The sequence below is a fragment of the Rhamphochromis longiceps genome, linkage group LG22 (assembly GCF_057381845.1).
Source record: "Rhamphochromis longiceps isolate RC_006_pf linkage group LG22, R_longiceps_female_GT1.1, whole genome shotgun sequence".
NCBI lineage: Eukaryota > Metazoa > Chordata > Actinopteri > Cichliformes > Cichlidae > Rhamphochromis > Rhamphochromis longiceps.
In genome coordinates, this window is record NC_140577.1 from 32118959 (window position 1) to 32180800 (window position 61842).

Consider the following 61842-nt stretch of genomic DNA (forward strand, 5'->3'; position numbering starts at 1 on the left):
AACCCCAAGGAACCCCTGTTGTCACATGCAATACCAGAACGACCGTGGCAGGTCATAGCCACCGATCTGTTCACTTGGAACTCGGAAGACTACATCATCATGGTAGATTACTACAGTAGATTCTTCGAGTTGGAAAGACTGCGCAGCTGCACTGCAGAAGCAGTGATCCACAAACTAAAGTCAGCCATGGCTAGGCATGGTATTCCAGAGTCGGTGATTAGTGATAACGGTCCGTGCTATGCTTCAAGTAAGTTTCAACAGTTTGCAAAGTCATGGAGTTTCACCCACACCACTACTAGTCCCCATTACCCACAGAGCAACGGCCTAGCAGAGAAAACAGTCCAGACAGCAAAGAAACTTCTGGACAAAGCCAAAGCGGAACATAAGGATCCCTACTTGAGCCTATTAGAATACCGGAACACCCCTGTGGACAACTTAAAGTCGCCTGCACAACTACTCATGAGCCGGAGACTTCGCTCCATCCTCCCTGCAACACCAAAACAGCTGGCACCCCAAGTAGTTTGCCAGCAAACAGTGCGTGAGAGGAGAGAGGTCTGCCAGCAGCACCAGCAGACTTATTTCAACAAAGCCGCCCGACCTCTGCCTCAACTATGTCCGGGCACACCGGTCCGGTTCCGGCAACAAGATGGTTCCTGGAAACCAGCTGTGGTCACCAGTTGTGCCGACACGTCCAGAAGCTACAACATAACTACAGATACAGGACAAGTTTATCGCCGTAACCGCCGACACCTCTGCGAAAGCAGGAACAGCGTAGGAGGTGAGGAGTTCATTCAACCAACAGGCATCAACGATAACAGCCCTGTGGTATCTCAGCCCCCGCCTGTGGAGCCCCCTGATAAAGACATTACAACACCTGGATACACGACTCGTTATGGGCGTGTTACTAAACCAAGACAGGTCTTGGACCTGTAATATTGTAAAGGGTGCAGGCGGATCGCTGCCCTAAAAAACAAAAACAAAAGCTGTTTACATGTTTGTTGTTCCAATGATGTCACCAAATACATCTGTTTATTATGGTTGTGATGTAGCCAGTATTGAGTCGAATGCTATGTTATCAATGGATGTGCTCAGGATGTTATTCCTGTAATTTCAGTTGCCTTAGGAATTTTACAAGCCTGAGTTATGTTGTGTTTTTTTTTTTTTTAAGAAGGGAGATGTAACATGTTGACTCATGTGTGTATCAGCCACTAGATGGCACTGTGTTGCTGCAATGTGTGTAACTCACTGGCGAGCAAGAAGCTCCAGAGGAAATGGAGAAGTAGAGGAATAAAGTGGAATCGGAGCAGAGAATGGTGTGTGCGTGCAGTTAATAAGAAGCTCGGTATATAAACAAAAACAAAACACCAGGCATCCATGAAAACAGAATTTATTACATTTAGCGGAGTTAGAAGTTAGCAGGAAGCTAGCGGAAGTTAGCTCGCTAGTTTCGCTAGTTACCTAAGCATGATATTGCATGTTCTGACTGAGAGATTTCTGAAAAAATTCAAACGTACAGCTCTGCTATCACTTCCAACATAAATGAAGACAGGAAACTAAACAGCAGTGACGTTTGTAGGGTTACTGAAGTTGGGCTAGCTAGTATATAATGATGTGCTACGTGATCGCTAGCGACACAGCTATGTTAGCATAACATAAACAGTGAAGCTGGAGGACGAACACTAACACTTTTCCACTTATAAAAGTTAACGTTAAGGTTCCTGATAGTTAGAGACAAATGCAATCGCATGGCAGGATGCTGTAAACGGACCAAACTTCAGTCAGCAGAACAACTGAGATAATCCATCCACAATACAAGGTTAGTCATTAATATACTGCAACAACATGGGAATAGAGCAGCTGCCAGAGAATTCAACATTAATGAATCAATGGTACAGAAGTGGAGGAAGCAAGAAGAATGAGTTTAATAAAGTTTGATTTATCTGACTGCTTTGTTTCGCTTAATGTGCCTTATAATCCTGTGCACCTTATGGTCCGAAAAATACGTACTGCACACTGCAGTTTAATGTTGCAAAGCACCTCTTTTTAACTTCAGTGGATATTATACATGGTTATGCTCAGGATATGTCAGCCCATTTCTACTGGAAATGCCTTTTGGTTAAACTCTCAGCAAAGAATTTGCATTTGCACTGTTACATTTTTATAAAGCTTTAATGTACATAAAAACCAGCTTCTTGTTTAAGTGAAAATGGAAGGTTGTCTTTTTGCGCTAGTAATGTTGTGGAGTTGTATTTTGTCTCGCATCAATTATATCGTCAGTTATATCGTTATCGCAAATTTTCAAATATATATCGTGATAAATATTTTTGGCCCTGTCGCCCTGCTCTACTTGATGCTACATTCTGATTTAAAGTGTTTCATTTTTTTCTTTTTTTTAAGCAGTGTATTTGGCAGTGTGACTCTGTTCTGGGACTGCACGCCCCTCCAAGATGCATAGGAGCAACAAGAACCTCAGTGCAGAACAGAGCAGGGATTAAATCACAAGAAACCTTGGGACAGGTGCTTCTTTGTTTTATATAACAGTCTATGCAAACCATGTGACAGTGGGCCTTGGTTACTTAGATTAGTAATTTTGTTCGCTTTTGTTCTGAGTGTGAGTATGGACATTTGCAAAATGCGCAATAAAAACTATGAACATTTGTTTTTCTCTTTCTTAGGTTTAATATTTACTTCAATCATAATCTAGCAAAAGAGCTAGCCCATATCAAGTCCCCTTCTTTGATTGGAAGTGAAGTGAATACACTCAGACCCTGGCATTATTCTCCTAAGGGGAGACACAGAAGCAGAAAATGACTTATTAAGTAAGCAGCACCATGAGGTTGGGTAAAACGAAGCAAACAAGTAAGTGTCCAAAACTGCAATTATCCCAGTGGCCACTTGAGACTGACTCCAGAAGCAACTCCCATCTTCAGATGAAAATTCACACCATGAAAATAAGAAGTTTGCATCCGATGTACCAGGTACCAGCTATTGTTTTGCATGTGCATAGCTCACTCAATTATTTTAATTTTATTAAGGGTTAAATTTAGTGACTCGGCTTTTTTGACCGAGGTGTGCAGGCAGCTGTTGTTCTCTGTTTCTTTTGAATATGGCCTGCTGCCAGGAATAGCTTGTAAGAACTTTGTTTTCCCAGTTTTTGTGAATTAAACTGTATATTGCTGGTCTGCTACATAATACTGTTTAGTAGATATGAGTGTCACTCGTCACCCCATGCAGTTTATTAACTCCACCCTGTCTTCCAAATATCATCACCTTTAGCTCTAAAAAACTAGCAACTAAAATGCAATATTAACAGTTCAGAATGTGCATCTATGCTAGAGATATACTGCAGTTGTATTAATTTGACCCTCAGAGAGAAACTGAAGACATTCGTTTGCATTTTCATTTAAATACAATATGACCGACAGGTGACATAGCGTTGGAGGTGAATCAATTCAAGACGTTTGTCGTATCAGAAGGCGGTAATAATCTGGTTAACTCTAAGGTGCAATATCAATTTCACTTTTCACACTTTACAGTGTTTGCTTTGAATTAATTAGTTGCTGAATATTTCCAGTTTTAGTCGGCTTTAATTTCACTTTTAGTTAAAAGCATCAGCTCCAATGTTCATTAAACTAATCTGTCAGCAAATTGTCTTTTTCCTATAAATACATTTCAAATTAAAGACTGCAGCTTAAGGGTGCCATAAGGGCCTTTTCTGATGGGGTTTTACTTTAAGCCCAGCAGGTACTGGAAGATAACTTGAACAAAAATGACTCTCCTATACAGATGGCCACATATCCATTTATATAATTAGACACATGGAAGGCTTAGCCTCTAATTGCAATTTTATATGCACACCTCCTTCTGTATTTGAACAGTATATGCTGCATTACATTCATCATAACATGAACTTACTTCATAAAGTGATTTACCTTTCTGATAATAGTTGTAATATACGTCGGCCCACAACTACGCACACACACACTCACAGCTTTCCGCACTCAATACTTCACCCTGTCAGCCACGACTTGTGTGGTTGGTCTATCAATCAGTGTAAGCTGACAACTATGGCTAATGCTTCCCTTTTATTTAACCATGCTTCATAATTTACCATTAGATTACTGGGTTTAGATCACATACAGCATGTTGTGCTGTTTGTAGTGCTCTGTGACGCATATTTTAAGGCGCCAAATACTCATCATTTTATGACATTCTGAGGCATTTATTAACTACACATACCTTCAGTGCTTTGCATATTTGACATAAACAGTGTCAACATAACACGCTGAACCATGAAAATGCGCTATGCGCAATCTGATTATATTGCTGTTTTTAAGAGCGTAACGCTCAATGTTACCTAAAAGACAAATTTAATACACATGCAGATTCGCCCAATATCATTCATTATATATATAATATAACCATTTGCCACAACATCTGTGAAAAGGCATGTTAACAACTTTGACAGTCACACTCCATAATTGGCAGGCCAGGGCTTGCTTAGTTATTCAGTGATAATGAGAATATCTCTTTCCCCCTCTACATCGCTCACTCTCGCTCTCAGACACACAAAGACACACATACAGTCATGTTTTCAATGGTTTAGAGGACAAAACAGTGGCTTACATTAGTTTCTTTATTATGCTTGTACCTATTGTCTTTCAAACATATACAGTTAAAGTGGATTTTGATAGTAAATGGTGTGTTCTTAAGTTGCAGTGTGTTTGACCTTTCAGGGCCACCGTAGAAGGCACTAAAACAGCTTCTTTCGCACAGAGAGTGAATTGAGGGGCTGCACAAAAGCCCAGGTTATTTTGAACTATGAATCATGCAAAGCTACTCTCTATAATTATTTACATTATTGAGACCTGCTTTTTGTCCCCGAGGCAAGTTGCTACCCCAAAATGTCACGGTGCTAACAGATTTACTGTGTGTCCACAATACACGAGTAAGACACATTCATATAAAACCATGACTTGCAGATGTTAAACAACAGCGGTGACAGTTCTGCCCAATGCGCCGGCTGGATCGTTGCCAGTGCCAGGGTGAGACTTTACCAAACGCCAGTCGAATTGTGTTCATCTTCTGCAGCAGAGTGCCTGACTTGAGGGGAAAGCACATCGCAAGTTTAACTCCAGAGCTGTGAACTTTAAGCGACCTTTCAGCAGGCTCGGATCTAACATCTTAACTGAGGCGATCTGGAGATGACAGCCCTGCACATCCATCATGAGAACTGCTCAGGCCTGACACACACAAAGGCAGAAACAGGACAGAGTCGGACCCAATAGAACAGAAAATAAGTTAAAATCCGAGTCCCACCGTTTCCCATATGACTTTGCTTTGACTTTGACAATCATACAAAAACCAAAAGATACGCTTGGAAATATGTCGTCCCTTTGCGGCGCCCTCTGTGAAACTTCACTTTGCATTTTAATACTTCTCTCCATTCTAGCAGGTCTATTTCTTTGTCAAATCCCCTCTGTTCTGGCTGCCGTCTCCCTCTACATAGAAAGGTTAAACACACCTAAGCAGAGGCAGTGTGACTGATGCTGGGGCTGTTTCTAAATGTTAATGACACCCTCCGGGCAGAGCGCCGTACACGGCAGTATCCTACTGTAGAGTTATAGTGTGGCGGTTATGCTATAGTGGCTCCATCTGTGCATGCACACATCAAAATGTGTGTGCGAGTGCAGACACAGACGCACACACGCTGGGGACGGACCCACTGTACCGCTGGCACGAAGCCAGGAGTCCTTCCACTGAGTGGTCAGGGAGAGAAATCAATCAAACATGGCTTGTCAGGCCCCTGAATCCATTATGGTAGAGAGAGTGGTGAGGCTTGAGTAAACAGGGATGACAAGAAGAGACAATTAGCAAGAATTCAGGCCGCTGTTAGAGGCAAGCTTGGGGATTTGGTAGTCTTGCATGGCCGTTTGGCCCACCTAGGCTCAGTGCTGACAACAGGCAAGGCTTCACAGCTTTGTTGCTGGTAATTCACTAGCCCTCAGTGTTTTATGCCCTCTCTCTTTACAGCCTAAGCAAGCCAAATCCATTTAAATAAACACCAGTGCTGCAGAATGATGGCTGAGGTGTTTAAAAGCACCGATGCAAGACTCACACATACAGCTGGGGTCATTACGCCGTTTCAGGTCAACCTAGAGCCCAAAGTATGCAGACACTGGATATATAAACTGAGAGCCTCTTTGAATTTATACATTGTGTAGGCGTAGGTTGTACATAACAGCACCATGTCTACTGTTTAACAGTCGCCAGTCTCACACCAGTTGTTGACTCAAAATGATTAACCTCCAAAATCAGCCTTGCCAGAAGATTCAGAAGAAACCGCTATAGAAACAGCGAGCGGATGGCTCACTGTGTCAGAAAGTGTGCGGCCATTACTCATACATAAACTCATTACATTGGTCTAATAGCTCTGTCTCATGACTCTGCCTGCCTATACCAGGAGGACATTAGTGCAGCCTGTGTATGGAACAGAACACTGGAGTTCATTCTTTCCTCTCAATGGTATGGATCAGGCAGATAATTAACTGCAGAGACGTGAAGTCATTGTTCAGTTGGAGATATGGACCTGGTCTAATAAGAGCTTGCTCTTTGCCAGGGAGAGAAAGGGGTGAGATAAAAGGGAGACCTGCACTGTCTCTATGCACAGCGGTGCAATCATATCCAGGGGCCCCTATTCTTTTGGAATCATTATTTAATTTAAGGTCAGCCTGGTTCTACTGAAGGTTTCTTCCTGTCAAAAGGGAGTTTTTCCTTCCTATCGTCGCCAAGTGTTTACGCACTTGTATTGTAGATTTCTCTTATTGTAGAGTGTCTACCTTACAATACAAAGCAACTTGAGGTGACTGTTGTTGTGATTTGGCGCATTATAAATGAAACTGAAATTGAATTAAAAATGCTTTTTCTTCATGGTTTCTTCAGTTGGACTGTTTGACAATCATTGTGTCAGCTGTGTATGTGCAAAAACCAGTGTGAAATTAACAAAGTTTGTGTACTAAAAGAGAAAAGCTATCAGTTAAATGTAAGATATGTATACATCTTTGAGCATGATTTTCATAATCGTCACAAAAGTGTGACGGGTGGGGAGAGTTTTCATTTAAACAAACAAGCAATTTTATGACAGAGAAGCAGACTCAGTAATAGCCTTAATGATTTTAATACCACACAGGTATTACGCTTATTCACGGTCCTGCATTCGTGTCCATCTTCAGAGAGAGGGATTATGGGAATTTAACCACCATAGGGCCTAGGGGTGCAGTCCTCTAAAAAGTCAGCAGCCTGCCCCTGACACACTGTGCTAAGCAAAGTCTTTGTGATTCCAACAGAAAAAAAAGTTAATCTAGTTAAGTTGTGGCATCAGAAGCTTGTTGTTAAGATGTGTCTGTCAGGGCTCGTGAGGAAGGGATGACCCACATGCAGGACTCGTGGTGCAGAACGAGGTTTATTGAATATGTAGACAACAGATGATAGGATGGATGGCTGGCTGGCTGGACTTAGCGGACTGGTAGACTGGCTGGCTAACTGACTGGACGGAACACACGACAGAAACAACATCATCAATGACCCGACACTGAATGGGTAGAACAGAGGGCTTAAATACACAGACTGGTGATAATGATGATAATGAGGGACCGGTGAGTACACAGCTGAACATAATGAACTAATGATAATGGGAAGAGGATTGAACATAATACACACAGACCAAGGCTAACACAATAAAACAGGAAGTGGAACAGGCAGTAGATAAACAGTGAGTGTGAACTGAAAACACTGGGTCACCGACCCAGGAACCCTGACAGGACCCCCCCCTTCAAAGGCCGGCACCCGACGGCCAAACGAAAAAGAACCAGAACAGGGCGGGCGGAGGGGGCCCAGGACGGAGGGACGGAGGCCACACAGAGACAGTTCGGGTGGGCGGCCACGTGGCCCGAGGCGAGACTGTTCCGGTGGACCGACCGTGCGGAAGGCAACGGCGGTGACGTGGACACAGTTCGGGAGGCCGGCAGTGCGGAAGGCAACGGCGGCCAGTCAGGCGAAGGCGGTCCGGAGGCCGGCCGTGCGGAAGGCAACGGCGGTGACGTGGACACAGTTCGGGAGGCCGGCAGTGCGGAAGGCAACGGCGGCCACCCAGGCGAAGGCGGTCCGGAGGCCGGCCGTGCGGAAGGCAACGGCGGCCACTCAGGCGAAGGCGGTCCGGGGGCTGGCCGTGCGGAAGGCAACGGCGGCCACTCAGGCGAAGGCGGTCCGGGGGCCGGCCGCGCGGAAGGCAGCGGCGGCGGCGAGGGAGACGGAGCAGTTCAGGGGGCCGGCCGCGCGGAAGGCAGCGGCGGCTCTCCAGTTTTAGGCGTGCTGGCCATGGCCCGGTGGGCACAGGACCAGACGAGGCAGGATCAGGCGAAGCACAGGCCGGAGCTGCAGCAGGCGAAATAAAAGCCAAAGTCGAAGCCGGGCCAGACGAGGACGAAGGCTCTGAGGCCGGGCCAGACGAGGACGAAGGCTCCGAGGCCGGGCCAGGCGAGGCAGAGGCAGGGTCTGAGGCCGGGCCAGGCGAGGCAGAGGCAGGGTCTGAGGCCGGACCAGGCGAGGCAGAAGCAGAGCTAGGTGACAGCGAGGCATGAGGCTGGTGCGGTTCCCCTGAACCCCCAGTTGACGAAGAAGGTTGCCGGACGGGCTCCTCGGGCCCTCCAGCCGACGAGGCATGAGGCTGGTGCGGTTCTCCTGAACCCCCAGCTGACGAGGAAGGTTGCCGGACGGGCTCCTCGGGCCCTCCAGCCGACGAGGCATGAGGCTGGTGCGGTTCTCCTGAACCCCCAGCTGACGAGGAAGGTTGCCGGACGGGCTCCTCGGGCCCTCCAGCTGACGAGGCATGAGGCTGGTGCGGTTCTCCTGAACCCCCAGCTGACGAGGAAGGTTGCCGGACGGGCTCCTCGGGCCCTCCAGCTGACGAGGCATGAGGCTGGTGCGGTTCTCCTGAACCCCCAGCTGACGAGGAAGGTTGCCGGATGGGCTCCTCGGGCCCTCCAGCGAAAACGGTCTCAGAACCAGTGGGCACTGGAGCCCCTGGCACACACAGGACAGGGCCAGTGGGTGCGGAAACCCCTGGCTGAGGAGCGGCCGGGCCAGCGGGTGCGGAAACCCCTGGCTGAGGAGCGGCCGGGCCAGCGGGTGCGGAAACCCCTGGCTGGGCAGCAGGGTAGCTCACAGCAGGCTCTGGGTACTGAACAGGTTGGTGGACGGGCGACTGGGCTACTGGTGACTGGACAGGAGGCGACTGGGCTACTGGTGACTGGACAGGAGACTGAGCTACGGGTGACTGGACAGGAGACTGAGCTACGGGTGACTGGACAGGAGCGGACTGGAGAGCAGGTGAGTGAACTGACGGGGCTGGAAGCTGAACAGCAGGTGAGGCTGACGACGGAGCTGAGGTTGGTGTGGCTAATGGGCTACAGGGCTACAGACTGAGCTAATGAGGGAGATAAAGCTACAGCCTGAGCTAGTAAGGCCGGTGCCTGAGCAGGGGACACTTCAGCCAGCCTAACCAGGGATAAAGCTAGTGCGTGAAAGGCTGGGTCAGGAGGTGGATGAAGTGGTGGACTGATTAGCTCTTCCGTGCCTCCAGAGCGTGAGGGCACTGGCTGGAGAGCCTCAGCTGAGTCAGGCTGGATCCTGGCCGTCCTCAGCCTAGGTGCTGGGACAGGCACGGGAGGTGGCTGGACACCAGTCACCCCCACTCGAGAAACCGAAGCGGGTGTGGCGGTAGACTGGGTCGCAGCTGCCCTCCTCCTGGGAGCTGGCACTGGTGTGGGGGTAGACTGACTGACGGGAGTGGAGATAATGACTGGGTGTGTGATGTTAGCAGGTTTATTGGGGATTGTTCTGGTTTTCCTGCCACCACTATTTACAGTCTTTGGGAGAGCAGAGTAGAACAAATCTTCCCAGTCCACAGAATCTTCCAGGAGGGAAACATCCCACGAATCAGAGATGGGGTTATTGTGCGTTTTGAGTGAATAATCAGATGGTGAGTGCGAAAAACAGTCACTGGAGCTCACCATCGGGAGTGGCTGAAAGTGGTCCGTTTTATGGCGGCGTGTGCGCCGATTTCTCCGGGAGGAGGAAGCGGGCGGGGTACACGTCCGAGCCTCTGGCACGGGAGCCTCTGTTGAGCCGAGGTGGAAGACGGAGCCGCTGTGCCGTGGCGAGGTTGAAGGTCCGGTGAATGAGGCAGGTGATGTGTGAGCGTGGAGCGGAGTGGCGAGAGAGGGAGCGGCCGAAGCGCGGCGTGAAACGTCCACTCTCCGCGGCAGATGCTCCGGTGCAGGTGAGGCAGCAGGTGGGGGAACGCGGCGTCTCCGAGGCCCGCCCAGAGCCAAGCGAGTGCCCTCGAAGACGTGCTCTCGCTCCGCGAAGAGCCGCTGTCTCTCCTTGAGTTTTTCAGCCCACAAGGAGAGCGCTACCTCCTGCCGCTCGTAGAGGTCCGAGTCCGCTGGGTCAAAAGCGTGTCTTCTTGGCACGGGTCGGGTCATTCTGTCAGGGCTCGTGTGCGGAGGCGAGGAAGGGATGACCCACATGCAGGACTCGTGGTGCAGAACGAGGTTTATTGAATATGTAGACAACAGATGATAGGATGGATGGCTGGCTGGCTGGACTTAGCGGACTGGTAGACTGGCTGGCTAACTGACTGACTGACTGGACGGAACACACGACAGAAACAACATCATCAATGACCCGACACTGAATGGGTAGAACAGAGGGCTTAAATACACAGACTGGTGATAATGATGATAATGAGGGACCGGTGAGTACACAGCTGAACATAATGAACTAATGATAATGGGAAGAGGATTGAACATAATACACACAGACCAAGGCTAACACAATAAAACAGGAAGTGGAACAGGCAGTAGATAAACAGTGAGTGTGAACTGAAAACACTGGGTCACCGACCCAGGAACCCTGACAGTGTCAGCCAGCTGTTATCACGACTGTGCCAAAGTTGATGTAGCATGGAAACAAAACAACAGCAGCCACAGCCCAAATCCACGCCACGTTACCTCTGTGACGTCTGCATTCACTGAAGCCGATGTCCTACTCCAGTTATTAGATTGCACAACAAGGATACGAGGCTGTTGAAATCTCAGAGTGTGCAGGACCCTTAAAACAGCGAGTGAAACACAGCAAGTAAAACCCAAAAGATGTAATCATGTTGGGCCTTAAATTAACATTTTAGTTAGTTGTTTATTGGGGTGCTTTTTTTAGGCCTGTGCAAGTTCTTGCCATAAAGTCAAATTTACATCTCCTGCTCAGAATTTGTCTGGATCTCACAAACAAGGCTGGTCTGTGCTCAGTTCAACCCATAAATCCTGACTTTTTAAATCTTTGAATGGACCTCTGTGCTGGACTCGGGAGCCCCATGTCTGAGGGGCTGTGTACGGAGGCCCCCAAACTGAGGAACACAGCAGGAAAACAACTGTGAAGTTTATCACGTCATTCCAAGGACTGTGGGGGATCCTTCAGACTGCTGGTCACAGAGGAGCGGCATCTAACTTTATTTACTATTTAAGGGTATGCACGATGGCACAGGAACTCCATGCTTCAGAGTGCATGGCTACTACACTGGACATTGACTAAGCTAATGCGTTGTATCAATCTATATATGCATACTGTGTGTGCGTGTGGATGCTAGATTATTAATAAAAGGACGCACAACCTAAAAGCCTAACATAAGCGTAAGTGTGTACACTTTGTTCTGCAGACCAAACAGAAGACAGAGCCAGTTGAATGATTATTGAGAATAGCACAGCTCTCTGTGGGAACTGTGGGTAAAGTGGGTGACAGCATCAGAACAAATCATGATGAAATGGTTGCATCACCCTTTCTGATAGCCATCTCTATAGTTGGTATCATCTCTTCTCACATATATGATTCATATAGGAGCGTGGAGGGTTTCTTCAAAGCGCTCACATGTTTATGAGTCCATAACATCTGACGCAGTCATGTTTACGCTCCCAAGCCACATTTGACATTTTCTGGATATGATGAATCATTAATGATGACCTCAATAGGCTTTCACATCTTTGGCCCACAGATCAATAAAGTGGTTAGGGGAGTAGGTCAGAGGCTCTCCAGGGGTGTCTGTCAGTATGTGTGTGTGTCTATGTACGCGTGTGTGTGTGTGTCTTTGAGCATGCCTTCAAGCAGTCGCACCCACCGAGCGGCGGTAAAATGCCGGTGCTAATTGGTGGCCGAGCGAGGGCCCTGTCTCCGATGCAGCACTCCGGGGCTGGCAGAATTGCGGATGGTTTTCCAAGTTTTTTCCAAGCAATCCCTGCCTGTCAGGCTGTGGGAGTTCCATCCATTATTGATCACATCCAAGGATGAAAGGCAGAAACGCTCAGTGGGGACTGAGCATCTTTGGCCCCACGCAGGAAAAAAAAAAAAAACAGGGGAAAGAAACACAGCCTGGACTGCCAACTCTGTGTGAAAGGAGACGGGGAAACATCTTTTTTAAGTCGTATTGAACTGTGACTGAAAACCAGACAGTTTGAAAAGTAAATACAGTATTACATCAATAAAATGTGTCGCACGGTTTGAGTCCTCACTCACCCCTAACTCTCAGCAGCACAGTCCTCTCTGAGATTTCTTTTTCATTCCCAGATGATGACATTGTGCTATGCACCGCTTTGCCAGCCTTGGACGCGGGTCAGCTCAGTGCTGTTCAATGATTCAGCTGTGTGGAACTGACCTCCACCTCACCTTGGCAATATCGTCTAACCAAATGGACGTTTGGCAGCCAGAACACACACTGGATATACAAGCATGCATGCACGCCAGTGACAACACACACACATGCAAGCACACACGATGTCTAGAAATAGACACACACAGACACACTCTCTGGGAAAGGGTTACAATGCTGATTGAAACAAAGGGGCAGATGGTTTACAATGATGCAGTGCCAGTGCTGGCAAGGTGGCTAAAATATGCATTTCAGTTTGTATGTGCGTGCTAAAATATGTCCACATACATCTCTCTGAGGTAGTTTTTACTGGGTTGGTGTCCACCCCCCACCCTATTCCACCTCGCCCCCCACACCAACATCAGTCTAAGCATCTGCCAACAGAATGCAGATCTGTGTGCATTTGTCTTGGCCTGCCAGCGTGTCTTCAGTCTTGCGGGAGAGCAAAATGTTTTGCCAGAAGTTGCTGCGAGATACTTTGAAATTTTACAGCGCGCTATAAACTCTACCGCAGTTGGTACTGAATCATCATTTAAGTAGATGGCTGCTATTTTTCAGATGTGAAGGAGTTCTGGGGAAAAAGCACAAAGGCACATAAAAATGCATAAAAGTGAGATACTCCCTTGTGTTTCCCTCTAATTACATCCCAATGAGTTTTTCACGGAGTGTTTGGGATACAAATATTCATGTTATAACCGATGTGATTTAAGTCTTCTGTGATTTGTCAGTGTCTGTGTTGGCTTTAATACTACAGGCTTAATACTGCAGCATTACTATATAAAACAGTCCTTCAGAGGCTGCTTCTGTAAAGAAATTACAGCAGGAGAAGCTTTTTTGCCCGTCTACAGAGCAGCCATGGAAATTCAGAGGGTTTTAATAGAGAAACAAGTTAATGATTGCACACAGCATAAGTTACACAACACCCTGCAGCAAATGCATTGCATGTCTTGCTCTTAAATAAAGTGACTGTGTGTGTGTGTGTGTGTGTGTGTGTGTGTGTGTGTGTGTGTGTGTGTGTGTGTGTGTGTGTGTGTGTGTGTGTGTGTGTGTGTGTGTGTGTGTGTGTTTACAGTTCCAGCAGTAGGAAATAATGGTTTAGGGTTAGCAGTAATATAATACAGCTGTGAACTGTGTGTGATTAAACAGCAAACAGTGAGGCTGATAGCACTGATAAAAATGACACTAACTGGGGAACTGTGTGTGTGTGTGTGTGTGTGTGTGTGTGTGTGTGTGTGTGTGTGTGTGTGTGTGTGTGTGTGTGTGTTATACTCTCCTAGTTAAGTGTCCCTATGTAGTGGCACACTTATTACTATTTGACAGATTTATTATTCTAGTTCTTGGTTAAACTTTCATGAATAGATGGTTTCAAAGTAAACTGCAGTAAAAAGTAACTGCAAGTTCAGAAAACAGAAAAAATCCTCAAATCAAATCAATATTATTATGTGAGCAATTCTTGTGTTTCAAACAGAACAAATTCACTTGGTTGGTTTTCTGTTTCAAGCATCTGCAGGAGTCCTGCTGTTGATGCGTCTCTAACAGCGTCCTCCATCTCCTCATGCGATCCTAGTCTGACTCCATGTCAGTCCAGTTTTCCACCAACATATTACCACATCTGATTACTGATCCAGCTCTGATACAACACTTACTGCATCTGCAAACATCAAGTGTTACATTAACAGGCTCTGAGGGAAAAACTAAGAATATTTTTTTAATGTGCAAGCATAGCAGTTTTATTTTCCATAGTTCCCTTCAGTCTGCTTATCCCACCTGTGCCTGTCTCTCCTTTGTCTGTGTGAATAAGTGTGTCAGTGGAGTTAACCACTATTTTTCAGGAGTGGGCGAGATCCAATCACAGGAGTACCTAAACCCTGCTCTCATCTTCCTGTCTTGCTAGATTGTAGTAGTGTTTCTCGGGCCAGTTACAATTCTGTTCCATGATCTCTGTTAACTTGTGTAACCACAGTTTTACTCACCTACTTGTCTCCTCCTCTTCCTCCTGTTGGATGCTGTTTGGTGGGCGTGCTGGACTATCTCTCCATCTCCACTTTCCACACCCTCTCTGGAAAATGAACCTCCTTTGAACCACCTAAAAAAAGAGTACAAAACTGGTGCATGGGGATAAAAATACCCTTCAGACAAAATAACAAGTATTCACCTGAGACACCTGAGATTTAGCTTATCATGGACTGCTAAGAGAAATTTTGACAAGACTTGCTTTAGTGACTTACTTGTGTTGAGTATTCAGCTGCTAAAGTGATTTCTGAAGCTTTATCTTTCTGGTGTGAGTCAACCTGCTTTTAGTTGGATCGACTGTGGTTGCAAATATTCTTGAGCTCTGATCTAGTGCATATTGTGTCAATGAACCAAACCAAACATCCAAAAATATGAACGTGCTGTTTTTTTTCCATTAGTAAAATAACTGACACTGAGTGAGATAAATAAAAGTGCACCTGCTCACACATATCGCACGTGGAGAGGTGCTGAAAAGAGACGGGCGAAGTGAAATGATATCAGACTGACAACAGCGTGTTACGTTGCAACAAGCGCCAACAAGTGTTACAGCAAAAATAACAGAAGTGAGCGAGCAGGAGAGAAGGTCAGGAAAACCATCGTTGTTGGAACTTCTAAGTCATTTCAGGTATTTTATTTTGTCCATGTGGGCAGCTACAAATTTCAGTCGAGCTTGAAGATGCTGTTTTTAGAGCAGGGGCTTCTTTCTTGGGCGTCACCCTTTCAATCCGTGGTCGTATAAAACTCCCTTTGGACAGTGACGCTGGTGTTCGGGTTTCCAGTTATGACAGGTTTGAGCCTTGGTGGTTGCTGGGTAGTTCCTGAACATCCTAACCAATTTCCTGCCATCTGAGTGTGACAGTTTGGGTCTTCTTCCAAAGTGGTGACACATCTGGATAACCTGATTTCTGGCAGTTGTTCAGAAATGGCACCAACAGACATTCCCAACTTGTGTAAATCTACAATTTTGCATCTTAGACTTACCTGTTGTTCTGAGTATTGATCAGTCCAATGAGAGTCAAACAAATGCTTTTTATACTTGCAAAGAGAAAATCCCAATTGGAGTCAATCATGATCACTAACGGGAAATTAATAGGCCTTTTCTTTGCCAAGTTAAAAGACGTTTTAACCTTAACCTTGTATATTTGAGCCTATATGTATACTTGTGACCACGTGTGGATTGTGTAGATAAAAACTGTGTGGAGAAAAGCAAATTCAAACTTGTGCACCCTATCCTTTTTTTTTCTAAGTTCAAAGAAATCATTAAAAGTCCCAAACTATCATGGCATTTATACCCATCGATGTAAACTGACGACAACTGTATATCCGTGACCTCTTCCAGAACTCACTGGAGGATTGTTCTTCAAAAATAGTACTGCATAATTAATAAACCTTTAAAAATCTAAAATACTATAAACATGCGCATAATTGTTCTCTTGCAAATACAGTTTCCCATGTATCACAACTTATTCAGATATAAAGCAGTTTGTATGTTAGAGTGCCACCTTATTTACAAACAGAAACACTGCGTCATATGCTGCATCAGGAAGCAAATCAATTTGTACATGCAATGGCAGAATCCACCACTTTTACTGAATGTAATCAAATAGAGTTAATGGTTACTGAAATAAGTAGTATGAACAGCAGCGTTTAAAGCTGATGGCAATCTTAAGGGTTGCACTTGCAGATTTCATTGGCTCAGAGCAAAGCCTACTTCACTCGTCTCCTCTCCCGACTCCTTTCCTCCTTTACACCAATGAGTCCATCCACTCCATGTCATTGCCACATTCAATGGCCATCCAGACTAATCCATCCCAGGTTGTTAGCCCTGTCTGCAGGGCTAATCATCATCTCCTCTGGCTCAAGTTAGCCAAAAAGCGAGCATCACCAGAATGAGACAGTTAAATATTCATGCCCCAGCGCAGTGTAATATCCTCCTCAATGATGTTTGAACCTTTTGACCCGAGGTAATCAGCAGTAATCACACGGTCACACCGAACAGCGAGACATTTGATGTGTAGATGGTTGAGTCTGATGAGCTTTTGACACTGCTGAGTGCCTGCATCAGGCAGAAGCTCAAACTTGTGATCGGCACAAGCGCAAGGCGCACAAGTGACACGCGGCGGCGTTCCCGGTGACAGACACTTCATTTCACCCCCAGGCATACCGGTATGACATCACTCGATTAATAATGGAGCAATTAATTATGACCTATTAGACTGATGAATTAGATTAGATAGAAAGGAGGAATGTAGCTGTGTGATAATATTACACTGGGATACATTAATGACTTCTTGGAGAGCGGGGTGTGCTGGGAGGGGCTGAAGGGAAGAATTTATATATGCCAGTTTGGAATGACACACAGTCAACGATCTAATTATATCGGTGATAAATGGTGTTATTGATATGATGATGATTCCTTACCCAACATGCTAATACTCCACTCTGGAAACACGCGGATCTATACTGCGAGACTTTAATGTCTCGTAGTATGACAGCAGACACTGTCTTCAATGAAAGCTCCATATTGATGACACACTTAGCGTCACAGAAGCCACCGGTGAATTCAGGGTACCTTTGAAGCAGCTGTATGGAGGCTATTTAATGATTGAAAATGTTATGTGGCTTTTAAATATGAATGCAATTCTTCCATCAAACCAGCAACACAGAAATAGAGAAATAACAATAAAGACTGAACTTTGCTGTCACACTGATAGAGATTAAAGCAAGTGATTCTACTCTCGTGTATTTGACCTTTTAACTGTTACTTCTTAAACCTTTCCATAAATAATACAGATATAATATAAGGGTGATTTGTTAGTGTGTGTGCGCAGTGGGGGGGGGGGGGGGGGGGGGGGGGGGGGGGGGGGGGGAGGGGGGTGATACAAACACAATTTTGACTAATTAGGAAAGTGTTAAAACATTCACTTCTCATTTTTTTTCCTCTACATTAACTCAATGAAATTACTACTGCACTCAAAGTCCTAAGTGGAGCATCTGCATAGGATGAGCACATTATATGGTTTTAAATATGTAAGCTGTTATTGCACAGTGTGTGATGAAAGAAAAAAAACAAAGGAACTTGCACTGATGAACTCATTTGAAGCCCTGAGCTGCATTCCACTGACATCTAGTGTCAGATTCAGGAAGTGAGATATCGTCCCGTGCCTGTGTCTGACCCCGTGCAGGTGTGTGTTTGTGTGTGTCCTGTTGTCCACTTCCCAATACATCAGTGTAGTCCTATTGATCTGTTTGATATGACCTTGAACGATCAGACAAGTGGAAGAGTGGTGTTGGAATGAAACTCATCCATTCCCTCTGTCTGCTATCTGCTGCTGCTGTAATGACTTGAGGGAAGACGGGGAAGCGAAGAAGCCCATTGAGAACGACTCCTGAACCAGTCAGCTCTGCAGCAGCCTTATGCCGTGGCCAGCCTCGCCTCCAGGCACAGTCTGCTTTCTGGGTAACAGGAAGAGAAGTGGGTCAGTCTGTCTGAGACACGAGTGATGATATGTGGGCTGGTTAATGCTATATATCAAATCATAAAGATAGATGGGTAGATAGAGCTCAACTATTGCAAGGGTTATGTAAGTGGATTTGTTCCCAGGATAGCTTTACATATGAATATGAAATACAGTGTATTAAAATGATAATCAGTAGATGAATGATGAAATTTATCCTCATGGGGCAAAAGATGAGGAGAAGCCATGCTTTAGGGCCTTATGGTGGATGGTTTAAGCTGAGCATGTTTCATCCTCTAACATGTAGAATCTAAGAGTATATGTAAAACATTTCCCCTGCAGCTGAAGCATGATGAAAATTGAATAATCATTGTTTTGCCCCAATTTCAAATCACTTACATGACTACAGAAATCAGTATGTGAAGAGGGAAAAAAATCACCCAGTGCCCGTTTCCTTCTTTTTTTCTTTTTTGCTGGTAGTTAGCGAGTGACTGAGAATCGCTAATATGATAGCAAGTGATGAAATGCACCTGAATGCATTAAATTAAGTGCTGAAGCCTTGAATGGATACAATGGATGTGGAAATAATTTTCACAGAGATCATAAAGTTATTAAATTATTTTCAAATGATTTTAGTTCATGTAGGCTTGTTGACAACATCTTGGACTCCTCTGAGGACACGCCCACATCTGTGGCATACCATAGTCATGGATAATGTTACGGAGGGAGAAAAAGATGCAAGTAATGTGTGTTTTAATCACATGATTCACATAATACTGTAGATACATGTTTGCTATTAGCCGTTTACTGTTACCTTGTGACTGTCGCAGCTGTTCCGTCACATTATTGTCTCCCCAAAGACATTTGTGTCGTCTGCATTTTTCTATTTGCTGGTATTTTCTTAAGTTGCAGTGTGTTTTACCCTTCAGGACCACTGTATCCATTCAAGGCTCCAACACTTAATTTAATGCATTCAGATACATTTCATCACTTCCTATCATATTACCGATTCTCAGTCATTCTTAAGATCTTTACATCACAGCTAGCACAGTACAAATTAAAATTGCTCTGAATTTTAAAATCTTGCATAGACAATAACAAAGTAATGCACTGTAATGTTGTGCAATGTATTCCATCATAACTGTAATTAATAGAGATGAATAAAACTAGTGAATAAAGCTAGTATTACTGTTATGCATGTAGGATTTGTATCGGAGCACTTTAAAATAAGTAGTGTTCCATTCTCTACCACTTTTTATTTAGTAATAAAAGTAGCTGTCCAAGCCTAGAAAATGTGTGGACTTACGGTGACAGCTGTATATTTCCCTTATATTTCCTCTTCCACTGTCTGGAAATCTAATTACTGTGAGTTCAGCACATGCTCTGCTCACAGTGGTTTAAAAAAAAAGACACAAAAGAAATTCCTCCTTCATGACAAACACCAACAAGGAACATGAAGCTGAAACCTAAAATAAAAATTTTAAAGATTTTTTTTCTTTAAAGAACAGGGTTTTATAGCCCACATTGAACAGTAATGAGCAGAGCACCCATGCTGCACATTCACACAAACACACACACTCCTTTACCTCTTCATCATGGGACGTGACACCTGACGGCCCATTAGTTCCTAAAGTGCTATTCTATTCTATGAATTCCTCTCCTTATAGAATATTTAGACTCTGTGTGGTTTCCCGCCGCTTGTCAACATGGGATGCATTATTCATGTTAATGTGCCATCATCTGACGTGCTGCGTGATGTAACGCTGCCATTCCCTGACTCCTGCACCCACAAACGCATCCAGTGACCTTCTGAACTATGCACTGCCATCGCCCCCTACAGAATCGCAGCAGCTTTCCCTCATATAATGCAAAAAAAGAGAAGGAAACTCAGCTTTGACAAGCCTTATTGTGCAATTAAATGAGTGCTTACTAAAAGCACAGCCACAGCTGCATTGACAATAACAAAAGATCTGAGATTTTAGCACACTTTAGGTGCATGCATATCTGTGGGCCTGGATTACCTGCTTTTACAAAAGAGATAAAGAGCAGCAGAGTGACTTTAACCAGCTTTTAATTATGCAATTAAAAAGGTATGCCTGTATTTGAGATAGAGTAGATGTATCCTCACTGTGTGTCTGAACTCAGGAGAGATATGACACAATGGAGTGAAGTGAAAGAATTTGAGTTATCAAGCCTTTAGTGCAATTAAAAGATAAGTCAAAGGCTGCTTCTATTTGAGATGGAATGAGCAAATGATTCAGAGTTTTAGTAAGCCTTTTGTTTAACCACAAACTTTGCATGTGTTTGAGCTGGAGAGAAGAAAAGGAAGCTAGGAAGAGTTGTATTAGCAAGTTGTACAAAGGTAAGCTTAAAAAACATGTTAAATTTAAAGCTGTCCACTTTGTTGATTTTAATGGACTGATGGTGCCACTCAAACTTAACATCTCATTCGAAGCAATCCAATGTATGTATATATGTTTCTATGGACCTTATCTCCTCCTTAGCAGCTGGGCCAGTCTCAACAAAACTTTGGACAAACACCATCACGCATACAGCAATCATGTCTTTCCATTTCTCTTGATTTTTGTATTCATTATCGCGTTGAGGAAGCAAGGTTATGTTCTCTGTCTCCGTTTGTTTACCCATATGTATCTTAATGGTCGATATAACTTGTGTCTGCAACAGCTTTTTATTGGACCCGGCACTAAAAACGGATTGAAGAACTTGTGTGTGGCTAGCCTTAGCTAGCTAAAGGTGCTTAATATAAAACAGAGTGAAACAGCTAGCCTGCAAAAGTAACTAAATCTAACCAACAGCAACTCTAAACTTCTATAATAAATTATATGTTGGCTTAATACAAAAACCAAAGCATAACAACAAAGATTCATTGTTTTACAAGATTATATATGGCAAGCTTAGCATGCAAAAGTGCCAATTAGCTCTTTTTTCTTTTCCTTTTATGCACTTTGTTCATCATCAACAGAAGTTACCAGCTAATGTGGCATCTTTATAGATGTACCACAGATACAGATACATACACTTGTTCTAAGTAACATACCAAAAACAAACAAACAAAAAACTTAAAAATTACTAAAATTGGAGCACTGGCTTCTTTGACAGTTTGCTAGCTTAGCTACCCTCAAACCAAACAATGATTTTTTTATTATTATTTAATTGTGTTAAAAAAGGTACAAACGGGCATCAGTGTCACAAACATGAGTCAGATTATCGAGTTCAGTGACCTAAAATTAGCAAAGTTGAAGTCCAGTAAACATCGAGTCGCTATAGTGATGCGTTGGGATTTACTTGTCAGTCAAGAAACTATGTGTCCAAATTTATTAATCTTATTCTTAATACAATTTTTAAAACATAAAATATATATTAAATTGGCTTCTACAGTGACTTTTTTGTGGACCAAAAGTGTCAGTATTTCAATGTGAGAGTTTCAGGTTCAGCTAATGCTTGCTAGCTTTGTTAGCACCAGTATCACAAACATAGTATTACAGTCCAATTGATCAGAATTAGCAGATTTGAGGCATAGCTACACGTAGTGGCTATAGCTGCACCTGCTAGCTCAGCTCAAATGTTACCTCAAGAAGATGAGTTTTAAAGAGAAAATATCAATTGATATCAAACTGGTGTTTTGAAACTGGTCTGCAGGGTCAGGCTCAGCTGTGAAAGCGATGACCATTAAAGAGACTTAAACTGTTTGCACATCCATGTCAGCTTTTTCAGCTTCAGAGGTTTGACCTTAACAGAATGAAAAAAAAAACCCAAACCTGCCAACTATGCTTCTTAGTTCTCTGGCAGATCAGGATTTTTAAAAAGTGAAATTAAGACTGGCTGAAGAAATTTTCTGTTTGTGTGGTCCACGCAGATAATTTGTGTACAGTATCAACAATGTGGAAGAAACTGAGTTTATAAGACACAAGTTTTAACGATAGTTATTGTTTCGTGGATTTACACGCAGAGGGGGCGCAGAAGAAAATGTCTCTGTATCTCAGTTAGCACACAGATGAACTGCCAACTTGTCAAAATAGTCTTCCAATGCATGCTGGGACAGCCGCCACCATCACTACCACCCCAAAAAGGATTTGACAGGTGGAGAAATGAAATACTGAAACTGCTTCCTCAGTCATCCAACCTAAATATTGTGGCTTTGGAAAACGCTTTGCCCTTTCTGTTTGATGAGCCAATAAATGAAAGGCTTTTCACAACTAATTAACATGATTGCTTGGGTATTCTATGACATTGATAGTGGCTTTATAGGCTGGTGTGGGTTGATGCACAGGTTATTTTTAAGATACCAAACAAGCATAATGCATAATTTATCACACCAAAGAATAACCCTCCCAAGCTGGTGAATAAAGGAAGTAATAAGGGCAGCAAGGCAGCTGAAATGACTGATAATGCTTTACAACAGCTTCTAAATAAAGGAGATGAAAGAAAAAAAAATCCTGTTTGCACATCATCTTAAAGGAAAGTGTAATTATCTGTCAGCCAATCAACACCTAGCAATCACTTCATGTGCCTGACCTTGCTGGACTGGTAACCATGGAAATTTTTTCTCTCTCTCTCTCTCTCCAGTTGAACACAGCTTGGTCATACAAAAAAAAAAAGCCTTTATATGTGCACGGGGATGAACGACAAACAAGAGCGGTTTTCCATGGCTTTCTCTCACCAGGGCACCTTGGAGACAATCTTACCCTGGCTTTTATGGCTCACCATAGTGCGTCCAAATAACAAATATGCAGGGAGGATGAAGCACAACCCCCCACGCAGACCAGATAAATATGTGAAAATGACAGTATTTGTTTTCTTTTCATTTGGGATCTGTTATGACAGTCTGCATAAATAATGCACCTTCAGGAAATATTTACAGAACACATATTGGTCTATATCTGACTGTGTGTGTGTGTGTGTGTGTGTGTGTGTGTGTGTGTGTGTGTGTGTGTGTGTGTGTGTGTGTGTGTGAGGCTGCTTCTTTTAACATTATTTCAGCTAGGTCCCGTGCCTTGAAGTGAGCCTGCTTTTAATGAGTACTACCGCTTACAGAGGCATCAATGCTTCTTTAGTTTGCCTTCCCAGAGGCATTATCAGCCATTGACAACTGGTTGAATGCTGCTCTCTATTTAAGCACACTATCCTGTCAGCACTGGCAGTTGATGGACAGAGTTGTACAAAAACTACCTTCCAATATTTATCTCATTGTAAGCGAATAGCTTAAAAGAGACTCAGTGAAAGCGAAAGACACATTGCACAGTAAAGAATGCAAAGGCGTGGACGAATGTCTGCATTTTCCCCCTTGAACCGAAACAAGACAGCTGAACGAAAGAGTTCTCAGCCTGATTAATTTTGGTATGTGGTGAATTTTGGTATCTTTTTAAAACATTTGTAGCGAAAACATCACTTTGTAAGTAGAAGAAAACATTGTGGCATTTCTGTAATATTTCTGGAAGATGTTGTATTTACTTTTTATGGTTGATTTAATGGAAGAAAATATATAATTTTATATAAGAAAAAACTTAATACGGTAAAGTAGTAAAATGCCTGTAATATCTGCCATTTTTCTAATACACTGTCCAGAATGATTTACAGTATGTGTGGATAGTTTCTCTGTATGCACCCTGAATCTGAGTTTAAGATACGTATGATACATATTACAACTACTGTGCAACTTACAGTGGACCTAAAATTCATTTTAGGCAGATAGTGGATTATGTGAAAGTCCTCCACCCACTTTTACTTAATCCATGAAATAAACCTTTTACAAAAACAAAGGCTTCTAAAGTTCCAAAGAAATCATGGCGATCTCTTGATCAATAGAAAAAAGTCCCACATCCACCTCTTGGAATTAAAAATACATTTTCCATTATGGTCCATTAAGGAACACAATACATTTCATTAATGTGAAGAATCATATAACATCCTCTACTGCTCTGATTTCTCTTTCTAACTAGTCAATGCAACCTCTCTCTACAGCTGTCACATGAATAGTGCAATGTTGGCAGACAATTCTGACCTGTGTCTCCCCCCACATCCCACCATCTATCTAGGTTATCAAAGTCTGTTTTTCTTAGCTTCCAGTAATTCCAGCAGTCAGAAAAAGACTGACAGAAAGGCTCATCATGAATCAGATTCACATGAAATTGCCAGTGTGAGCAGTGTCGACAGCATGCCAGTAGCGAGATGTCCGAGAGTCCTAAATGATGATCTGAAAACCAACAGGAGAAGTTACTGCCCTAATCAATTTGCTGTTATGTATCTGATTAACGTAAATCCAATCAAGTCTAGCTGTCCTCACACTACCCTCAGACACACTCATATGTGCACTGCTTCCTCCAGACATCCAAATGTCCACAAGATCATTTTCACCAGTAATTGTTGACAGGAGAGAGGCTGAAGGTGGACGAGGCTCGCCATAAGCCAAAGGATGTGTGGTGCAATTACAGTCCCCATCAACCACCGCCACTGAGTTACTGCTGCACTGTTTTCATTTGTTGTTAAAGTTATGAAATAGCTAACACAATCAGTACTGCTGTTGTGGGCACAAATGTTTATGAACACGCACTGTATACCTCTAATTACAGCCTCTACTATTTGGGTCCTACCCTGCTCTGCTTCATTTGCTGTAATGTACTTGTATTTCCTTTAGAAATACTTCTCACCCTTTTTTTATCACAACCCCTATTTAAGTTTAAACTTCCAACTCTTAAACCTCTCATATTTAATAGAGACAGGAAGACGGTGAAAGCTTTATGAGAGAGACCACCTTCAGTGCTCCAGGCATCTTACTGCACTTTTAGAAGATTTTTCCTTGTTTCTTCCTGCTCAGTTTAGTCAGTATCTTTTTTAGACCTAACCTTTTTGCTTGCTCAGCTGTTTATAGCTGACCACTCTCCTTAAGGTTATAAGATTTTATAGACTGCTCAACCCTTGGGGAAAAAATCGGTAACTTTAATGGATTGTCTGCTAAAAGTTCCATCTAGTAATTCGATGATATCTTATAAGGAATATGACCATTGATTTGGGTCTTTCGTCTTGTCATCCTTGAGCATGATATTTTACCATTTTCAACATTTGAGCAGCCTGCAGCTGTGTTCTGATTTTCAGCCCTACTTGTCACCGCTGTCTGTTAGTGTCTCGGCTTTCCTCCACATTTTCCTTGTCATTCCTGTCAGACTGTCTATCCTTCACCTCATCAACACATTGCACCATTCCCTCGTCAGTTTGTGGGGCACCAGTTGTGACCTCCACTGTTTCCTGCTGCATTACTTGCAGGTTGCTTGTGACCAGTTCCCTCAGCCCCTTGTTTCCCTAGATCACTAGGTGTCTGCTATTTGCCAGCAGCATTGGCTACAGCACTATGTTGTCAACCTGAGCATGAGCATGAATGCAGGGTGAGCATGTTCCTAAAATGTAGTCCTAGCTTCCCAAACTCAATCAGCACCTTTATGCACTCTTTCACTCAAACTCCCAACATGCAGTGCAGTAAGGAGAGGACATCAGATACATGTTACTCTTCAAAAGAGTATTCACATGCCTTTCACACCTTCAAAGTTCTTCCAGTGATCTAATAATGAACTTTCATGAAGTTCTTGGAACTAATAAAAAGACTATATTTTTATATTCCTACTATGGTTCAAGCTCCAAAAACACTCTTCCTTGGTTAATGCCATTGGAAATGGACAGTGGAAGATTAACCAGCAACACCAGTCATGTTATTAGTGGCCTGTTCTCAGCGATATAAAACACATGCCACCTGCAAATCAAGAACCAAACACCCTATGAGTGCAATAGTTGTAAGTATACAGTGGGCTTTGTGAAACCTTTAATTTTATGAAAACATTACTTTCAGCTACCTTCTTATTCACAATGGGGTTGTAACCCCAAGCAGGCAGCTCCACATGTTTGATTTGTTACATTTTTTACACCAGATACTGTTTGTGACAAAACCTGGTCCCAGAATAAAACCGGGAATCTTCCACTTATTAAGCACATGTGTAAACCACTACATACACAATGGAGGCATTAACTTGAAATTGTATGAACGGTACGAAATCCAACCAACCATCTTTGATTGGAGGCACTTGGCTAAAAATAAATTAAATAAAATATGACAGTAAGAGCCATTAAATTTACATTTAAAGAGCGCCATAAGAGCCAGTCCTATGACTAATAAAATAAAATTAATCACTGAGCTACGTTTACAGGAAACACAACAAATTTACTTACAACCATACATGTACTATCTATATTATTCTGTAGATTATGTACAAATACGTACACATGTGACATACAGGTAAAGTGCTTGCAATGTACCCATCTCAACAATGTACACATGTAACGTGCATGTAATATACATGTAATCCCTGTAACATTTACCATGTAATCCCTATAACATACACATATAATGTATATGTAATGCACACATGAGGTACAGATCATTTAAACAATGTACCCATAAAATGTACATGTACCCTACACATGTCTAAACTTGTAAATGTAACATACATATAATGGATATGTATAAAGTGTGTAATGTGTAAGGTACACATAATATTGTCATTGATTTTGAGATCAGCTGATCACAGTGTACACCTTTAAAGCATCATCAGCCAGCGATTCTTCCTGTATTGACCAATCTGAAACCAATATTCATATAAAATGTCCTCTCAGTTCTTCTCTACCTCCTGACCACACTATGCTCATTGCTCATGCTCGCTGACTCATGCTCATTCATGTTCATTTCAAAAGTGCTGAATGGAGTTTAGGTGAATCAAATTCTTCTACACCAAAAAGGCTGAGCTTTTTTCTTTTCTTTTCTTTAACATATTATGTCACAATTGAATTGCTATGTTGAAACGGATAAACACAGAATGCCGTGTGGAAAACATTTCTTTACTCAAAGGCAGTTTGGAGAGGACAGAGGGTCAAGATGAGGTCAGTCAAGAAAAGTTTGAAGCAATCCTAAAGCACCTGCGGCAAAAAGCCCTTCAGACTAAACAAACGTCAAAAGGATAACATCTAGACAGGTGCAAAATGAGCCGGGGGGGTTTCAGACAGCTCATCCCAGCTGAACTGATAACAGTCCTTAACTTCCACTATGAGAATGGGAAGAATTATATAGGGGTCTTAATCTGGCTTTCTCTCTTCAGGCAGGTAGTGAATCTGTGGCACCCAGACAAGTTCAGAGAGGATCATGTTTAATCTTTCGCTGTATATGTAGGCATACTGTGTTTTCTTTTTCAAACAAGGAGTTCCTTTTCATACTAAAAAAATTATAAAGGGATAAAATATTTCTTTCAGTAAATTTTACTGATTTTTTTTGGATTAAATTCCGCATGATTTGATGATTTATTTATTTATTTATGTGAAGAAAGTTAAAGGTCAGCAGTCACTCATACTTTAAAGATGAAATCGTGTTATCTGGTTAAAACATGTGATTCATTGTGAGGACAGATGTTTCCATATTTTCATAAGACAAAACAGCGGAGTAAATACTCAACATCTTTCCCAAAAATGAGAGATCGTAGATTAGCACATGTCGTATTTAATTAAGTTTCCACGTTTTTCTCTCCCCCCCCCCCCCCATCCTCACGCATGCTCAGTGTCTATCTTCGGCTGATTCACAGCAGCAGCAGCGTTGGAGATCCAGCGGTCCGACAGCACATGGATCCCCAGTGAGAACCTAGAGCTCTCCGGCCAGGAGGGGTAAGACTGCGTCCTTCATTGCTTGTAAAGTCGGTTACAGCAAAAGAAGGAGGCTGTGAGGAAAGAGAAAGATCACCGTAGCTGAAGTGCGATGGAGAAAAAGTGTGAAATGGACTGAGAGGCTCCATGGCCGCGATGACTCACTGGTGTTCAGTGCCGGCGGTTAGTTTGCGTCTGTGAGTTGAAATGACCGTTTAGAAGAAAATGTCGGCAGTGAGATTGAGGGCGACCTTTTTTCTTTTCCCGTTTCAATGTGAGCATTCAATGAATTTGAAATCATATTTCCTGCATCGGTGTACTCCAGTAAATAGCCTGTTGCATTCTTTTTAGCATTATAAGAAACGGTCAGATAAAAAGTGTGTGTTTTTTTGTTTTTTTTTTTACTTGTCTGGAAAGCTGAGACAAGCTTACTAGCACCATGGACAGCTCCTTGTTTTAACGACCCTTTTGATTATGTAGGCCATACTATTAAAATCAACAATAACAACAACAACAACAACAGTAGTAAGAACAGTAAGCAAGGTCAATAGTGTTCAATTCTGATTTTAACAATAAGTGTTTAGTTGGGTTAAACCAGGCTGCTGGTTTACTGGTGGTTACAAGGGTATTTAAAAGTAGAATGGGAGGCAGAGCCTTCAGCTTTCAGGCCCCTCTTTAGTGGAACCAGCCCCCAGTTTGGTTTTGGACAGACACCCTCTCTACTTTTAAGATGAAGCTTAAATGTCTTTTTTGATAAAGCTTATAGTTAGGGCTGGATCAGGTGATCCTGGAATCTGCCTTAGTTATGCTGCAGTAGGCCTGGGCTGCCGGGGGCTTCCCATGATGCACTGAGTATTTCTTCTTCACCTTTTTTCACTTTTCTCTCGCTGTCATTGCTATTCTCTGGCTCCCTTCCACTGTCTTCCACCCCTCACCTCCAACTGTTCACAGCAGATGGCCGCCCCTCCCTGAGCCTCAGGTTTCCTCCTGTTAAAAGGGAGGGTTTTTTTCTTCCCACTGCCCCCAAGCACATGCTCATAGGTGTTTAAGTGATTGTTTGGTGTTTTCTTTCTACTATTGTATTTATATATTTTATATAAATAAAGCTGAATTGAATTGAATCTTAGAACTTATAATGAAGAATATCAGTGGACTTCCACGTACGTAGAGGACTGCTTTGTCAGTTTTTGTTAAAAAGTTTTCATTGAGCCTTAGGTCTCAGTCAGACAGCACTAGAGACCAGTCAGTGAATCCCTGACAACTGCTCTGGGGAAAAATGTCTATTTCCCAACACGTTGCTGAAGGTTTAGTCACAAATAGGGTGATGAACCAAAAACCTCCTTGTGAGTGCTTTTATCACATTGCTGCACTTGCCTGTAGTGTTTATGGAAAATGGCCACTTGTCTCCAAACACTCGCTGATTAACCACCAAGTGGTACTGAAACTTGAAAAATGCAACAAAAACCGGAGAGCCTTCAAAGTAAAAGTTGGGCCTTAGAACTGAAACTACTATGTTTTAAAAGCCCTGCACATACCATTAACCACCACAACGAGACAATCCTTTAACTCTGCTTTCAGTGTCTAGTTTTAGTTTAGCCCTTTAGCTTTATTCATTGAGGACCATCTCGGGGATGCCCTCTTCTCCACCTCTGGCTTTATTATAGGCAATTTCAGCACAGTGGGATTAATCAGAAGTGGCTCCCGTAGCTCTGACCTTACTAGTGCTTCAAAGTGTTCCTATTTAAAATTACTAGAGTATCAGTGTTTTAAAATTTAATTAACCAAAACGAACAAACAGTAAACTTTGAGTTATTGTGTTATGAGTGGCTTTTTTTTTTATCTTAAAGCATAGCTGAATTATTGAGCAGTGGTGAATGAACTACTGAGCTCCCTTACATAAATAAAAACACCATTAGCACTGTCCTGCAATCAAAATTTTGCTAATGTAAAATTAAACTTCCCAGTATTCCAAATGTAGATAAAAATTTTTAAATATAAGCGCTCCAATTTTATACACTTGTTTATCATTAGATTTTTAATACTGCATCAAGTCAGACATGGTATTTTATAGCATTATAATTAATATTGCAACACGAAAAAGTGGGATAATAATAAATAACCAGTAACTATAGTTGTTATGTGAGTATATTATGAGATAAAAGTATGCCCTTGTATACAGCCCCACAATGTTTCTGTTTCAATGTTTCTATGCATACACCATGTATATAGTTTACTCACATATATGTATACATATATATTGCTTTTTTCCCATTTCTATATTGTTTCCTTTACTTTTGCACCTTTGTGGTCCACCTACTCAGTTTCGCTGTGCAAGAAACTGCACAATGACAATAAAAGCTCAAAAGTCTAAAGATGCTGCCACAAATGTGAAGGTTAGTAAATGTAATTGGTTTGTAATCACTGCTCTGCAGACACATTTAAAAGTAAAGGTGGAAATAAAAATATGTATTTGTTATTTTCTGAATTTGTGTTTTAGGGGGCTCATACGTCTAACTATCTCAACTTTACAATCAATTAAGGGTAATGTTCCAGTGAAAGATAAAACAGGGTATCAAACCATAGAAATAGACCCTTGGCTGGCAAAGTCTTCCCTTATTGAATTGTTTATTTGAAAGAAAATGTAGGCAAATGCTTTGCAAAACCCTTTTTCTCAGTGCTTTACATAGGATAAGATAAAAACATGCTGCGCATCATGTTCAGCTCCAGCATGCTTTCTTTGTGTCTTAGTTTTATTTTTATCATATCAACTTACAGCTATAAAGACACCAAACAGAGATGTGGTATATTGGATCACTTTTGTTAGTAACTCATTATTTTCAGCTTAAGCAGCAAAGGAAGGTAATAATGTAACGTTACCTGAACAGGAAGTTCTTTCCGTCATTTGGTCATTTCAAATTTAGTCATCAGGATTGATACTGCAGTCGGATTAGACCGCTGCTGTGCTACAGACTGAGTTCTGGCGTTTGTGCACAGCTCAGGGAAACAGTTTGAAGAATGAAATAAATCAACCCAACAGCCTTAGGAGAATAACAACAGAGGGACATGAATACAGTGTACACGCACTTGCATATGTGTGACTCATCCGTGGGTGGTGATAGAGTCACCTCAGGGCCGCGGTGGCCGTCAATCGTTCACATGCGGCAACAATAACTGGGGCAACCTGAAGACACGGGTGAAGGATTTATGACGAGTCTCTGCAGGGAGGGAAGGTTTTTATTGCAGGGAATCCATATTCAGCAGATAAACAATGTCTGTGTTCACAGCCAGGCAGCTGATATGTACACAAATCAGTCTGTTCAGAAGTACGGCTGGCTGTGTATCACCATTCTTATCGTATGAATTTCTATCTTTATTGTAGGTGTACAAGGAGAGAGATGGCTCTGTGCTCCGAGGCCTGTGCTTCTGGCTCAGGAGGAGAATCCTCCGGCAGTGAGGTGAGCTGCGCTAACACCGGTGATCATTCTGATCTGATTACAGCTGAAGTAGTGATTTTGGAGTTAGGCAGATGACAGGAAGCTCTCATAAAGAAAATGTTTGCGTGAAAGTCAGTGTAACAATAACAAAGTTGTAGCAAAAATAGTCTGAACATACCTGCTAATTACTTTGGCACTGTGACTGATGGATTGATAACTATATCTTGGAAACTAAGATAAATTAAAATATATACCAAACAAGTTGGCTCTACTCTGAGCCCATCACAGATGGCCGAACTTCTCACCCTATCTCTAAGGGAGAGGCCAGCCACCCTTCGGAGGAAGCTCATTTCTGCCGCTTGTATCCGCGATCTCATTCTTTCGGTCACTACCCACAGCTGGTGACCATAGGTGAGGGTAGGGTTGCAGATCGACCGGTAAATAACCTTAGAGATAAAGTGAGGAGTGGCCCTCTCTTTACCACGACGGACCAGTACAGCGTCCACATCACTGTAGCTGCAGCACCGATCCGTCTGTCAATCTCCCGCTTCCTTCTCCCGTCACTTGTGAACAAGACCCCAAGATACTTAAACTCTTCCACTTGGGGCAAGAGCTCGTCCCTGACCCGGAGTGGGCACTCCACCCTTTTCCGACTGAGGACCATGGCCTCAGATTTGGAGGTGCTGATTCTCATTCCCACCGCTTCACACTCGGCCGCGAACCGTTCCAGTGCAAGCTGGAGGCCATCACCTGATGAAGCCAACAGAACCACATCATCTGTGAAAAGCAGAGATCAGATGCTGAGACCAACTAAGCGAAAGCCTTCCGCCACTTGGCTATGCCTAGAAATTCTGTCCATAAAAATTACGATGATTCATGTGTTTATTTCAAATGTGATTTTTTTTCTCTCGTTTTGGTCACAACTTCCTTCCAGGCAGGTTCAAGCTGTCTTCGTTTTGGGGTTCGTTCCTATCTGCACCACTTCTATGAAGAGTGCTCCTCCTCCATGTGGGAGAGAGACCCGGAGGATCGGGGGTTCGTCCAGAGCCAGAGGTCAGCCCTGTGGTGGAACTCAGCAGTCTGGAAGGTAAAGCTACTGTTCTCTGTACATACCATGACATGGTTTTCAAATGTTTCCTGTGGCACAATAAAGTGCTACATTTCCTCTTTTACTGTGTTTCTGGTACTAAAATTTTAATTCCAAAAATAATATTGATAATATTAACTTGACCTCGGATCATTATATGACTCACAGCTGCATCAAATAATTCAGGGGATGAATTCTTTTATGAGGCTTACGGTGTAAAAAAAAATTAGATGTGGTCCTTTCACAGCTAAATCCATGAAAAGTTAAAATCAATATACATTTTTACTTCATTGGCTTTTCAGTCGAATTGACTTTTGAGTTCTTCCACATAAAACTGGACAGCCCTCGTCTTCACACATTGATGCCCTTGTCACTGTCAGCCCCGTGGTGCCCTGAGGAGTGAATGTGTCACCTCTGTGACACATGGTGCCTCTTACTGGCAGTTTGCAGCTGCCAGCAGTGAGCTTCACTGGTGTAATAACTCTGCAAAGTATCTATATTGTTTATATTTATATATTTAGGTATAATTACAGAAATTAAACCATCATTACATATTTTCACAACTGTGGCCAAATGCTATGTACATGGGCACTTTATTTCTGCAATACTAGTTAGTTTCTCGTATAAACTGATGCTTTAGATCACAGGTGTCAAACTCCAGTCCTCGATGGCTGGTGTCCTGATACTTTTCCATGTGTCCCTGCTGCAACACACCTAAATATATTTACTAGGTCATTAGCACGACTCTATAGAACTTGACTGCATGCTGAGGTGGTAATTCAGCTATTTGATTCATGTTACAGCAGCTCGTGAGTGAATGAACATGGTGCAATAAAAGTATTTTTAGAAGTACATTTTTCCAAACTCTTACATTTACGTACATTTATTTAAATTTACTTAAGTAGGGTTAGGGGTTACCAGGGACACATTTAAAAGTTTCAGGACACCGGCCCTCAAGGACTGGAGTTTGACACCCCTGCTTTATATCCTTCAATAACATTTCTGCTGGGCTAAGGTCATTGGTTTGACTCCTTCCTTTAAAAGCAAATGATTTATATATCATTTATTTTTTTTATTCAGGTATCAGATAAATGTCTGGACATTTTTAATTACAACATGCTAGTAAACTTCATAAAACTGATTGTTCCATTGATAACAAGCTGCCTCACTTAGCATAATGAGCCCAAATCATGACACTACCTCCACCATAGATGGTTTCATAGATGATATAAGGTTGTCATGTTGTAATCGTGTGTTTTCTAATCTCTTGAGCCTTCCTATTTAATCCCGGAGGTTCTATTTTGGTCTGACGTGTCCCATAAAATATTTTTTCCAACAGCCTTCTGGCTTCTCCAGGTGACCTGTAGTATTATTGTTGAATGTGATTCTGATGTTGGACTGATAAAAATGATTAGCTAGTGTTTAAAAAGGCCTTTTGCTGTTTAGCTGTTACCCTGGGCTCCTTTGTGACTTTCAGTTGATCTTGATCTTGCTGGTTCGTATACATACAGGGAAAAACCCAACAATCTTATGACCCCCTTTGGCAACAGTGGGAAGGAAAAACTCCCTTTTAACAGGAAGAAACCTCCGGCAGAACCAGGCTCAGGGAGGTGTGGGGCCATCTGATTGCTCGGTTGAGTCCAAAGTCTCCATCTATTAAAATCGATTAAAATTTGGCATACGTCCACAAGGGTCTTCAAGGTCAACGTAATAATTTCAAAAACTAACAAAAAATTTGATGCTTACAAATTTGGTGTGTTTTGTCAAAATATAGAAAGTACTGTATTATTGTTTCAAATATCATATTTGACCTCTGACCTTTCCTTCAAGGTCAGTAGGTCGATCTGAAGGTCAAAAAGATAATAATGATATTTACTATTTAAAATTATGTCTCTTACTGCCATTGTTTGTATGGCCGACATATAGACTTATAGGGGGTGATATATGAGGATTCCTAGTATCATGACACATTGGACCTCCGATGTCACTTTTTTCTTTCATATTCACCCCAAAATGTGTTACATCTTTAAAGAAAGTATTGTCAAGAGAACGAGAATGAGCTGGCTATGTACTTAGAAATCAACTGTAGAATCATTATCTGATAAGCCGAAGCCGATGTCCATTTATTTATCTATTATTTTTCTTCATTACCTACTCCTACATAATGTTTGTGTAATTAAAGCATTCATCCATCATGCTGTCCTTTTCTAATTTTTAGTGCACTGCAAACATGTTAAAGCACAAAGGAAAGAAAGCACAATACTATTCCCTTAAAAGTAAATGTTGCCCAGAGAGTAAGCTGCCTTGGCAGAGGTTTGTGCTCTCAGGGTTGTATAATTTTGCATCATTTTCCCAAATACACGAATGGCCAAATATTATACTTTTTTAATCATTGTTTTTCTTCTACTTTGAGGTGAAATTCTGCTGATGTTTCAGGTTGAAAATGCAGAAACTTCTCTCTGCGACTTTACTCATATAATGTAGTGCATACAGTGCATTTTTAAGCTTCATGATGAACAGCAGTCATGTGCTGGTATTTGTAAAGCAGCGGGATTCCAGGTCAGCACGTGTGGCAATTGGGATTTTTCTGCATTACAAACAACAAAATGACCTTTCTTAACAAGTAGTGAAGAGCACTGAGCAAACAGGGCCACCTATACAAAAATTAAATAGCCATATCTGCAAAAATGACCACCTCAGCTTCCTTTCTTTACCCTGTCTACCCTTAGGTGTCCTTGGCCCTGGGTGTCCTCATCTTGACTGCAGGTATTGCCACACTGTCGGTCGGCTACTCCACTCCTCCCAAAATCGAGTCGTTCGGAGAGGGAGATCTGTTCTTCGTGGACACGCAGGCCATCAGCTTTAACAAGGGGCTGCATTTCAGCGCCGCAGCCGGGATTGGGCTCTCCTGCCTCGGCTCTGCCCTGGCTGCAATGGGGGTTGTTGTTTGGATCCTCCCCAAGGCCAACTTGAAAGAGAGGCTGTCCCACAGACCAGGGGGAGTGGAAGGGAGAAGAGAGTGTGGGTCAAAGTGGAGGGGCTTTAAGGATGTTAGGGATGTGGTCACTAAGCCACCTGGTTCAGAGGAGGGGAAGGTGCCCTTTACTTTGTCGAAGGTGGAAAATGTGCAGCCCGCTTCTTAAAAAAGATCACGACTGAGCTATAAGGCTTTTGTTCTAGTCCTGGGGCCTTTTTTTTTTTTGCATGGTCTTAACTTCTTGTCTTACCTCTGTCAAAGGAAATGTGTTATTTCAACATGCAGATTGTTCAGATGGAGGCTGTTTTGTCACCTCAGTATTACAGTTAGACCCCTGCAGTTTGATTGGATTGGACTGGATTGGATTGACTAGCCTCTCTGTAGTTCTAGGGATGTGATTTTGTTTACAAGCACCAGTCAAGAAAACCCACATATATTATGATTTAGTGAAAAAAACACATAAATAAATACATTAGAGGATGTTAAAAAACTTTAAAAAAAAACCTCAGATTTACATTACACATATAAAACCTACATTTGTTGTTTGTTTTTTTAAAGATACATAGCAATGATCTGAAATGGCAAGAAGAGCCAAATCCTCTCCCCTCCCCCGCAGCAAGGAGCGAAGCCTTGCATGAAGCATGAAGAGAGTTTTGAGGGTCTGGACAGACTGGCCTTTTCCCTCCGAGTGGCTCTAATCTTACAAATATGTCATTCAACTCGATGCCAACAGTGTTTTGGGAACATTTAACACTCTTTTCCAACCGTCTTTTGTTATCTGCACCGAGGCTGCCAAACCAACAAATCATTGTTTATTTAGAGCTGATGAATAAAACATTTTCAATCAGCTTCATGATTGGGCTTTTTGCACATGAAATCATTCAGTGTCATTTTGTTGTTCAGAGTGATGCCCAGGTACCTGTAATGGCTCACTATCTAGGTGTAGCTGTGGATTCGATGAAAGTGGGTGCAGAGACAGAAAGATTTCAGAGAAAGCTCCTCTTTTGTTTCTGAGTGAGTATATGTCATCGCACAAACTGACAAAATTATCTGAAGCTGGACCACGGTTCACTTCATGGTTTGAAAGAGGCTGATAATCACCAACGATACCAACGCTGGTGTTGTTGCTGGATCGATACTAGAACGATAGGACCGATAATGTGTTTGTGTTGCACAGCACTGCAAAGAACCTCAGTCCAAACGTTAATAGTCATTGCAAAAATAACAAAGTGAATAAAACACACCCATGTGGTGATCCTGTTGAACTGTAGACATGATAAAAGATGGATGTCCGTACCGTGACTTCATCAAGCCTCCAGATTAGCACTTTTGGCATCTTGGTGTTTTCAAACTGGATGCGCCCACTGATTGATAGCTCTGACCACGAAACTGTACGCTTACAAGCCATTAGCCAATACTTCATAACATTTTCTGAAACTTAAAATGACCATAATTTACTAAATGAACTTGCTCTTTTCAATATGCCTAAAAAAACAAGTGATTGAACCAGTAAGCTCACAGCTATCACCTCCTTGTAGTGAAAAGACTGCAGGTTCAAGGCCCATCCAGCACTGACTATGTCCATCTTTCGGGTTGTCATCAGGGCTTCAGACAAGGTGTCATCAGACCTCATTTTCAGTAACCCAACATATAGTACATTTGCAGTATTTCAGAAAGCCTGTGTGTTTAATATGAGACTGGATGCTGTCAAAAAATGAAAAGAAGTCATAAGCATGAACATAAGTGTGTCTTCTTGACCACCGACCAGATCCAGAAATGTGGTGTGGCATCTACTGCCTCCATCTTTACTTCTCTTTGTTTAATATGTTGAAAAGCTTTCAGAGAAGATAAGCTGTAGAGGTATTTTTAGGCCCCAAGACTTGAACCATAAGGCACGTAGTTATCGTAAACACCTCGTAGTGCAGCATAGAGACATAGCTGTTGACCGGGTAGACTGTGTTTGTCCACTAGCATTAAGAAAATACACTCAGTTCTTAGAAATGTATGTTTTTATTCCTCCTATTTCATGTTGTTTTTGCCTTGTGTTTTGTATTTTTTTTAAATAGCGGTACTGGCTTTCAAAGTACTTAGTGATGCTGGTGATGATGTTGTGTGAACCGCACGTGAATCCTGGCTCTCCGCTCATAAAGAGAATCATTAACAATTATGTACCTGCAGCTACACACATCTACACATACGCTCAGCCTGCTGTGTTGAACACAGTCACACGCACTCTCACTCTCACCCACACACCCACACGCACAGACGCACAGTAATTTGTGCTCCATTGACAGTATCACCTCCCTTCTCCACACTGTAATCTGGCTGCGTAATTGCCTGCAATCTGTGTCTCCAGGCAACAGTTGGGCTTCAAGTGCTCTATTTTGAACTCCGAACAAAGACCCTTTTCTGATTGGTCCCTCACGTCCCCTCTCGTTATTTTTACTCCAATCAGATTTTGTGTTTACAGGCGGACACAGTAGCAGCGAGTGAGTGATGAAGGGCTGAGGTGAGAGGAATTTGCACTGGCACCTTAGAAGCCCCCTGTCTGATTAGGTCCTCAAATTTCAGAAAAATAGACTACAACCTAGAAAAAAAAGTATTTAAAAAAAAAGAGCAACCCCGATGTCCTGATATAATGGGAGTAATTTCACTGAGTGTTTCTATTGCTGTTTCATTGTTTTGTTGTGTTACTGGTTATGGTGAAGATAATGGAGTAAAATGGGGTTTCGTGTCACTGGTGCAAAGAAAATCACCAAAATAAACTTGTGATCTGCAATTTTTAAAGTGTTTGGATCCATTTAATAAATCTGTGCCACAACGACACGTATGCAAAGCTATCTTTAAACTGGAATAATTCATATTTTCTTGTCTCTCTGTTATGTCCGACTGTATTACAGCAGTTAAACCATTTATGCTTAAACCCAATATTCACTTGTTGTATGTGTATGCTTGGAAGCAGGCATAGAGATATGACCTAAGTGGTTTCTATGGAGCTTGTAACGATAGAGAAAATGTGTCCACTGTGTCTCATGTTTACAAGAAGGAGAGTATTGGAGAGGTGGGGCAGAAGCAATCCACAGGATGTACAATCATGATCTGAACAAGAGATTTTGATTCTGTGTGACATACTTGTTTAACCTTACATACGTCAATCAAACCAGTAAGCGTCAAGAATTAGACTGCTGTATGCTGTATGCGGATGTCTTCTGAAGAAGAATCCCACTGGTTTGATGTTCTTTGGCTTGCTCAGGATGTCTTTCCAGTTTTTTCTTCACATTGATTTCGGAAGGAAAGCTCCCTGAATCAGAACAAAGATTTATTTCCTGTTCAGCTCCTTTTTGTTTGTTATGAACTTAAGCTGCTCGGCAGTCGGTGGTCTTGCGCTGACTGCACGTCTCTATTGATCTTCTAATTTTATTATTTCAATGTGGGTGAAAGTGCCTTTTCTTTGGAATGCTCTTTCATAATTGCCACAGACTGTGAAGGGCAAATTAGCGAGACAGTGCATGCTGCTAGGCAACAAATACAACCAAGAGTGCACTCGTGCGTGTTTTTTTAAGCCCCGGTGTAATAAATCATAAAGAAAGGAAAATAAAAACAGTTAGATTAGGTTTGTGAAACCAAAGTCAAGTCTAATAATTAGTCTGGATTCCTATTTTTTAAACTCATAAAATTATGGATCTTTTCTACACACTTTTACTAAGGAGAAGTTTTTTTCTTTTCTTTTTTTAATGGGTATTAAATGTTGGAACAGCTTATTGTTACTTTTAACCTCCATCCATCCATCCATTCGCTTCTGCTTATCCTTTTCAGGGTCGCGGGGGGCGCTGGAGCCTATCCCAGCTGTCATAGGGCGAGAGGCAGGGTACACCCTGGACAGGTCGCCAGTCCGTCGAAGGGCCAACACACAGGGACAGACAACCATTCGCACTCACATTCATTCGCACATTCACACCTAGTGGCAATTTGGATTAATCAATTAACCTATCCCCTCAAGCTGCATGTCTTTGGACTTTTAACCTATTTTAACTAATTATTTTATTAATTTTTAACAAAGCAAGTATTCTGGTTTTATCCTCTTTTAGGAAATTGTTTTAGTTCTCCAAGTGATAGACCAAGCTGAGCTCCAACAAAGAGCTGAACATTGCACTGAGAAGCAGCAGCCTGCTTCTCTTTAACACGTCTAACAGCACACTGTCTGTCTGCAACAAACAGATACAGCATAACTTTGTTCACTTTGTCACTTGCCCCTTTGGTTCTGTCAGTAGTGCTGTGCAATACTGCAAATTGTGGTATTAATCCAATAACAAATAAATACAAGGTCACTGTTGCCAATACCAATATTGATACTGGTGCTTTTAACCTGTAAAGGCAAATTATGTAGAGGAGACCAGTGTGTGATGATTTATGAGATGAGTCATCACACATTTTAATGGCCACTAAATCACTTTGATTTTACTTTCCACAATTATTAGTTAGCACAGTAATACACAAATGCTAAAATGCCTAAAAAATAATGACAACAGCAGCACGTTTAAGCTTGATCAGCTGTTGTTAAATTTATTTAATATTAATTTCTAGTATCAGCTGATGTTTGCTGGAGCCACAGCTGTAAAGCTGCTGGTCATGATATGGTTTGGTTATCTGGTGAGAGGGAAACATGAAGATGAAACCAGGAGATGTCCTTACTGAATCATCAGAGCTGAACAGGTGATGGAGAAACAGGTTTACCTTTTAGGTGACATGGATGAGTTGAAGGGAAGTTATGAACTGTTTCTGAGAGACAATTAATCCCAGGATCCTTTTCTAAGTAGCTGACAGCTGGTAACTGTACAGGGGCAGGTCTAGCAAAGTGTTGCCAGGAGGGCAGGTAGGGCATTAACAGGGAAAGGGGGGCACAAAGAAATACTTTCTTATTCTTCTTTTCTTTTTTTTATTAAATAATTATCTGAAGCTTACAACCAAAGTTTTTATTTAAATTAAAAAATCTTAAAAAAATAAATGGTCGCGCCACCAGTGCACATCGCAAATCAGCTCGCATAGACACATTAGTTGTGCCTCTTCTTAATGACGGTATCTTAGCTAAAAACCCAACTACCAGATTCAACTTTTAATTGGCTAAAAATAACTTAGCCTACTGGTGAGAGGGACGCTGTTGGCTTTCCACATTCCGACACTTCAAAAGCTTCAGGAGCTGTCTGCTCAGCACAGCATCACGGAAATACATGGATACATCCATAGACTTGAGACACAATGCGTTTTTGGGACTTTCAGGTGTTTGGACCAATGTTTTATTTTCTGATCAAACCAGAAATCTTTAATGAGCAGCTGGATTTGTCTCGCATTAACTGAGTTAATGCCAGTTAATGCAACATCGAAGCAGCTGGAATCCACAGCTGTGTGTGTTCATGGAGCTGCATTTTCACCTGCTGGACGTCACTATCTGACAAGTTTAACTGTCTTCAGAACATTGCAGAGGCCTTATTGACAGTATTTGGCTCTACATATCTGTGTGAGCAGATTTTCTCTCACATGAGTGTCCTCAGGTAGCCGTCTGAATGCTGGACACTCGGAGACCTGTGTCTCTGAGTGGGAGACCAGAGATCACATTAACATGTGTGACTCTGTATTAACAAACATGCCATATTGGCCCAGTTTAATTTTCTTATCATTGTTGTGAGGAGACCATAAATAGCATTTGTATTTTCTGTTGTTCAGTTCATTTGCTGTTATGGATAAAAAGTCTTTTTTTTTGTTTCAAAATAACTGATAACTATTCGCTGATAGCTGCCAACATCTGCGAACAAATATAATCCTATAAAGTGGCTCTATATAGTGTGTAACTGTTAATATAGAGCGTTATTAAATTTATTGCTAATGCAGTGATATGGCACACTGACCTCTGAGGAAATTTCGGATGGCACTCGTCATCAGAAAGGTTGCCTACCCCTGGTATATAGTAAATTTTATCAATTGATTAGTAAAAAGAGTTAGGGAACATACATAAATATATTTATGTCCTATGATCATTACAGTAGGATATTGAAATGAGATTAAAATTTGGTGAAAAAGGCCAAGATTTTCGTGAAATACGCTGGATGTCAAAGTAACATTTTGAGTCACTTATGTCGTCAATGCTTTGCTTAGACATGAAGAACTCAAAATCAAGCTGAACTAGAAGAGGATCGCATCTTTAGTTAAATGCACATTGCAAAAAGTGTTTATATAATCTTATTATAAGATGCTGCATTGAGGTAGCTGTGAGTATGTGCAGGAGTGTGTTTGTGATAGTGAGAGAGAGAGTTGTGTTTATGCCCGTATGAGTACATCGTGTTACTTTGGTGAGATGAATCACAGCTGTGAGTGTGACTCATCTCGTCTCCCAAGTCACACAGCAACATGAAAGACACCTAATGTTCTCTGACCGAGACAGTACACACACAGTGCACATTCATTGTTGGTCACAAGTTGTTCTCATCATCGTGTTTTTTTTTATATCACATTTGGCTTTTAGTTTAGTTATTGTCTGATGTATGATTTATTTTTTATTATTTTTTTGCATTTTATTGTCGGACTGACACACTCATCATCCGACAATCTGCTCTTGATAAAATATAATATTTTGTTTTGTTTTTTTGTTTTGTTTTGTTTTGGTGGCTCTGTTATAATGGTTACACTGACCACTGCACTACATGCACTACAATACCTCTTGTATTATAAGTTATAACCATAAATGAACTTTTTTTCTTTAAAAAAAATAATAAAAGCAACTACAGGAATGCATATTGTGTGTTATGTTTGAAGAATATCTCCCTTTCTTCCTTTCTTCCTGTGGCAAAATCATTAACACATCATGCCTGCATGTAACATCCGTGCCATCACAGGGACTATTTTCTCCCCCAGTTGTCAACATGCTCCTTACACCTTGAGCTCATGTTTGAGTGGCTGATTTGAGCATGCTAGGTTTATTAGCAAGTGCATGTATGTGCATAATGGGATAGAAAAGTGTGAGCTGCGCCAGCATTTCCTGTGAAGATGGTAGGCTGATACGCTCCACTGGCGGCAGAGCTCGGAGTGTGAGTCACACTGTTGTTACAGAGAGAACCATACAACCGAGGACTGGGTTGCAGGCCCATCCATCCCAGCGCTGTATCTCTACTTGTGAGTCTACAGATTTGATATGATAGTGTAGCATCTCATCTGCTATGGAGTACAAAGCTGGAATTTCTTTTGAATAGGGTGTTGGCAGAGCTTGGATCAAAGCAGCTTGCTTGGCATGAGAAGTAAATTTAATAAATTCTAATTTTATATTTCATCATAATTCTCCACAAGTAATAGTAAAAAGAAATTCAGCATAAAAACAAGTAAAGTAACCATTATACAGAATAGTTATTTTCAAAATCATAAATATTGTATTACCAGATCACAATTATCGGTTCATTAATATGTCTCATCACTTAGATGATGCAGATGGAGATCGTTTTTGTTACATGCTGCTCGGCAGCACATCTGTAATAACACTGCATATTTTACTAATAGATTTATATTTTAAACCCAGAAAATCAGAAAGCTGTTTCTTTTACACAAATCATTTTAGATATATTTTTAAATGGGTCTAAAACATGTTCAGTGTCTTACACAGAAATAAACACCAGGCTAGTTGCTCTGCAGGCCACTTACAAGCACAGAATAATGCTATTACTCTACATGTGGCATAATAGCACGTGGATGCTATTATGATAGCATCCACGTGCTACAGTAACATATAATATTACCATGCTGATATTTTCAGGTATGGACATTTTAGCACCTTGAATTAGTGTGTTAGAATTCGCCCAGCTTTGCTAATTGTTCCGTTGATTATAGAATAAAACACGCTGAATTTTAAATGTGCTAAACAAAAACTTAAGAAATCCCTAAAGTTGTAACAGTTTGTCCTGGGGCGATGATGAGTGTGTGCATCATGTTGGGTCGGTGTCCTTTTAGAAATTAGTGAGGCACAAAAGTAAACATGGAGCTAGATTTGAAAGGTTTTCTTTAAAGGTCCAGTCAATCATATTTTGAGGATGTTTAAGAGAAAAAAGACTTAATTAGACACAGAATAGTGTGTAATTATTTCTTACAATAAACTGATGGATTCTCATGAAATTCCTATTAATGTATTAAAAATCTACACGAGCAGGCACCGGGTAGTGGAATATGTGGCTAGAGACCAGCCACATGTATAGCACACTAAAGGCAGAGGAGAAGAGAAGTGGTAGGCATTCATGTGTCATCGACAGACATTTAAATTCGTGCTTGCACCTCCAGACTCAAGACGTGAAGCATGATACCTGTTTAATCATTAGAGAAGGGGTTCCCTGCACCAAAGAAATGAAAACGCAAAGGAAAGAGACAGCGCCACCAGCATCTTAATAAAATGTAATCCTCTACCTCCTTACCTCAAAAGCCTGATCTGCTAAACTGAAGTCGGGGTTTTAATACAAAAAACATGCATAAACATGCTCATTATTCCTGATATTGTCACAACTGGACATCAGACTTCATCAGGAAGCCAGTGGGGATTTGGCAAATGGCACTAGAGGCCAACTTCAATCCTATAGCACAAATCACCATCAAGTGTGGGATCTACCAAGGAGATGCTGTGTCCCAACTGCTGTTCTGGATCAGTCTGAACCCACTCAGTGAGATCATTGACAAGACTGTCTATGGAATGGAGCAGGTGAGCGGCTCCAGCAGATCCCAGAACGAATAACTCTGAGAACTCTGTCCAGAAGAGCACAGTCCAAGTCGTAGAGGACACGGGGTTGAAAGACTGCCCTCGGGGGTGAGAGACCATCAGTGCAGTGAATATAGAAAAGCATGGCCTTGCCTCACTATTACCTATACAGCACTGACCTTACAGACAGACTCCAGAAAGATGTGACCAATGTGAAAAACATAGAGCTGAGGGTGGGGAATGGCATTCATGTGAATTTCAGCGGAGGGGGAAAAGACAGCAATGCAGCAGCAGATAGAGTCTCACTTCCACTTTCATTTGTCATTACATGCCCTCAGGCTGAAATTAACATTTGCTTCTAAAAGTACCAAACATGCACAGGGCTCCATTACAAATGAAGCAACAGCAGGCAATCACATTGCCAATGAACCCATCAAAATTTTCGAAATGGTTACGGTTGACCACGCTCGTGTCTCACCCATCAGGACATAAAGAGATGTTATTTCCCTTCGCAACCACAACTCAATCTAAGCATTTGCAGTGGCCACATTCTTATCTGAGCAGCGCAATATACAGCCCATCATCACCATGAAATATTCAGCTGCAGCCCACTGTGTGCTGTATTCCTGCAGGAAGCTGACAGATTGCCCAGTATTATGAAGAAAGTCATGTCAGTCAAATTTTTCACTTCATTTCTCTATTTTAGTGAAAGGAAAGTTTTGCTTTCTGGCAATATAGTACAGTGTGTACCAGTTTAGACAGAACTAGCCCTCACATGCACTCTCTGTACTTTCGAGATGTCCTCTTCCACCCCCAATCACTCAACCTCAGCTCAGAGGCTCTGAAGATGCAACGAGGTCTGCCGGGCAGTCCAACACCCCGTTTCATCAGCCAAAAGTCTTCATTACCAGAGGCCGACCTGCGAAAGAAAATCCACAGAGAATATGAGGCAAAGGAAAGAAAACAAAGATGAGTAGAGGTATAGTCTCCAATTAGACACTTAATTTACAAGATTCTGAGTGGAAATTGCAACAATTAAATCACAGAATACTGAATCAGCTCAGAGCAAATGAACCAAAAAGCCAATGCTTAATAAGAAACCTGATAAATTCAATGAAAACAACCAAATTTAGAGAACATTAATGATCATTTGTCACATTGAGAGGTCTTAGGCTAACCCACTGTGGTTATTTCTGAAAGTGACGTTGCTATGGTGCTGAGGTAATTAAGTTTCCTTATTAGAAACGCTTCAGGTAGTATTGAAAAGAAAAGAGAATGAGACCTTCTTATATTTATAAAGTTAACTGATGAATCTGAATAATTGAAGCTCAGTCAATCATTTTCTGAAACACTTCAGTGTTTTCTCTTCAGAAAAACTAAAGAATGTTTTTCTGAACAATTTCAGCTGATCACATGTGCTATTAAAAAAAAGAAGTATTTTTAGGGTAGGCACAATTTGTATGGTTAAAGACCTAATTGTTCATTATTGCAATAATGCCAAAAACACATGAGCTTCTTATATTTTAATTACTCTCATGTTTGGCTAATGTTGCTTTATTATTAAAGATTGCTTGCAGTCTTACATCACAGCCCTCTGAACACTCTGAAACAACTTTGAGTGCTGGCAGGAGGTCAACAGGAGCTTCTACTGGAAGAGAACTAAACTTTGAACTACAAAGTTATATCAAGACTAGTTTTCAGTTGAAGCAGCGGGGATGTGAAATTCCAAACCAGTCAACCAGGAATTCTTTGCTGCTGAGTTTAGACACTTTGAAAGAGTTTGAAAACATGGCTTGAGGCTACTATTGTAACTGTTGTGCAAGTAGGCGCTAACTCAAACTTCAGTTCACACTTAGGTTTATAGTTCACACTTTAATTCTGAACAAAGTTTGCAGTCCTCAGAATGACTACACTAGAACATCCTGACCACCTGCACACAGAGCCTTTAAGCCCTGTATGGTGGAAGGTGGGGCCTCCATGGATCCATCTTTTTTGTTCAGCACATCCTACAGTTGCTCGATTGGGTTAAAAGATAGAGGGAAAAAATGAAAATAGCAAACAAATCAGTGCATTTCATTTTTTGGATCAGGATTAGTTGCCCCCTGCTGAAAGAATGTAGGCTTAATGGTCTTTAATTTGACATGAAGTCATGTTCCACTTCGATCAATACTCTGCTGGTCGAAGCCTGCCCTCAGCTCCGGCCTTGAGCAGTACTAGTATTCTATTCAGATCAGTTCAGTTTTATTTATACAGCAGCAAATCACAGCAACGGGTCCTTTAAGGTGCTTTATATTGTATTAATAAATACACAGAAAACCCAACAATCATATGACCCCCTATGAGCAAGCACTTTGGCAACAGTGGGAAGAAAAAACTTCCTTTTAAGAGGAAGAAACCTCCAACAGAACCAGGCTGGAGGACTCTAGTACACAAGTAGTACAGAAAACGACTCTGAGGACCATGTAAGGGTTAAGAGTTTGCTGTGTTTGTTCACAGATTTTCTGTAGAGCTTAAGGTTTCACGCCTGGTAATAAGAATCCCCGAAACAGACAATTTATGCAAAAGTAACAGTTTACACAGACACGAGGTGTTTACTACTTTCATTTTAACAGAACTCATAAGACCGCAGAGGCACCGGAACAGAAACAAATACGTACAAATCCAAAGCTTGTGGTCTTAAAAACACCCAAACGTCACATGAAATCTTATATTTATAATGTTGTAATATTAATACACCTGCACGCCCACTTTGATTGGAGCAACTACTCACTGCTTCCCTGGTGGCTGCTGCAAGTCCTTCATGCAAAAGCAGGAAACAACTGAGTGAAGAACGAGGACTGCAGAGCAGACAAGCTGAGGGGAGCAAAAAAAAAAAAAATTAAAGCACTTCATCACAGGATAACTTCAGGAATACATTAAACATTAGATATTGGTGATATATAACTCTGTTAGGTGATTTTGGGCTGGATCTTAATTTCAGTTTTACTAACTTGCGAGAAAGAAAGAAAAAAAAGTCTATCTTTCTTGCCCAACAATTTCATTTACCGTGTTGATCCACCTTGGTTAAGTATTTATGAGGGGAGGGTGACAATAAGGTGGCTAAATTCAAAGCTGCAGGTGTGCAAAGGCGGATCTTAATAAAGAGGTAAGTAGCATGTTGAATTATTATACTAGCTTAAGAATAATGTGCTGTGAAATAAGTGGGAATGTGTGGCGCACGCTGTCATAACAGCGCATCTCAATGAGAATTAAATCTGAGTTTAAATGTAAATGTGTATGTTTAAAGGAGGGGGCAGCATATGAGATTACCCGACTTAGTGAGGCAACTGTCATAGCTGATAAGAGTGATGAATGGCAAATAAGGATTTTTGTGTTTAGAAGGTATCGTGGTTGGACAGTGTTTTCTTAAAGATTATCTCTTTTTTCCCTTCCCTACAATGTCAATTTAAAGGCAATTGACAGGAGAGTCCAAACACGTCGCTCGAGCTAATCAAAAGTTTGCATTGTGAAAAAATGACACCCCCCCCCCCCCCCCCCCCCCCCCCACACACACACACACACACACAGAGCCGCCTTTGTCTGAAACCCATCAGGAGATTTGGCACAGTCAAACACCTCTGCGTATTTGCAGTCACCACTGGTTTGTTGAGCATTAAAAATGTTAATTGGAATTTTGAAAAAAAAAAAAGGAAAGAAAGAAAGAAATATATCGCATTGCCATCCCACCTCCTCCAGTCACAGGCTGTCAAAATGCAATATTCCAAATTAGATTGTATTTGGATAATCTTTTGAACTGTAATAGGTTTCCAGCCTGCAGGCATATTACTATTGGCACATCATTATTAAACAAAAGTGACACCGAACCATCACTTTGCAGGCGGCGCCAGATAAACGCTCGACACCATGCAAATAATATTAGTTCTGCTTCCAGAGTCACTGGCTTATCTCTGGGATGCTATATTGGGTTCATATCCCTGTCGGCTGGCGAGGGCCTTCTGACGGAAGTGTCTAAATTTATGAGTAGCCCGTATGTGTGAGGTGCATGTGTGCGTGCGTGCCCGTTTGTGTAACGTGTGTATCCCACACTAAGGCTTTTATATGTAAATACTCTCTCTCTCTCTGTGTGTGTGTGTGTGTGTGTGTGTGTGTGTGTGTGTGTGTGTGTGTGTGTGTGTGTGTGTGTGTGTGTGTGCAGCTCCATTCATATGTAAATAGGCAGTGTATGCATGCCTGTATGTGCAGCGGCGACCCATATCATGGCGTAATGAGATCCGCCACTGTTGGTTACCCTCAGACAGTGGTAATTATGGCTGCAGTGAAAAGGAGTGATGCTGAAGGCAGGATGGACGCTTACACACTAACAGATTGAACCACACACAGGGCCTCTGTTCACACACTGACAGCCCGGCTCCAGGCAAAATGACGACCCGTCCCGTTTGGCACCGGGATGGCAATATGACTCGGTTAACCACGTATGATAAATTAGACGTGCGTCCGCTTTCTAATCAGCTTTCCAAAACCTCCATACCTGGTCGAATATTCAATTCCAGCGAGACAGAGGACATTCACAGACATGTCGTGTCAGTAAAGCGTGGATAAGAGGAGACAGCGTGACGCAAAGAGCTGCCAATAAAAGACAAACAAGCAATACAAAAAAGAGAAAAGGCATTTGTCTTTCATCTGAACTCGTTCAGTTTGAAAGTGCGTCCAGGAACGCCAAATTGAACATTACACCTTTCTAACGGCGAGTGAAGTGCTCTATAGGTTTGGTGAAATGGGCCAAAAAAAGCGCATTCTTTGTTGTAATGGGTGAAAACCTGGTTTGTAAAACAATGAACGGAGCATTCCACAAAAAACATCATCGTTTCCATGGAGCTATTATACTCTACAATAAAATGTTAAAAATAATAACAGCAAGAGAGCGCAAACCTGCTCCGAGCAGCTCTCTGGGCAGCATTTACTTTTAAGGGAACAGCATTATATTTTGAATATATTCATGTTGGTTTCTTTCACATCATGACGGACGTTTACTTTGATTACACAAACATTATGTAGAAGTACGTCGTGGACAATATGTGTAGATTTCTTTTTTTTTTTTTTTTTCTTTTTTTTTTTTTTTTTCTAAATGACATCAGAAACAGCAGTATGCGACATTACGTGATGGCAGAGCTTCAGTTCATCCTTTGTCATTTTTTTTTTTTTTTAAATAAATAGGACAGGGGGAATGAATGAGAGAGAGAGGGGGAGAGAAAGAAAGAAAACCAAAGGGGAGAAGAGACGGTGAGAAGGGGGGGGGGAAGAGAGAGAAAAAAAAAACAAAACTCCTGGGTCACCTGTATGGAGAAAAAAAAAAAAAACAAACAAACAAAAACAAACAGAGGAGACAGCAAACAACAAAGAGCAACATAATAATAGAGAAAACAAAGCACCATCACAATAAACTAGCTAGTCATAGATATCAGTATTTACTAAGTAATAAACGATATTGTGCAGCACGCAAGATAGACAGCGCACAGTGTGCTTTGAGGCAGCAGCCAAGAAAGCTTTAGTCCGCGTCTGTGAATACCCATGTGTGCATACCTGTGTGGATCAGCATGCTTGCATTCCAAAGGTTTCTCCATGTAATGATCTGCTAGGGAGTGTGGGGGGGCCACAGCCCCGTCCTCCAGGGTGTGAAGCGGGTATGGAGGAGATCAAAACTCCAGACATCCAGAGGCCCCCAGAACACAAGAGACCATGGAAGACCAACAGAGGGGCAGCCGCGCCACTGTCCCAGTAAGAGCTGAGGAGAGTCCCAGATGAGGGCTCGCCCAGCAGCCGCGGAGCAGAAGTCAGGGGGAGTTGCAGTGACGCGCCCGTGAGCTCCGCCGGCCCCCAGCTGCGCCTGAGTGACCGAGCCCTAGGCCGAGAGGCCGGGGGCACCCCACCTCCAAAGGGGCCCGAGCGAGCCCCAGGCCCCGACAAGCGGCCGCCAAGGAGTGAGCCGGTGTGCACCCGGACGCCCACCCCCAGACACAAAGAACCACCAACACACCGACACCTGAGGGAGTCCGCCACCGGCAGGGGAAGTGGTGTCAATACAAACAAGACAATACAAATTGATATCATTGCGTTGGTGTTGTTCTTGGATCACCAAGAATGTTGGTTCAGGTTCAACACTGCAAGTGACCAACCACAATATAGTGATGTCATAGTTTCGTGACATGGAAGCACCATCACACCCTGGTCGACTGCAATGGTGATCTTGGAAAAATATTACTATGTTGATCCAAAAACAACAACAAAACAAGGATATCAGGTAGACCATCACCACATATAGTTTCATGCTTTCCATTTTAGAATTTGACTGGTTTGGGAACACTTTAGAATTAGATAGTTCAGATGGGAATTAACTTGGGTGGTGACTATCGTTTTTAAAGGCAATTTACAGGCTATATATATCCCCTATGCTATATACTACTGCCAACAATCATCAACACACTGTTCAGATTTATGATTTGTCCAGCTTCTAAAAAAAAGAACTCCAGTAAAAACCTAATTCTTAACTAAAGGTTTATTTAATTCAGGATAGCATTAATGCAGGCAAGCTAGAAAGCCAAGCTCAGCAGCAATTCTTGCAGATCAGCTGATCTTTATACCAGATCACATCAGCTCATGCACATGGCTCAGCTGATGTCCTTTCACACATTCAATTGGTAAATGTCATATAGGGTATGCCATTTAAGCTGCTTTAGCATGCTTGCAGTTGCTGCACATCTGCAAACTGCTGACTTAAAGTCTGATCAACTGTTGTTGATGCCTGCTTTGCTCTGCTCTGTCTTGGGTGTTTTCATGGTGGGCTCCCTGCTTCTTTCCTGCATGCACATGGAAGGAGCAGGCAGTCCCACATGGAATCATGCTGCTAGATATAAACTACATCTTCTTTTGACCACAGTGGGCCTGACTGAAAGAGCTTTTTTTCCAGTTCTCACAACAGCATTATGCTGTAAAAACTTTCAGCAAAAACTCCATAACTCACTTTGTAACATAAAACTATCAATCACTGGTCTTTTCACAAAGAAAGATTTCCATCTTGCTGTTCTACAAATATAGATGCACATCCATCCAGTGTCATAAAAACCACAGGAAAGGTTTCTGTGTTGTGCTGTAACACTGCAAAGGAAATCCAAAACAAAAGATATATATATATATATATATATATATATATATATATATATATATATATATATATATATATATATATATATATATATATATTAAAAAGTTGTTAAAACTTAACTAACAAACAGCACAAAAAGGAGTTAAAAGAGCATGAACAGCTCTAACAGACATTACATACTGCAACCTCCTTTAGGTAAAGGAGTACACATGTAGTATATGGGTATATTTTACACAGCCAGCATTCTTCTCCTAACCGCACAGACGTGATAGAGCAGATGTTGAATATTGCTGATGCTCAGATCTGTTAATGACTGCAGCTGTGGCCATTCAAAATGCATATGCCCCTGGTCTTTGTGTGGGAGAGGCAGAGATGGGGGGGGGTCTTTCCCTGACGCCATGGTTAAAAGTAAATTTGCCTTTCTATTATAACTGTTTATGCTGTGCAGATAAAATCCCAGTTAAAGCAAAATGATTATTTACTGGATAAATTTTTAATAATGAAATCAACAATTGGAGATTAAATGTGATGGGTCATCAAAGCTTATAGGAAATAAACCTGAAAACACTTTTCAGTGCAGTCAGCAGTAATGGAAAGAACTCATGATTGATGGTAACACTATAGAGAAAAAGGCGTGCTTCTCAAACAGCCTCACTCAAAGCTCCACAATGTCCCATCTTCCATTTGTAACATTTGTCATCACTGTAAATGTCCTTGTCCTTCTCTTTCTCCTCCATAGAGCCCCGGCTCCGTGCTCCGATGCTGCTGACAGGCTGTTCTACCTGATAGGTGCTACATCCTGTTTACACATTGACAATCACGCTAGGCGAGCCCTGATTTATTCTCTTGGTACTTGCCTTGAACCTTTCAGCCACAGTCTCGCTCTCGTTGCATCTCTCCATCTCGTAATGCTTGTGTTTTGTCCCCGCTTGTCTAAATGCCTAATGGGCTCCATACAGACATGCGGTGTCTTTTATGGCGAGGGTCCCTCGATCAAGTGCACGTTTCTTATTTTCCACCCTGATTTACGAATAAATTCTTTACAAATCCTACCATGTGGATTCATGGATTTTTTTTTTCACATTCTGTCTCTCACAGTTGAAGTGTACCTCTGGTGCAAATTACTGACCTCTGTCATCATTTTAGGTGGGGGAACTTGCACAATCGGTGGCTGACTAAATACTTTTTTGCCCCACTGTATATGCAACAAAGAGGGGGAAACATAAAGGATGTGGCAATATTCTATGGATGCAACCCATCGGCCATCAATATGTAGCACTCAGAGTAGCACAGGCACATTATCCATTTTCTACAGCTTTTTACTTCCATACTTCTTTAAATGGCAGATATATAAAAGGCTTTTTTCCCTCCAAATTGCAAAAGCTTGTCAATACAGCTAGCTTAGCGGTCTGGAATCGAAAATAGATCTAATCACTGTAATGTAATGTAAACCGAAAATGAAAAAGCAACGCAAAGTTCTTTAAAAAGCAGCACTGCCTGTGGTGCTCGCTTCTTGGCATGATGTGAATGTAACAGAATCACTGTGACTCAAACAGCAGGGTGCCTGTTCCTTTTTCTAAGAAATACATTTTATTCTTTTTTTAGCAGTTTGCTTCTGACATTTGACGTGTTAAAAACACACACACACACTCTCACACACCTTTGGATATAACATAGAGGATGGATGTTCAAAAGTGAGAAATTTGGACCATGAAAACATGAAAAGTGACTCAGAAGAATTTGCTGCATGCATCACTACTTCAACACCTACATCACTTTGTTTTTTTGGGAGCAGCCACTGCATGAAGCCCTCACGAGGCAGAAGAGGAGAGTACGAACTGTGGATGCCAAACAGGCCAAACGAGGAGAGGAGTGTTAAACCTCCACAGGCAGCCCACAGATATCGTGCCGCTCCTTACACCCAACCGGCGTGAGTGGATCGAACTGGCAGCCAATCAAATAAAGCTGCAATGCTGCCTACTTTTATTAAATCCACAGTGCACCATTGACAAAACAATAGATAAAGAGAAATATGACACAAGGAGCGGAGGCATCCCAGCTCTGCAGCAGGCATAAGGTGTTTACACTGGAGATGCTGATTCACTATTTTCAATCAGCAGTAACTATCGAGTGATAGTTTTATTACATTCATAGTCCCCAGAAGACAATGTGCGCTGTCTGTCTCAGAAGACACTCCCAATTAGCTTGCAGTGTATGCTTTACTTAAGGGAAACCTATGCAAAGAGGTTTCTCCATATTATTAAGCACACCCACTTCTTGTGCAATAGAGAGAGAAAGATCTTCAGAAGATGAAAAGCGTGGAAAAGATCAGTGTCTCACAAGAGGCATGAAAGCTGAAGAGAAGATAACGGGGCCGTGAAAACATTTGCGAGATAAATTTGGTGAGATAAAGGCTAATTAAGGAAAATCAACAGATGATAGTCCTGTGCACAGATGTGAGTTCATTTATCATCCCGGGTGCCAAGATAAAGCAGGAATAATGCAGCTTCACGAGGTTCACTCATTACACAAATGTTGCACCATGAGACTGGTTCGCTCACAGATTTGTAACCATGTATGACTTTTAATAAATGAAAGCCACCTTGGATTTCTGTTGAACGCCTCTGTCTCTGACCTACTAAAGAAAGTTTCCATCAAGCAAATTAATCGACAGCTTTAAGAAAAGAAGAGAAAAGAAAAGCAGCAACTTGTTGTTTGAGACTGCTGGTCTCAATCTCAACAACCTCTTCATGCACAATCCTCTAAAGCCTGGTAGCCACTGCTAACCAAAGCTTACAAAGATGTTTTCAGTATTGTGATGCTGTGCTTGGTGTTCCAGGTGAATGGACTTTGACTTGGTAAGTGAGCATAGACTGTATATGTATGCAGCCAACCTCATACATGCTATTTTGACTCCTAATTTTAAAGCCTTAATGCTAATCTCACAATGTTGGCTTTTTAAAGCTGTAATTGGAAGAAGAGGGTGACGTGCTATCAGCTAATAATGCTAACAAGTTTGGTCATGCACTAGCATTCATTTACAGGCATAAACTTGCTCATTTGTGCTAATTAGCAGGTGTGATCACCAAAACTTGAGCACAGACTTCACAAACATGGGCTGTAAGTCACAATATTTGTCAGGTACATTCACAGAGATTCTCTAAAAGATACCAACGACTTATTCCTAGTGTTGAGAATCTTGAGCAGTGGGAAAGCTGAGCAGATGGTGAGGCTACTGTCACCTGTGTCATTAAACAAATAAACTTTAGTTTTTGGAACAAAGACAGAATAAAACATGGATGCAACCTCAGGGATGGAAACATGAAGCCAATCCAGAAGTACCTGGAATCTGCATTCTATGTGAAGGTCACCAGATGGTGATAGTTACAGTTAACTTCTATTAGTCCAGTAGAAGGAAGATGGCTTCCGTTTTGACCTCTTTAAACACCTTCCAGGTGAGGTTTTGTGCTCATTTTACGTCATAGTGATTAAAAAACTTGAGTCTGTTTTGTAAATCTTGGTTATGCCATATTTCAGAATAGAAGATTATCTGTGGTATGAAACCACAAGGTCTTGAATAATCAGGCCTCATCATATCTTAATGACCTTAAAGTACCATATCGCCCCAATACAGCATTCAGCTCTCAGACTGCAGGCTGACGTATGGCTCCAAAGGAATTTAAAAGCAGAACAAGAAGCAGAGTCTTCAGGTTTCAGGTCCCTCTTTTAGAACCAGCTTCCAGTTTGGATTCAGGAGACAGACACTACCTCTACTTTTAAGATTAGGCTCAAAACTTTTCTTTGTGATCAGGTGAGCCTGAATCTTCCCTTAGTTACGCTGCAGGTGAGGGATCCTGGGAGATTCCAATGATGGATTGAGTATTTCCTCTTCTTCACGCTCTTTTTCACTCTCTGCATTTAATTAATTAATAATTATTATTAATCTCTGGCTCTCTTCCACAGGATGTTTTTGTCCTGTCTTCCTCCCCACTCTTCCCAACTGGTCGTGGCAGATGGACTGAGCCTGGTTCTGCTGGAGGTTTCTTCCTGTTTAAAGGGAGTTTTTCCTTCCGACTGTCGCCAAATTGTTTGGTCATAGGGGCTTGCATTATTGTTATTGGGGTTTTCTCAGTTTGCTTTTTATTATTGTAGCATCTTTACTTTACAACATAAAGCACATTGAGGCAACTACTGTCACAGTAATTGCCTCAATATGTTGCCTTTTTTTTCTGCAGTTAAGGCTTCAAAATACTCTACCAGTCAAAAGTCTGGACACACCTTTTCATTTAATGGCTTTTCTTTATTTTCATGACTATTTACATTGTAGACGCTCACTGAAGGCATCAAAACTATGAATGAACACATATGGAATTATTTTGTAAACAAAGTGTGAAATAACTCAAAACATGTTTAATATTTTAGATTCCTCAAAATAGCCCCTTCGCTTTGATTACTGCTTTGCACACTCTTGGCGTTCTCTCCATGAGCTTCATGAGGGAGTCATCTGAAATGGTTTTCTTGAAGGATTTCCCAGAGATGCTGAGCACTTGTTGGCCCCTTTGCCATCACTCTGCGCTCCATCTCATTCCAAACCATCTCGACTGGGTTTAGGTCAGGTGACTGTGGAGGCCATCTGGTGCAGCACTCCATCACTCTCCTTCTTGGTTAAATAGACCTTACTCAGCCTGGAGGTGTGTTTGGGATCATTCTCCTGTTGAAAGATAAGTGGTGGTCCAACTCAGCGCAAACTGGATGGGATGGCATGGATGCTGTGGTAGCCATGCTGCTTCAGTGAGCCTTCAATTTTGAATAAATCCCACAACACTGTCAGCAGCAAAGCACCCCCACACCATCACACCTCCTCCTCCATGCTTCATGGTGGGAACCTTTCATGTAGAGACCATCCATTCACCTTTTCTGCATCGCACAAAGACACTGCAGTTGGAACCAAAGATCTCAAAGTTGGACTCATCAGACCAAAACACAGATTTCCACTGGTCTAATGTGTTTCTTAACTCAAACAAACTCTTCTGCTTCTTTTCCTTAGTCGTGGTTTCTTAGCAGCTATTTGACCATAAAGGCCTGATTCGCACAGTCTCCTCTGAACAGTTGACATACAGACTACATCTTGAAGGCCAAGGGTTTGCAACACATATTTATATTTATTTATGAAGTTAGTTATTCATACAATAGACGTCAAGCACTCATATAAAATGAAGTGTAGGAACAGAGATATTAATAGATAAATAAAGATAAATATATAGCTAATATAAAGATATAGGTATAAATATAAACATAAATATAAAAGGAGACAACTATATGTCATGGCATATAAAAGTAACAGAGTGCAGCGAGGTGTGTTTAATCCTGTTCTGCATGTGTGGATCTGACCCAAGTGGATGAATTCCATCAGACAGTGAGGTTGAAGAAATCTGTTGCTGAATCTGCTCTTCAGATTGTCGAGTGTGTTACGGAGGGGGTGGGAATCGTGAGTCATTGCCCATGAACATTTGATAGTTGATGTCTTCAGTAAAAATAGTAGTAAAAATAAAGAAAAACCATTAAATGAGAAGGTGCATCCAAAAATTTGTGTTGTAGGTCTTCAGAAACCAGTGGGCGAGGCCCATCTTTTATACTGCCCCAAATGGTCATTAGATGAACTGCAGTTATTGACTCTTCTGCACTGGCTTCAATTTTCAGCCCTTGAGGTTTCCACTTAGTGTACCTTGCTCTACCAAGGTCAGGTGGAGAGGCAGAGTGGGGATGTGTGCAGAAATAATGGGGACCAAGATGGTCAGTCCCTTTAGGATCCTCAAGGGTCTCAAAATGACCTCTACGAGGTATGTGGAGTTCTTAACTGACCATTTCCTGAGAAATGAGCCATGTGGAAGGAAATCATTTCCATTCCGGGCAAAGCACCATCCCATGTTACACAGAAAGCCACTGACTCATAGGTTGCTATGGGAATAAAAAGAAAAAAAATGTCATGGTGTGGCTGCCACTATACTCTGACCTTAAACCTATGAGAACCCGTGGAGACTCCCTAAAACAGAAACTATGAGGGTGGGCAGCAGTAGACCTCAAAACAGCAGGTCTGGGAGGCAGTACTGACAACTGTACATGAACCAAAACTTCCCGGGATGTTAGGAGGTGAGACAGACATTCAGAAACAATTAAGAGGAACTAGTCTTGCTAAAAAAAAATATAATCCTTTCATCTCAGTTTTTAACAACTTAGATATATTTAAAAATGAGTCAACACTATAATGCTTTTTTCCCTGACAGGCCATTGTGTTTCTTTCTGTCGCTGCCAGCTAAGGCTACGGACTGAACTCTTTGCGAACAATTGAAAATGGGCAAACAATTGTGTAATTACTTGTGACATACTCTATGTTTACTTTGTATACTTACGACTTCTTTCTTGAGCAGAGGAGCCAAACTGTAAGCTGGTGACGCCTCGGCAGAAAGAAAATTTCACTGGTGATGATTTCATTTATTATTTTTGGCAGTGAACTCCGTGGGCAGATAAGCATGATGAAACCAGCACACGAAGCTGAGTGGCAGAAGCAGCTGACATGTTTGCTCAGATGTGTCACTGCCCCAAAAAACACATTTCACTTTAGCAGTGAATAGTTAAGCAGAATGAGGTCACAACTAAACCCAGCTGAAATGCAGGGTATTTAAATAATGCCAACTGAAGAGGAGCTCAACAGTGAAATCAAAGCCAACACGTAGCTACAAATGCAGCTTCGATTATGAGAGTGGGAAAGACTGACTGACAGCAACAGAGATTATGCTACTTCTACTTGGACCTTAAGACAGAGATAACTATTTTTCAATGGCCTTCAGATGTGGCACATCAGTGGTTCCAAACAATTCTGTTTGATGCACCCCCACAGCTCATCAAGTATTTATCGAGTACATTTAGCATGTACTCAATCCTTTTAGCTGCCATTTTGAGTAAGAGACTTTAGTTCAACTGGATTTGTCCAATTGTTTTTGCGCAATGAAAAAGTATTCAAGTGCCTCCTGATTCTTTTTTTCCCTCCAAACTACATTTTCAAGGGTCTACTGTCCAAAAATCCAGAGAAAGACAGAAAATCTATGAAGTACTTTGAACCTCAGCCAACCTTTCCCTTCATTTCGATTAATTCAGTTTCATTTATATAGCTCGAAATCACAACGACCGTTGCCTCGAGGTGCTTTATATTGTAAGTAGTGCTGTCAGCGTTAATCTCGTTAAAATGACGTTAACACCACAACCGCATTAACGTGGCAAATCTCCGTTAGCGAGTTGGCACGGATCGCCCTGTGCGTGGGGCTGCACGGCGCTAGCACATTAACCAGCTAAACGTGCTAACGCGTTGACAATATCAGAGAAATCACTTGGCGACAGTGGGAAGGACAAACTCCTTTTTAACAGGAAAAAAAAAAAAAAACTCCTGCAGAACCAGGCTGATCGCACAGCACGGCTGTCCTTTATATCTGTGTAATGTTAGCAAAGCTGGTGATGCTGAAAAACTCATTACTCCATGAAAGCCTGCTCTTGAGAGCACTAACAGGGAGTTTCTCCCATATTAGCTTCTCTTCACTGTCTTCTTTTGAAATCCAGAATTACATTTAAAATCTTTATATACCTTCCTCTCGTGTACAAATGCTGAGTGATTAGACTCCATCTCATCTAACAGCCACTTTAACCTGGACCAAAAAAGAACCCCTATGTTAAGAGGGCCAACTCAGTACAAAGCAGGTTTTTAGCTTGATACCAAAAAAATATATGTTTCCGCCTTCATAGGCAATGTATAGCGGGTGATTTTTTCCCTCCCCCTAATTAACTCACTCATTTGAATGTTGTTAAAGCTTAGAAATTGGGTCATGATCGCATTCAATGCCAGGTGTGCCATTTCCTAAGCTTGACATCTGCTAAACCTGTGTTTGAAATGTTGATGGCTTTTAGTATCTAAGAAATATGATGTATATTATGTGTTATTGGCTGAAAGTGCAGTAATTCATTACTCTTATTTAGCAGGTGTCCATGTCTGCACATTGGCCCTGTAAAAGCCCTAACCAAGCTTGCTAGCATTAGACCATAGCTTAGAACATAGGTGTCAAACTCTGGCCCGCGGGCCAAATTTGGCCCGCAGCCTAATTACATTTGGCCTGCGAAGCCATACCAAATTATCATTAGAGCTGGCCTACCGGTATTATACAGCTAATATATATATTGTTTAGTATTAAGCTTTGCTTGTTCCATGTTCAGTTTTTCAGCAAAACTTGTTTGAGTCCATAAGAACAGATTCATTCTTAAATCTGGAGGAAGATCTTTTTTTCAATAAATATTAACGTTAGCCCGCGACCTTGTTCCAGTTTTAAATTTTGGCCCACTGTGTATTTGAGTTTGACACCCCTGGCTTAGAACTACTGACAATCATCACTTCTGCCTTTAAAAAAAAGAAAAACAAACAAACAAAACAAAAAATGCTAACACTGATGTTTAAAAATTAACATGCAATTTTACATCTGTACAGGCTATGTCCTGAAGCATTTCCCAGCTTTCACATTGGCCTGGGACCTCTGATCGTGCAATGAGCAACTGTCTTTCCCCTCTTTCCCTAACCATGTATTTATACACTATTGGACGTCATTAACTTTGTGTTTCCTCTCTATAATTTGCCTTTTGCTCCATTTGTTATCTCTGTATACTTTTTTTCCTTCTTCTCTTTTCCCATTCTCCCATCCAGTGGTGGCACTGGGCTGCCCTCGTTGCACTTGGTTTGCCAAAGGGGAGATTTTCCTCCCCACCCACACAGTTTATTCTCACAGATGATTGTTGGAACAGTGGGTTTCGTTTCTGTCTCTATTTTGAGATAACCATTTCTATGACTCGTATAAAATAACTGGATTTAAGAATGAATGCAGGAAGTCAAAAAAATCTAATCTCTTTTCAAATATTTGCAGTCACAACTCCACTGTGTGAAAGACACTGGAGGCTAACAAACCATTAAGGGCAAAAGTTACAGTTTTACTATTTTTATGTCCTCTGAGAGGCACAGAACACACATGTAAGGTAAAAAAAAAAAAATCTGTTAAATGTAAAGAAAAAATCCAAATCATATATATCAGGCATCGGGGTCCTGTTATATTCCACAAAAAGCAGCAGCACAATGTTGTGGGGATGCTTTCCCGCTCCAGGGTTCAGGCAATAATTGAAGGAATCCCACTCTCTAACAGAGAGGTCTGGAGAGGAAAGCATCAGTATGTCAATTGAAGCTCAAGTGCCACTGCAGCATGACAATCATTCTCAAGCATATGAGTGAGTCCACCTGTGAACGGAATGAAAAATAAAAATGGAAACTGGCAGAGAATAAAAAAAAAAAATATTCAAAGTCTGGACCAGAACCCTGTTAAGATGCTGGGGAAGTGCCTGAGAAGAGGAGTTCACCCTCTGATGAGGCTGCAGTAAAGAACTTCTGAAAGAAGAATTGGATAAAATTTCATCACAGCGACGTCTGAACCACATCAAGATATTGGACGTGGCACTGTTTGCAGATGTTTTCAGAGGTGTGGGTAGCACAGCCAGGTTTGATTGATGATTCTCGTATTGGATAACCGCGTAGCTTCTTTAAATGCAAATACGATTTAAAATTTGTATTTTGTATTCGCTCAGGTTGCCTTTATGTTTCAGATAAAATGTAAAGAGAAACTTAATTTATCTCACATTTATCCATCACTTTACGCAAGTGAATAAATCGTGGCCTGTGATTGGTTTGGTTTGAATAGAGGAGCAGATAAATGCTTGTTTATTCAGATACAGATCCCAGAATCAAAAGATATCTGGGATATAGGAGTAAACTGGGCATTTTGCATCACAAAATCAAGCAATTAAAAAAAATTAAATTAAATAAAAAAGTCAAGTTCAAGAAAATGTCAGAAATGAATCTGAATCTAAATATCTTCCTTTATCCAGGAGCCCAGTTCATCCACGGTTTGTGTGGAGGAATTTTTAACCTCTGCTCCATTAGCTGTACGTATCGCCAGAACAAGGTACAGCATCCTTCCAAAACTGCATTCATTTTTCACTTCAAAGTTCTAAACACAATATCCCACAATGACAAAGTGGAAAAACTTTGCTTGAAATTCATCAACTTTATTAAAAATAAAACAAAAACATGTACAAAAGTATTCACAGCCTTTTCCATGACACTAAAATTTAACTCGGGTATATCTTGTTTCCAGTGATCATCCGTCATCTGCTTCTACAACTTGAGTGGAGCCCATCTGTGGTAAATCAGTCTATTGGGCATGATTTGGAAAGGCCACCTGCCTACATCAGCTGTAGTTGACAGTGTATGTCAGAGCACCAAACCGTGAAGTCCAAAGAACTCTGGTCTGTAGACCTCCGAGACAGGATTGTATCGAAGCACATCATCCGTAAATGGAAGAAGTTTGGAATGTCTACCTTCTTATTGAAGCAAGTGACCAACCACCCAGTTTTCAGTCTGACAGAACTACAGTGTTGCTCTGGGGAGAGAGGAGAACCTTC

The 61842-nt window shown here is 41.7% G+C and overlaps 1 protein-coding gene across 4 annotated transcripts; it reads left to right on the top strand.

The window, feature by feature from the left end:
- The first annotated feature begins 27843 nt into the window (after positions 1–27843).
- On the top strand, positions 27844–38198 carry nrsn1l (neurensin 1-like). 4 transcript variants are annotated; one of them, XM_085395913.1, is made up of 4 exons: positions 27844–27942; positions 31301–31376; positions 32290–32442; positions 35172–38198. In XM_085395913.1, exons 2-4 carry the CDS (start codon positions 31317–31319, stop codon positions 35583–35585), a joined length of 627 nt encoding a protein of 208 aa, XP_085252039.1. In that variant the 5' UTR covers positions 27844–27942; positions 31301–31316; the 3' UTR covers positions 35586–38198. The 4 variants fall into 4 exon arrangements, with proteins under 4 accessions (XP_085252039.1, XP_085252040.1, XP_085252037.1 ...); XM_085395914.1 differs by lacking the exon at positions 27844–27942 and adding an exon at positions 27971–28104; XM_085395911.1 differs by lacking the exon at positions 27844–27942 and adding an exon at positions 27975–28118.
- Positions 38199–61842: the final 23644 nt, after the last annotated feature.

Coding starts and splice junctions, on each gene's coding strand:
- nrsn1l (XM_085395911.1), top strand. CDS start 28,069: ATGGCCGCGATGACTCACTGGTGTTCAGTGCCGGCGGTTAGTTTGCGT. Junction 31,377..32,289: donor GAGAATCCTCCGGCAGTGAG/GTGAGCTGCGCT, acceptor ACTTCCTTCCAG/GCAGGTTCAAGCTGTCTTCG. Junction 32,443..35,171: donor GGAACTCAGCAGTCTGGAAG/GTAAAGCTACTG, acceptor GTCTACCCTTAG/GTGTCCTTGGCCCTGGGTGT.